At 42.7% G+C, this 70,670-nt stretch overlaps 7 protein-coding genes and 1 long non-coding RNA gene across 9 annotated transcripts in view; 3 read left to right on the top strand and 5 right to left on the bottom strand.

Moving 5' to 3' along the window:
* The window catches only part of LOC133899269 (uncharacterized), a 2,148-nt gene extending 1,805 nt beyond the window's left edge, over positions 1-343 (top strand). Inside the window, exon 2 of the mRNA XM_062340248.1 lies at positions 1-343. This exon is cut by the window's left edge and continues 159 nt beyond it. The gene's annotated coding sequence lies outside the window, so the exon portion shown is untranslated.
* A 1,965-nt stretch (positions 344-2,308) lies between these two features.
* LOC133898384 (uncharacterized) lies at positions 2,309-2,985 on the top strand. Its single transcript, XR_009906231.1, has 3 exons — positions 2,309-2,396; positions 2,481-2,660; positions 2,788-2,985. It is a non-coding gene; the product is annotated as an uncharacterized LOC133898384 (long non-coding RNA).
* Positions 2,986-10,005: 7,020 nt separating this feature from the next.
* On the top strand, positions 10,006-11,417 carry LOC133898383 (galactinol synthase 1-like). The gene is made up of 3 exons (XM_062339062.1): positions 10,006-10,424; positions 10,597-10,896; positions 11,081-11,417. The coding sequence occupies exons 1-3, from the start codon at positions 10,083-10,085 to the stop codon at positions 11,297-11,299; spliced, it is 861 nt and encodes a 286-aa protein (XP_062195046.1). The 5' UTR covers positions 10,006-10,082; the 3' UTR covers positions 11,300-11,417.
* Positions 11,418-27,388: 15,971 nt separating this feature from the next.
* Positions 27,389-29,759, bottom strand: LOC133898429 (uncharacterized). The gene has a single exon (XM_062339120.1). The coding sequence runs from the start codon at positions 29,637-29,639 to the stop codon at positions 27,705-27,707; it is 1,935 nt and encodes a 644-aa protein (XP_062195104.1). The 5' UTR covers positions 29,640-29,759; the 3' UTR covers positions 27,389-27,704.
* Positions 29,760-40,799: 11,040 nt separating this feature from the next.
* Positions 40,800-45,617, bottom strand: LOC133899132 (zinc finger BED domain-containing protein RICESLEEPER 2-like). The gene is made up of 4 exons (XM_062340079.1): positions 45,435-45,617; positions 44,593-44,886; positions 41,926-44,019; positions 40,800-41,100 (listed from the first exon to the last, which is right to left on the bottom strand). The coding sequence occupies exons 2-3, from the start codon at positions 44,882-44,884 to the stop codon at positions 41,930-41,932; spliced, it is 2,382 nt and encodes a 793-aa protein (XP_062196063.1). The 5' UTR covers positions 44,885-44,886; positions 45,435-45,617; the 3' UTR covers positions 40,800-41,100; positions 41,926-41,929.
* A 756-nt stretch (positions 45,618-46,373) lies between these two features.
* Positions 46,374-49,125, bottom strand: LOC133898483 (uncharacterized). Its single transcript, XM_062339199.1, has 5 exons — positions 48,555-49,125; positions 48,332-48,427; positions 48,170-48,218; positions 47,942-48,074; positions 46,374-46,827 (listed from the first exon to the last, which is right to left on the bottom strand). Exons 1-4 carry the CDS (start codon positions 48,906-48,908, stop codon positions 47,980-47,982), a joined length of 594 nt encoding a protein of 197 aa, XP_062195183.1. The 5' UTR covers positions 48,909-49,125; the 3' UTR covers positions 46,374-46,827; positions 47,942-47,979.
* A 581-nt stretch (positions 49,126-49,706) lies between these two features.
* Positions 49,707-58,857, bottom strand: LOC133898482 (helicase-like transcription factor CHR28). Its single transcript, XM_062339198.1, has 11 exons — positions 58,652-58,857; positions 56,474-57,329; positions 56,187-56,362; positions 54,864-54,935; positions 54,700-54,774; positions 53,631-54,606; positions 52,986-53,116; positions 52,427-52,648; positions 50,912-51,415; positions 50,605-50,814; positions 49,707-50,069 (listed from the first exon to the last, which is right to left on the bottom strand). The coding sequence occupies exons 2-11, from the start codon at positions 57,117-57,119 to the stop codon at positions 49,965-49,967; spliced, it is 3,117 nt and encodes a 1,038-aa protein (XP_062195182.1). The 5' UTR covers positions 57,120-57,329; positions 58,652-58,857; the 3' UTR covers positions 49,707-49,964.
* An 8,661-nt stretch (positions 58,858-67,518) lies between these two features.
* Positions 67,519-70,670, bottom strand: part of LOC133898744 (histone-lysine N-methyltransferase ATXR3-like) — an 11,951-nt gene continuing 8,799 nt past the window's right edge. Inside the window, exons 15-21 of one of the 2 annotated variants that reach the window (XM_062339427.1) lie at positions 70,383-70,550; positions 70,165-70,290; positions 70,029-70,082; positions 69,648-69,895; positions 69,425-69,533; positions 69,035-69,334; positions 67,519-68,078 (exon numbers count right to left, since the gene is read on the bottom strand). In XM_062339427.1, coding sequence (XP_062195411.1) covers positions 67,914-68,078; positions 69,035-69,334; positions 69,425-69,533; positions 69,648-69,895; positions 70,029-70,082; positions 70,165-70,290; positions 70,383-70,550 — 1,170 coding nt within the window. In that variant the 3' untranslated portion in view covers positions 67,519-67,913. Of the gene's footprint in view, positions 68,079-69,034; positions 69,335-69,424; positions 69,534-69,647; positions 69,896-70,028; positions 70,083-70,164; positions 70,291-70,382; positions 70,551-70,670 lie in introns of those variants that run through there. The other variant, XM_062339428.1, reaches the window with a different exon arrangement.

The raw sequence follows: 70,670 nt of genomic DNA, 5'->3' as shown, positions 1-70,670 counted from the left end.
GTTTTTACGCCCGGCGTTGATGAGGTCGAGTATTATGGAAGAATTGAAGAAATATACGAACTCAAGTTTCATGGTTCCAAACCTTTTAATCCCGTCATATTTAAATGCCATTGGTTTGATCCTGAAGTAACGAGACGGACATATTGTAATCTTGGGCTAGTCGAAATTCGACAGGATTCCGTCTTACCAGGAGACGATGTCTATATTGTGGCCCAACAGGCCACGCAAGTTTATTATCTCCCATATGCGTGTCAAACCATAAGGCATCTTAAGGGTTGGGATATTGTGCACAGGGTATCGCCACACGGTAAAGTGCCTGTCCCAAACGATGAAGATTACAACTTAGACCCAAACACATATGACGGAGAGTTCTTTCAAGAAGAGGGACTTGAAGGGAGGTTTGAGATAGACTTAACCGAAGCGATCGGAATGGAAGTAGACAATGAAACGGTTATTGAAGAGGACGTTGGAGATGAGGTGCAAAATGTGAAGGACTTACAAATGCTTGAGCGATTACATTTAGACAATGACAATGGCAACATTGCTCATTTGGATAGTGTTGATTATTTCGACATGATTGATAGTGATGATGAGACTTATGATCCAGCTAATCCCGATCATGAAGATTATTTCTAATACATGTAATACTATGTTATTTTGTAATTACGTTTTGTTTATTTTGCATCTCTTTCTAAGTACTTCTTGTTTATCTGTGCTTATTGGTTTACTCTTTTTAATTGCAGGTGATTGAACAAAGATGGTGGGCGGTGGGATGAGGAAGCTAACGTCCTTGTACCGAAGGACAAGGAGGAGCAGCTGCAGGAGGGAGTCATCGCCTGCCGCCCCGTCGCGTGAGGAGGAGGAGGAGGAGCAGGTGCCCCAGGAGGACGCCGAGGAGGCGCAGGAGGAGGCGCAGGAGGACGCGCAGGAGGAGGCGCAGGAGGACGCGCTGGAGGAGGCGACAGCAGGGGGTTCCGCTTCCTCTAGTTCGTCGAGCGTCTACTTGCGAGGTCCCGCGAGCCTCCCTCAGCGACCGATACCTCGTGAGAGACGCCCGCTGATTCGACCCGAGGGGGAAAAGTAAATAACTTTAGATGTTATCACTACTTTATATGATATGTTGAATATCAAAATAGAAATTGGACGATTGTTAATCACTTGGGCAGGAACTGGACGATTGTGGCGAGTGGAGGTGCTCACACACGCCAAGTCAATGGCATCCTTGGTCTTCTGTGCAAGGAGCACTTCCCTGGCCTGGTTGAGTACGCCGGAGTGACGGGGCCGGCCTACTCGTTTGACCACTACGCCGCCGCCCCCGATGCTGCAGATCGGGCCCGCAGGGTATTCAACAACAAGGCGGAGCGGGTGAAGCAAGAGCTGTGGGTAAGTCTTCCTCGCACTACATTGCTCAATACATCGTATTTATTGGACATTCTTGAAATAATGAATGGATACCTCGTGTTTGTATGCAGGATTTCTTTAGATGCCAGGACGGACATGAGGCCAGGGCGGATGCGGTGGCTACCAAATGCTGCAAAAAACTCGTCGTGGACATGCATTACGAGGCGCGCATCCAGGCCGTCGTAACTTACCACGGGACCGTCGTTGGAACGAAGGTCACCAAAAGGGACGCAAGAACCATGACGCTGACCCGGGACCAGTACCTGCAGGTAAATACAGAACATTAATACTGATTCCTTTTGAGATTAAGTAGGCTTAATTTCATCTTCTGATATGTCATGTACTTGATGGCCTGTAGATGATTCCTTATTGGTGCGCCGCGCATCCCCAGTGCTGGGAACAGATGGTGGACAAGTGGTGCTCACGCGAGTGGGAGGAGACGCACAACTTGTGCCGGGAGCGGCGTTTGATGATGCCAGGTGTAGCACACCATCAAGGCAGCCGCAACCTCAGCGGATACGCACAAACATGGGTACGCGAATTCATTTATTTATTCTAACGCTCAATTCTGCATGATTTCTAATCATCTTGCTGTTTTTCTCGCAGTCGGCGTCACATGGTGGCCAGCCTTGCTCCATCTTCAAGGCATTTGCTATGGCCCACAAGGGCAAGGCGACGTCCGACGTCGACTACAACCCGAAGGACGGGCCCGAGGCGTACAGCAATGCGACCGTCCACAACCGCCTTAGTGAGTACACATCGATGGCAAGGGAGGTCCATGGGCCAGAGTACGATCCGAGCACCGAGGACCTTGATGGAGAAGTCGTCATGAGGGTGGGAGGAGCCAAGAAGCATGGGCGATACTGGATTGGCGACGGCGCAATCGACTCGGCCGCTACTCCCAGCTCTCCCAGATTCGAGCAAGCAGCACGAGCACGAGCCCGGCCATACGACCTCGGAAGGACACTTCACACCACCGGGTGGAGGCACTCGAGGTTATTCCTGGTTTATTCGTCGTTCATTGGTTTTTTCATACCTTTCCTTTGCATTATTGTAACATTAGGGTGAATATATTGTAGGCCCAGCTGGAACAAGAGAGGAGGATACGGGAGCAAATGCAGGCGACGATGGAGGCCGAGCAGCGGAGGATGGTGGAGATTCTTCAGTACATGCAAAGTATTGGCGCCGCTACGGGTGTGGCTCCGCCACCTTCGCTATTCGCTCCACCTCCACCTCCACCTCCTCACTATTCTACTCCTGTGAGTATAAATGTTTTAGTTTGTATGTTCATGCTTACGGTCAAACCTAGTGGAGTATGAAAGTTTTATTCATGTATGGTATATATTTATCTTGTCTCACACATGCAATCTCTTCTCCTTTGTGCAGAATCAATCGGCGGCATCGAACGATCCTCATGCTTCAGCGAATCATTCACCAAATCAGTTTCATTGACCATCTTGGTGATGATACTTGTGGTTGTTAATGGTACTTCTATTTGCAATTATGGTTGTAGATGATGGAGCACTTGGATTACTTGTGAACTTATTTGTGATATATTGTGAGACATGTGATGTTTGTGATATATATGTGATGTTTGTGATATATATGTGGTGTTGGTGATATATATGTGCTGTTGATGATATATATGTGATGTTGGTGATGTTTGTTATATATATATCTGTTTGTTTGGATGGGATGTCAAAAACAAATAAAAAAGGCTGTTTTCAGCCACTTTGCCGAGTGCAATGGCCATGACACTCGGCAAAGATGGCCTGTTTGCCGAGTGTCTTCCAGGTGGCACTCGGCACAGACGCCACCTTTGCCGAGTGTTTGATTCACTGGCGCTCGGCAAAGAGGAAGCCTTTGCCGAGTGTCAGATTAGCACTCGGCAAAGCCTTTGCCGAGTGCCCGATAAAGTGCACTCGGCAAAGAGGTCTTTGCCGACAAATTTTTTACCGAGCGCCCTTTGCCCAGTGTAGCACTCGGCAAAGCCTTTGCCGAGTGTATATCGTCCTTTGCCGAGTGCCTGAGGCACTCGGCAAAGAAGCTGTCTCCGGTAGTGTGTACAACGTAACTTCACCTACGGATGACACATTGTCCAGAATTATTTTAACAAGTTTTGCATATGGTTTCTAACGAATTTAAAAAAAATTATAACTTTTGGGGTGTTTTCACCTGGGATGCATCCGTCTACACTCTGCACGCTGCCAAGAAATGAAGTTATTTCTTGCGGATTTCCTGTGCTTTCGATCTGTTCATTTCATCGTTATTTTATTCAGAAGCCACCGCCCGCCGCCGCGCCATTCAAGAAGACTGGCCAACATGGGGACGCTCGGCTCCCGTTTTGTAATGGAAAATCTGATCCTTTGTACATCGATTGGTATACTTGAACTGGTACAAACAAGAGGTTAGCTGAAAATTAGGAGAGCAAGTGGACAAAGTTGTCAACTTTGTGCAATTTAATACATGTATACAGGTCCATCATAATCTTAATTAGATCCCCGGACCCGCCGGATGCTGGCTGAATGTGATCGAAGAATGAAGTTTTTTTTTTTCTGTATAGAAGATGCAGAAGAATGGTGACATACTGACAATAGGAGAGCAATTGAAGACATCTTCTTTTTGTTTTAGCTGTATTTTTGTTTTCTTTGTTTCTTTTGTTTGGCTGTGTGCATTCTTATGCAGAAGTTAGGAGTGAACTATTATGTGTTATACTATTTTGATTTGATTATGAGAGTTAATAAAGATTTTCTTTAAAAAAACTAACAAGGACCATATGATGCTATGCTTTTCAATACTCCAGGCAACATTTGACCATTCATTAATTAGTATTATCCTAAAGAATGGATGTTCGAACATTTCAAGCTGCAAAATAGCTACTACAAACATGACAAACTATTAAGGATCGAAATAAAATCACGATAAGCAAGCACCAACTACACAAACAATTTCCACCCTTTGTAAGTTTGTATCCGTATATTATATAATCACTCTGTTTCTTTTTATAAGGTATGCAAGCATTTTTAATATTCAAAATTCTGATATTTTGATCAACAATTAGTTGTGATTTTTTTTAAAAAAAATACCTTTGGATTTGTATTTGAAAGTTCTTTCCTATAATCACGATTTTATTATTTTGAGCATGCACTATACTGTAAAAGAAATTAACGTTCAAAGTTTGGTTTAGAAGACCGTGATGCCTAGTCAAACAGACCTTATATCTTGAAACTAAAGAAGTAGTATGTACTATAAGGTGTCACGGAAAGGAGAAAGAAAAGAGTAAATTGCATGCATGCCAAGCTTCCACTGTGAAATGATGGTTTCACTTGGGCCAGTACTTTTAAATCACAAGTTAATGCCATTACTTAGATTATCCCCAACCATATTCCCTTCATTTCGTTCCCTTCCCAATTCCCTTCCCCGTTCTCATTCCCTTTATTTCCTCTCATCTCCAACAGCTTCCCTTCGAGGGGAATCGCGAAGGGAATGGAGAGAATCCCGTCCTGAAGGGAATGATCCTGGGAATCCCGTCGTGAAGGGAACTGTGAAGGGAAACCGTTAGGAGCGCTGAAGGGAACGGGAATCCCTTCACGACGAGAATCTGCCCGTGAAGGGATTCCCTTGGGCATGGTCTTAGCTCTAAGCACCCCTAACGTGTGTTCGATTCTGGGAGAAAAATCGGTATCGTGGAGTTAAATTGGATACCTCCAACACTGGATAATGAGTAGTAAATTTAGTATAGATCCAAAAATGTTTGTTAAACTTCCAATGTTATCAAAGCAGGGCTCTATTTTATATGTAGGATGGATTTGCTTGATATAGACGTCGTGAACTTATTAACCAATCGGCAGCAGTTACTCTCTCTCACCTATATGTGCGAGGACTGAAGTAATCATTGTCCTTTGAAGGAGATCGAAGAACGGTTGCCATTTGCTAGCTGAGAAATTAAGAGTCAATGAGATGTCTAATATCGATAGTTTTGCCGGATACATTGCAATCTTTTTCCTTTCCAGCTGTCTTCTCTTACCGCTAGTCTTCCTCTTGGCCAAGGTCTGGCTACAATCCAGGAGTGACGCGGCTGCCGTAATCGCCACGTCCCCCACCCGCCGACGGCGACAACGACGGCCACCACGTTCTGCGGGGCCTGCTTCGAGAGAAAGGATATAGCCCATATAACTTTCGTACAACATCTGTTTCAGCAAAGTTTTAGTCAGTTGGAGTCCTTAGAGAAGTAAAAATGACAAATTTTCATTTCATGTGCTGTAATTGGATTGTTTAACAGCAGCGCATGGGGGTTGTTTGATTTGTGTCGGTGTCTGATCCTCTTCACATCATCGTACTAAAAGACGTACAATCGTCAGACTAGTTAAAAAATAGTAAAGAATACAGAAAAAGGCTTGCCAACGTTATACATTTAGCAGAAAAAAGACGTACAATAAAGGTTACATGCATATATATATATATATATATATATGTATATATATACATATATATATGTATATGTATATATATACATACATATATACATATATATATATATATGTATATATATATACATATATACATATACATATATATATACATATATATGTATATATATATATATATATATATATATATAATGAAAATCCCAAAAAGAAAAAAAAATCCCTCTCATTTTGTCATCCCAAAAAGAAAAAAAATCCCTCTCATTTTGTCACTCTCATTTTTTGCATGTGTCCACAAGAAGTATATCGGATGCTTTTGCAGCTGGTGGCGTGTGAGATTTGGAAAGAGCGGAACACGATAATTTTCCAACGCAAAGAGCTATCAACAATTTCGCTGCGCTGAACAAGATCAGGTAGGTGGCCAGAGCCTGGGTCCTCGCGGGAGCACAGCATCTTGCATCGCTTCTTGTTAGAGATTAATTTAATTTATTCTTTTCGTTTATATTTTCAGCTAACCTACTTGTAAGTTCCAGTACTCCCAATCAAGGGAAAAATGCAAAACCCCCCAAAAATCACTTGAATTTTGACTTTCCCCCTTAAAAAATGTTTTGTTGCAAAAAAACCTCCAAAGGTTTGGTTTTGTTGCAAAAACACCCCTAAAAATTCAATTTTAAAAAAAATTAAAAAAAAATCTAAAAAAAACTAGAGACAATTCTAAGACCTTTTGTGAAATGTTTTTAAAAAATAATATCATTTGCATCATATGTCATGGAGAGGAAGTTTGAAAAAAAAAGTACAGCTCATTTATTAATTTGAGTTAAATGCATAGTTAATTATTTACTAATCCAAAAATCATGAAAACAATTTTTTTAGTCTTCTTACATGATTCTCTATCTTTTAAAAATACATAAAATCTTGAAATAGTTATTGTAACGTGCAGGATTCTCTACCTTTTTTTTTTGCACAGCGCATGACAAAATAAGACTAAAAAAATTGGGTTCACCAATTTAGGATATCTCAATATTTATTTATGAATTTATCAATATTTAACACATTCACTTAATTATAGGGAAAACAGTAGTACTTTCATACATGCACATAATTTTAGCATGTAGACAACAATAATACCGAACTAACAAAATTTGTTTCATATTTTTTGAGTTTTATATATTTTTATTTGCATTTTAGATTATTTCAGTCGATTTATCAATATAACTAATATTTATTTCGATATTTTTTGGAATTTTTCGAAAATAAAATTATATTATATGAGTAAATATACGTATATGTATACATATATATACGTATATATATACATATGTGGGCCCACTGCTACAGTAGCTACACCCATGAGAGCGCTCGAAATCTTGGCTCGATAATATATGTTATAGATAAGGTTTTTGGAAGCGCTTCGCGCGACTGCTCAAGTTCTTCACCACAGCTCGTCTTCTTAATCGCTTGGACGCTGCCCGCTGTCATCGTCAACAAATTCAGCGCGTCATCACACGATGGATCGTGCTGTCAACACAGTGCATCCAGCATTTTCAGTAACCTTCACAACACAAGATCAATACATACAAATTATATTACTCATATTTTATTTCCTGTGATTCCTAATTTTAAGTATAGTAGATTTAGTCATATGTTGTACTTTTATACATATGTCTAGATTATGCTATGATGATATGATCATATTAGTTTATCAGTTTCTAGTTATAAATTATTTATGAATTAAATTAAATCTAATGTGCTTTATTTTTCAACAATCGAGTCCACCTCACTGCCTGTCTTTCAGATTATCTTTTAAATCGGTCCAACTCTTTGTTACGTTGTGTCAGTTGATCGGTAGTAAAATCATTGCTGCAGCTTCGATGATCTGTCTTTGGACTTGTTTCGAAGTTAACCGTAATGATCGAAAAGTGCTTATGTTAATTACTTAATTTGTGTTTCTATTAATCGATGGTCTTTACACATGTTAAGAGCGACTACATATCGTTTGTCTCGAAAAGGATTAGCATATATAACGTTTGTTCATCATATTGCTTATGTACTACTTTTGTGTATTTTGAAAGCATCACTGACTTAAATCGACGGAGTTAACGTATATTGAATGTTTAGTTTGGATCGGTATCTGATCCTTTGTACATCGATTGACATACTTGAACTGGTACAATTAGTTGAAAATTAGGAGAGCAAGTGGATACATGTATACAAGTCCATCATAATCTTAATTAGATCCCCGTGCCCAGATGTTGGCAGAATGTGGAGACGCAGAAGAATGGTGACGTACTGACAAGGATCAGATGCTGCTATGCTTTTCAATACTCGAGGCAACATTTGACCATTCATTAATTGTTGAAGAGGGAAAAGGTCCTCATAACTGTTTAGGGCAGCATGTTCAATTAGTATAATCTTAAAGAATGGATGTTCGAACATTTCAAGCTGCCAAATAGCTACTACAAACATGACAAACTATTAAGGATCGAAATAAAATCGCTATAAGCAAACACTAACTGCAAAAACAATTTTCACCCTTTCTAAGTTTGCATCCGTATATTATATAATCACTCTGTTTCTTTTTATAAGGCGTGCAAGCATTTTAATATTCAAAATCCTGATATTTTGACCAACAATTTGTTGTGATAAAAAATTGTACCTTTGGATTCGTATTTGAATGTTCATTCCTATTATCACGATTGTATTGTTTTGAACATGCATCATATTGTAAGAGAAATTAACGTTCAAAGTTTGGTTTAGGAGACTGTGATACCTAGTCAAACAGACCTTATATTTTGAAGCGAAAGAAGTAATATGTAGTCACGGAAAGGAGAACGAAAAGAGTAAATTGCATGCATGTCAAGCATCCACTGTGAAATGATGCTTTGTCACTTTCATTTTTTGCGTGTGTTAGGAGTTCTAGTCAATACAATCCTCGGTACAGGAATGGTGGGAGAATTAGGGTCCACAGAGGGCGTCGCAAGAAATCTATCGGATGCTTTTGCAGCTGGTGGTGTGTGAGATTTGGAAAGACCGGAACACGACAATTTTCCAAAGCAAAGAGCTATCAACAATCTCGCTGCTGAGCAAGATCAGGTAGGTGGCCAGAGCCTGGGTCCTCGCGGGAGCACAGCATCTTTCATCGCTTCTTGTTAGAGACTAATTTAATTTATTCTTTTCGTTTATATTTTCAGCTAACCTACTTGTAAGTTCCAGTACGCCCAATCAAACCAAATTGCGACCGAGGACAGCGGCAACACATATTTGATATGCGCGTTGCGTGCCGTCGAGCGCCGCCTCTTCTGATCATGGACACCTTCGCAACCAAAACGAGGGTATAGCTAAAATTTGTTTAAGAAGATGATGTTTAGATTGCAACCATGCAATATTCATAACATAAAAAAAATTATTTGGTCATGTGCATGACAGTGGGCTCCATATGTAAATAAAAATGTTAGCACAAAAATATAGTCAATATGGGTCTTGATATGTTCATTTAATTGCAAAGATTGCAGAGATGCAAACGAATTACAATTCTCACTTACGGTTTAAAAGATATTATTGTTTAAAGATTTATTACCAAACATTAATGCACCCCTGACTTATTCTATGCCCTTTGCCACGCCCAAACCATGGAGCTTGGAAAATTGCTTGGAAGCACAGCTAACAAACAGTCCTGGCATTGCTTCTCTCTTTTTTTTAAGCACCAGATCCTCTCTTTCTGAGGTAGACTTTTTAACGGATGCAAATGCCGGGGATCGAATCCATCCACGGCTGTCGGTGAAGACTCCCGTGCCGTATCACTGGGCTAAGAGCTAAACGATCGATTCCTCACCAAAGGATTGCCATGTATGCAAGTAAAAGCGGGATAACGTAAGTAATTAACGCCTCATCCGTCATCCATTGAATTCATCCCCCAATTAACGAGCAGAAATTGTAACTATAAACAAGTTATCAGGCCCCACCGCGCCATTACGTCGTAAACTTTTTCCAAATCATAACCGGACGTGGCTAATCAACAGCCCACTTGTCGCGCCTTCCTCCTGGAATTCCCGAAAGAAGCTTCCGTCCAGGCGCGGCCCCCGCCCGATCCCGCTAACCCCGCCACACGACCGACGCAGCGGCTGGGGAGCATCTATTTAAACGGTTGCCAACCCACCGCGAAATCAAACTGAGAGACCACAATTCCACAAAGCAACACGCTCCATCCCAAACAAAACTCACTCGTAGCGCGAAACACGAAGCTTCTCCGACGAGATGGCCTCCGAGCTGGCCGGCAAGACGACCGCCAAGGTCGCCACGGCGACGGCGACGGTAGCGGAGCCCGTGACGAGGGCGTACGTGACGTTCCCGGCGGGCGACGACGGGGAGTGCTGGAAGGTCGTCGTGCGGCTGGCCAAGGACCTGCGCAAGGTCGCCGCAGCGTACCCGCTGGTGGTGGCCGTGCTGCCGGACGTGCCGGAGTCCCACCGCAGCATCCTCGTCTCCCAGGGCTGCATCGTCCGCGAGATAGAGCCCGTGTACCCACCCGAGAACCAGGCCCAGTTCGCCATGGCGTCGTCCTACGTCGTCAACTACTCCAAACTCCGCATCTGGGAGGTAACTACAACCGAACTGATCCAAAGGCTGCTCTTCCGGCCCCTCCATGTACCATTCTCACGCGTAATTCTGTCTTGTTCTGCTCACATATGACGACGACTCGATGTACGTGGTGTTCTTGGTTTGTGTGTGTGTTTTGATAACGTGTTCTTGATGTTGTTGATTCGTGTAGTTTGTGGAGTACGAGAGGATGGTGTACCTGGACGCGGGCATCCAGGTGCTCGAGAACATCGACATGCTGTTCGAGCTGGAGGAGGAGCACTTCTATGCCGCGACGGACGGCTTCTGCGACGAGAAGATGAGCCACACCCCGCAGTACAAGATCAGCTTCTGCAAGCAGTGCGCCGACAAGGTGGGGTGGCCGCCGGCGCCCTACTTCAAAACCGGCGTCTTCTTGCACGAGCCCAGCATGGCCACCGCCAAGGCCCTGATGGACACCCTCCGCGTCACGCCGCCTGCCTGCTTCGCGGATGTAAGAATCAGTGATGTCTTGAGAGTGGGGGATTAGGATCATTGCTGGATGAATTAGAGTTATATATATATATGTCGATTGACTCCATTTTTTATTTACTGATTGCATGTCAATTTTCTTTATATAGGCTAGACATTGTACTTCCTAAAAAAAGGTTTAATTTTGCTTGTGGCTTTAATCGCAGCGCCCGGGGGAAGAGAATTTGCCACCATTCGGCAGCCGGCTGACAACCAAGTTGGCGGTGTTCGCCCGCGGGAACGTCCCGGCCCTGGCGACCCTCGCTGCCTCTTCCGCTGCCGTCGGAGTGGTCACCAGTGCTGCCAATCCGGCGATCTGTTTCGGATTCTACGCTCTGCTCATCGCGGCGGTTGTTGCTATCATGTTCTCGCTTCGCGGCATATGAGTGGTGATGGATCACTGGTCTCTGAGATAAAAGCAAGCTTTTAGTTGAAAGTTTGTAGAAGGGAGGGACTCAGCCCTTCTTCCGTGTGCATGGCAAATAAAAATCGCTTTGTTTTTGACGTCTGGTCACTGAAAAAAATGAAGAATATCTTTTTCGGCGTTTTTTTTCGAATGAAACACGTACTCGGCGCTCAGAGTATCAGATGTGCTGCTAGCTTCTCCTCCTAGATAAGTCAGCTTCAGAGGTAGAATGCATATTTCATTGGAAATGGAATAATTAAGAAGTCTAACCATTGAATGATGATAAGGTATGCGTGCTAGGTTCTTAGCAGGGAAAAAAATTTGGTTCCATATATCTGGTTTACCGGGTCTCGCTGAACCCTGCAGAAAAAAATTATCATATTTATCAGTATTTATTTGAATTTTATTTATATTTGTTTGAATTTTATCTGGTATATCCGATAAATCATGTTTTTCAGTAACCTCCGATAAATAATATTTACCGGCAAAAATCATTGGTTCCCAATACAACCTCCTTTTGACGAATTCACGAAACTACGATGAAACGAAAGTAAGAAAAAGAAAAGTACCCAGCTTCCTACTTGGATGCTACTGCTTACAGTTTCGCATCGAGTTCCCATGGTCTATCATCTCTGGAAAGTGAAGGGACTATAACTTCACAGAAAAAACAAAACAAAGCTTTTTTTATAGACAATGAAGAAAAAGTTCCAGTCTTTTGGAATCACGATTAAGAAATAGTTTGTTATTACATGATTACATCTTCAGCTTGGATATTGTTCTTACACCGTTCCTGAATCATTCGGAAACTAATAAGTCTCGTCCAATTGAGTTTTTCTTTTGAACAATACGGCAAGAGAATTCCCGGGTTTATATTAGGAGGAGGAAAAAGGTCCAGAGTCCACATACAAACCAAGAGAAAAGCCACTATCCGGCCTGAAAGAACGGCCGAACCTACACAAAAACATACTAACATCCAAAGGTAGCACCGACCACTGCACCAGCCACTGCGCCAAGAACACTACAACGAAAGCACACTTCAAAAAAGAAGGAAAGAAGAAAAGATAGCTAAGGAAGTGCAACGACACACTTGCAAGCAACTCAAGAGTTCCAAGCTATTTTCCTTTGGTCGATGTTTTCTTTTGCCTTCCTTGTCATTGCCTCCGAATCTAGACTTTGTGCTTGAAAGATGCGTCAATTCTTTCCTTCTATACATTCCACTAAAAATAGATGATGTCACGGTTGAAGTCTTTGTCTATTTTCTTTGGCAATCTTTTGGCAAGACTTTGTGCTTGAAAGATGCGTCAATTCTTTCCTTCTATACATTCCACTAAAAATAGATGATGCCACCGTTGAAGTCTTTGTCTATTTTCTTTGGCAACTTTTGGCGAGCATTGCGCCACCAAGCGTGAACATTACTATAGTCTGAGAGTGCTGGCAAATGATTCCACCCATACCAATGTGACACATAAAGCCATACCTGCCTTGAAAGAGCAATCTTTGGCAAGGTGTATTGTATCTTCATCAGCCGCATTGCACAAGCTACATTGCTGATTGTGAGGTCACCCTTTTTTTTGCCAAGTTATCCGCCGTGAGTATTTTGCCCTGGATGAGGAGCCAAGTGAAAGTTTTGCACTTCGGCTCTGTTACATGGACGGAGCTACAGGGTAGTCCAGATAGGTCCAAGACTACCTTATAATTTTGGCCCAAGTTTTTTATACTACTCAGCAACTCATGTCAACTAAAAAAACCCACAAATTTCTACTGACTATAGCCCACTGAGCCCAACTTGGCAAGCTCTTCGATCGGCCACATCCCGATCGAAGAAATTAGAACAAAAGTGACGCACTAGACAAACATGTAGGGGTATAGGTAGTGCTCACAATATGGCTTAAGAAAAATACAACTTATTTGTGCAAGGTAAACCAATTGATAATGTTTTTGTGAAGGTGTCACAAGAGAATTTATCTCTTTACAAGGTTAGGTTGACTTATTTACTTAGATGTTTGAGGTTTCTTTTGCATCAATGATTGGCATGCTATGGACATGATAAAAGTGAAGAATCTAGTAATCGAGAATTTTTTTTTGAACTTTTGAAATGGCTTGCAGAAAATAATGAAGAAGTTAATAAGTTGGTTCTGAAAAATACTCCAAAAAATTGCATTTTGACTTCCCCTCTCATACAAAAGCAAATTATTTAGTGTTGTGCCGAGGAAACTACTAGCCACTGAAAAATGCTCCAAAAAATTGCATTTTGATTTCTCATTTTAATGAATTCTTTCTGCCTCTGGAAGAGTTAATCTTGAAACTTTGATGAATTCAATCCGCTGTGAAGCATGCTTTACTAAAAATTGTGAACATTATAAGTTGCAGGACATTATTAGTTGCAATGTTTTCATTGTTTGCAAGCTAGATGCACTAGAAATTTAACCAAGCGCAACTTAATTGTCTTTGCTTTTCGCAGCGGCCATGGACCGGGAAGCTGAGACCATTCAGCGGCTGGTTCATAACCCTTGGCTTCATCGTGATGGCACTCTCGTATGGAGCGGCGGAAAACTACTTGCTTGGAACTGGAGGAGGCTCCGTCAACCTCAGCGCCGGCGCCGCCCATCTCTTCACGTGCTTTGTGGCGATGCTCGTGGGGGTCAATCTGATCGCACTGGGCATGAACCTGGACGACTCCCAGCACCCCAGCCATGGCGCTGTGATCATCTCCAAGGCAGCCGCGTTCGGCCGTCAGAGTCTGCCGGAAATGGCGACCCTCGCTGCTTCTTCTGCTGCCGCGGGAGTGGTCACCAATGCTGCTAATCCGGCCATCTGCTTCTGCTTCTACGCTCTCCTGATCGCCGCCATTTCTATTGTCACCATTGCGCTTTGCAGCAACGAGTGACGGATCGCTGGTATCTGAGTTTCCGTCGCAGACTTATGTAAGAATGTATGGTTTGGTATCTGAGTTTCATTCTTGGTCATTAGCTGTTTGAGTGCTTGTCTGAGTCGTCATTCCTTCGCAGATGTAAGAATGTATAGGTTGATTTTAAATGAAATATATGGTTTATAGATTTGTGGAATTATATTATCTCGATTGTTTTTTTATAAATTTCTCTTAATTTTTACTATCGTTTAAGTTTTAAAATACTTTTTAGTGATTAAAATAGGAGAATATCATTAATTTTATAAAAAAATTCTTGAACCGTCTTTTTGCTGTTCTAATAGCTACTCTTGTTCCTATAAAAAATAGAAGTCGGTCAAGCTTTGCTGCCAGTAAAATTCCGCCTGATGAAGCAATGTAACAAAAGAAGTTAAGGTGCCCAGATTCGATCCTGATTTTGGTTGGATGCAATTTGGCTACAGGGTCGATCGATCGAGACGCGTGTTTAAATAGCGCAGGAAAGAGACGTCTCTGATGACGTACCAGAGCTGACGTTGCCGAGTCCATCCCGTTGCAACGCCTGGCCCGATTTCGAGCGGGAGTTGTATCCGGTCTAGTCGCGCCGTAGATTTCCTTTATGTGCCACTAAAAATATACCTCATCTGTGTCCATGACAAATGGACTCTGAGAACAGCAATAGTTTCATTTGGCAAATTAGATATCTAATTGCAAATATTATATTTTGACAATACCACATTCACCAAACTGTATTTACTGGAGGACAGCAAACCGAACTGGTCCGTTCGCGAAAAAAAAAAAAGGCAAACTGAACTGCTCAACAGGAAGCATGCATAGATAAGTGATAGCCTGACAGGAACACTTAACTGCAAAATTGCGCACAGAAAGTAACTACAAGGGGCTGTCTCGGAGAATTTTTCACGCACTTCCCTGTTCTTCTTTCGTAATCCTTACATCTCAGTTATAAATCACTTCGCGTTTACATCGGTCAAAATATTCTTGATCAGCGACATGCATGCAGACCTTGCCGACGACGAAAGTGACGCGCCTTTGAGGACAGCAGCGGTGGATGCTAATTTAAAAGGGATTAAACAACGGTCTAAGTCAAATTCTAAAGTAACCCCGGCCCTAAGCTTTTGCGACAGAGCAATGATGCAAAGGATTGCAGCAAGGAAGAATCATATGCACCCCACCAATGCATTTTTCCACTATAAAAAAATATTTTAAGAGATAGGTTGTAATCTATTTTTAGAGGTATTTAACTCACCGGCTCAAGTCGAAGGCCTATAAAAATAGAAACTTTTTACAGGCACAAAAGAAATAGCTTGTAAAAACCTATTACCAGAGACAGGTCACTTAAAAAATCGCTTGTGGAACCTGTGAAAATAGGTTTTCATAAACGGTTCTTTAAGCAGATCGCCTGTGAAAATTGATTTTCACAGACGATTTTTTAAACGGATCACATGTGATAATCGGTCTCCGAATCGATATTTTTTCTTGAGAAAGGTAAAAAAATTTGGCCCGACCAAGCACCCCTGTGACCGCGTCATCATAAGTCACAAGTCATACGATTTTTCGCTTGAAATACGCGCACATACGGTTCTTAGCACTCGAACTCAGAATTTCTCAGCTCGCATGAACCCTCTTATAATCTCACCACAAATCTACTAGAGATACTAATACCATATGCATTCCTTTCATCTTCTATTTGAAAATTCAAATGATTATTTGGGCATATAAATGACTTCAAATGAGAAAGTTTCAACTACAAAGTTATAGATCTCATCGAGGGCTACAATTTTCATATAAAGTTTGTCCTCATCCAACTTCGTAAGAAAAGTTATATTTTTTAAGATAAGCTATCATTCATTACAAGAGTCGGTTCATATAAGCAATCACCTCTGAAAATGACCATCCATTACCAGAGGTAGTTCACATAAGTAATTGCTTGCGATAATTGATGATAGGTTATCTTAAAAAATTCACAAACTTTTTCATACGAACTCAAATGAAGACAAACTTTATATGAAAATTGTATCTGTCGGAGGGTGAACTCCTGTCGCAGGGATCCTGGGGGGCCCCTTTTTAGAGATTCGGCCGGGGGATGATCCTGAATATGTTCGCCTGAGAAATAAATAGGTATGAATGCGATGGCCGGCGGTGCGGAATGATCTAATGCGGAAAGGAGTAAATGCACTGGTGTTTAGACAGATTCGGGCCGCACGGGGGCGTAACACCCTACTCCTGTATGGATACTATAAATGCCCTGAGGAAGTCCCTCAAGGATGTTGCTGGTTACAAGAATGTTGGTCTATCTTAGAGCCTGGGGCTCTTTGTTCTTCGGCCTGTCTCGTGTTGTTCACTTCTCAGCCGTTGTTTCTCTTGTGCTGTGTTTTCCCACATTACTGAGCTCTTTTGTTCTTCTCTCTCTTTTTTTGTGCCACCGGTGGCTTTAAATACCCGCCGGCAGCAGTGTGCCCCGAACGGGAGGGGGAGCACGAGTTCCGAGACACCATAAATAGAAAGGGCGTCATCATTTCCTCTGGGCGAAGTGACCGGGGGTGGAAAATACGTCGCACGCCCGGTCATCCGTCACCATAAATGCACTGGCAATAGGCGCCGTGGAGAGGGCCCACCCGGCAGCCGCAGAGCGGCCCGGCGTGCCCGTTCTGTCTTGTTCCCCTGCCACAGCAGCGCGGCAGACGGAACGCCTCGGCCCTTACGACATTATCCCGAGACGGGCCGGATGGCACGAGATGGGACCCGTGCAATTAATAACCCCACGCCCCTCTACCAGAATGTGGCAGGAACTGACGCTGAGCGCGGCGGGAGCAGTTGGAGGTGACAGGCCACGCACGCTCTTTAAATGCGGCCTTGGGCCTTTGACTGGCTGACACCTCATCGGTGGGCCCCTCAGGGGCCACTGCCTGGGGGCTCCCTGGGTCGTCGGGGAACCGAGTGCTCGGGGGTCGCCGTTCGCCTCCCCGAGCACTCTCTCCCGAGAATACCCTTTCTTGTCGTCGGGGTACCGATTGCTCGGGGGTACTGTTCACCTCCCGAGCACTCTCTCCCGGGCACACTTGTACGGATCTTCGGAGAACCGAGTGCTCGGGGGCTGCTGCACGCAGCCCCGAGCACTCTCTCCCGGAACTTCCTTCTGTGGATCATCGGGATACTTGGGTGCCCAGGGGGCCACCGCTAGCGACCCCGGGCATGTTTCTCCCGGTACTTAGCTTTCCTGGTCGTCAGGGGACTTGGGTGCTCGGAGGTCACCGTACACCTTCCCGAGCACTTTCTTCCCGGTACTTAGATTTTGTAGATCATCGGGGAACTGGGGTACTTCGGGGGCCACCGACTGTGGCCCCGAGCACCCTCTCCCAGTTCTCGATCTTTTTCACCTTGCGGGAGAGACTCCGCGGGATGGCGCCATGTGGCGGATTGCTGGCCTGGCCTCGGGATTCGGGGACCCCCGGTTCCTGATACATCGACAGTATCCCTAGACGAGATCTAAAACTTTGTAGTTGAAATTTTTTTCATTTGAATTTAGACAGAATCTATGAAAATGAGTGCATACGCTATTTTTATCATTAGTACTTCTATAAGACAAGTCTCCAAATCCTTCCAAGTCTCTTGGACACAAAGTCGTTTTAGGAAGCCAAACTTTCTTAGAGTCAATTATATTATCAATGGAATCCTTGAGCATCCAAATGGTTGGTCGCTCCCCTATCTTGCATGTCAACCTTGTAAGTCACTATCTTATCATCTTTCTTCTTATTGAGAAGATAGTGGGGGCCTTTGATTCTTCTTGTTGATCTTGTTGGAGTTAGTAGTATTCTTTTTCTTCTCATTGTTCTTGAGTTGCTTGCATTAACTGGACTTGTGGTAATAATAGCAGATGCACTCCTTTTGATCTCTTATGTTTGAAACTTTAATTGATTATTTGGACACCTAAATGACTATAAATATAAAACAAATCACTACAAAGTTGTAGATCTCGTTGATGGCTACAATTTTCATATAAAATTTGTTCTCATTCAACTTCGTATGAAAGAGTTATGAATTTTTATAAATAAATTGTCATATATTACCAGATACGGTTCACATAAAGAACTGCCTCTAAGAATAATATCCTATTATTAGAGACGGTTCACATAAGAAATCATCTTTGAAAATAATATTTTACACAAGCAGTTTTCTTTTATGAACCGCCTATGTTAATTATTCAATTTTTCAGAGACAGTTCACAGAAGGAATCGTCTCTGGAAATAACCTTTTACACATGCGGTTCACATATGGAATCGCTTATCGAAGGGTCAACAAGTTTGCCAGTGAGTCATCAAGACTCCAAGGTGCTGACGTACCAAGAGGTACAAGTTTGGATCACTCCTTGGTCCACTCTCTAGATAGCAATCACCTAACAACACACTTTGTAGGCCTATTAAGCACTAATCACTCTCTAATGGTGTGCTTAATTACCCTGAATGATCACTTTAAGCACTTTGGTGGCTTGGATATCTTCTCAGATGTACATGAACTTCTTAGGACTCCAGCAACCTCAAATGACTGAGTGGAGGGGTATTTATAGCCTTAAACCCGCGCACTAGCCGTTATCCCAACAGCTCAAAAAAGTTGTTAACACCAGATGATCCGGTGAGAATCATAGTAATAACACCAGATCATCCGGTGAGTACACTCTCACAAACTAGCCGTTCAAACTCCACTCAAGCCTCTGTGAACACCACGTACTACGGTGTATACTTCATCTCCATCACCAGACTATCTGATGAATATATATACTTAGCATCCGAGCCAACTGTATCCTCTGTGTGTAAAATGCTATGGTGTAAGCATCAAATGCACATCACTTCATGACTGGACTATCCGATGCCTTGAACTTCATTCTGCCTTTTTGCACTGTTCATTGTCTGGTGTATTTTCCGGTGTAGCCTTGCTTCATCACCGGACCTTCCGACGTGTTGATCTTTGATCTTCCACAGCTACAACCTTCTCTGGTGGAAATGGTATGGTGTGTATCTTCCTCTGAACACTGGACTATCCTGTGGGTTGTTCCATTCTGCCTTCTGGACTGAAACACTCCGGTGTTACCATTCTTTGATCACCATACTATCCTATGAGGTTTAGCCTTCATTCTTTAGCACGACATCATTCTCTGGAAGAATTTCTCCAGTGAGCACACTTGCTAATCACTGAACCTTTCAGTGAGATCTTCAAGCCTCTCTCCCCCTTTGTCAAATATGCTCCGGTGAGTTCAACATCCACAACATCGGACCATCCGGAGAGACAAATCTTCCTATGACTTCTTCAATTCGACCAAACTTTGTCCCAGCTGCGGTGGCTTCTTCATGTATCACATCCATGAGACTTACTAACATATATTCTTGACAAACATGTTAGTCTCATTAACTATGTTATCATTAATCACTAACATCACAATCATGACCTAACTGGATGTTGCGGTCGCGTACTCGGGTGAAAGAGAAGGAAGCGAGGGGCGGCAATGGTGGCGGGTGCAAGGAGGGCAGCAAAAGGTTTGCGGCGACGATGAGGGGTAAGTATGCCCTAGGCTCACGAACAATGGATGCACCATCGCTCGACATCTACCGAGGACCTAAGCAATGCTAAGCATTTTGATTAACCTTTGAAACTAGACACCAATTACATAAAGGCTACAAGGATATGGATAAATAACAACTCAAGGTAGAGGTAATACAATCAACTTATGTTATACCCATACAAACCCGACATCGACTCTTTGAATATGCAATATACATAGAGCATAATTTATCAAATTGAATTCTATTCAATTTCAACCAAAGGGTGCAATATGCTTAGATGCTTGCCTTGCTGCTCTAGTGCCAGTCTGATGGTACCCGCACAACACTCGCAAAACTCCGGTACTTTGGCGTTGCCCTTGATCGCGCCCTTCGTCACGCTTCTGTCCTTCAATCACTAATGAAAAACGCGTGCAATGATGAGCATGAATGAAGTGCAAATATGGATGCTCCACAGTGCATGACAAAGTGGAGATGCAATGCATCGTGACATGAGCTGAAAGCATAAGGATTTCCTTAATTTACATTATTGTTAAACATTCAAAATTCATGGATTTGATTAAGCTTGAACCAAGTTTAAAACAAATTAGAAGGTTAACTATGTTTAACATGAGTGTGAGTATTTCTAACGGAACAAAATAATGAGATTAACATAATTGACCTCATCAATTTTGGGGTTACTAATAATTAATTATGGATTAATAAAGCTTAAACCTATTTTATTAACCAAAGAAATTCTAGTACATATTTCATAGCTCCTAGTATTTTTAACATGTATATTATAATCATACAAACCTAACAAAATTGGTTGCACAAATTTTTAGCAACTTTTGATTTTCTATGCATTTTGGAGTGTTTCAGCCGATTAAATAATACAAAATAAACCTATTTTGATTTTTCTCTTGATTTCCAAATTAACCAAATAAATAGAAGGGCTAAAAACCCTTTTCACCCAAGGGCCGCTAGCCACTGAGATGAGCAGTGGGGCCGGTGCTTGACTCAGGTCAAAACCGGCTCGAGGCAACTGCCGCACAGCACCACGGCGGGCCGGCCGGCCGCCTAGGCCAGCTCCTCACCGGCAGCAAGCAGCGGCCATCAGCCTGGCTGAGAGCACCAACGGGACCAGCACATGAACACAGACACGATGGCGTGACTCATGGCTAACATGCCCCGTCAAAAGGTGGCTGGTGGCGACTCACAGAGGTGGCGGTGGGTCAGTTGCTGCAGAAAGCCACGCCGGCGATGGACCGCAAGGGAAAACGCGCGTGCACTAGACTCCATGGGGGATGGGGAAGCTCACCACATCTTGGTTGGACCAGAGAAGCGGCGGTCCGGCGGGTCGATGGTAAACGGTGAGAAGGTGCCCGGGCGTGACTCGACTGCGTGATGGATTGGCTGGCCTCCAAAGTCCACAAAGCCTGCGAACAGAGAGCACAGAGTGGGAGGGATGGGCGTGATGAATAGTAGCCAGCCAAGAAAAATATCCTCTCCATTTGCTCCATCCAAGATAAAGCCTTCCCAAGCTCCAAAAATTGCGGGACAATGTTTGTGTGAAACTACAATCCATTTTAACTTGATTGACCCAAAAATCTTGAGCCAAATTTGAACTAAATTTCTTCAAACATGCAACCTTTCCTAATTTGTTGTAATTTTTATGCCTTCAAAATAACTCCCAATTTTTTAAAAAAAATTACTAATATTCCTTACATATCATGGACTAATTTCTAAAATTGTTTATGTTGTATAGCAATATTGTGAGTTTCTTCACAAGACATCAATTATTATTCAACTTAACCATTTTGGGTTAGCTTTAATTGAATTAATTACATGCCCAACACTTCAATTATGATGTTAATGATGCTCATAAATGCTCAATTACGTGCTTACAGACTTTGGGCTGTCACAAAAATGTTCACAAAGTAGGAAAGTTTCATTGTAATACATACTCAACACTTCGCGGGTAATACAGTACTATCATGAATACATCTAGATTATTTACAATCTTGCCATTCATGGTCTTCGGTCGCTAGTAGTGATCCTCCCTCGATCATGCCTTCGCCTTTTCCTCCATCTTCGTGTTGGCCATTGGTCACCCTTTGCTTGGACTTTTGAAGGTTTCCACTCGACAACGCCTTTAGCATCCCTTCACAGGAATCCCTCATATCGAGTGAATCCCTTCGGCCAAGCTCCGAAGGCCCGATGAAGGCTTCGCTCGTCCCAGCTGTTGAAACCGCTCCAGTGGCGCCATGTGTCTGAAGGGTACCTTCGGCTTGCTGAAGAATTTCTGCAATACGATAGATCCACGGCAACTGTAAGCTTTATTAGTTTGCGGTGACCGCAGAGGTCTTCGACTCAAAGTCCAAAAGGACTTGTGAGACTATTCCCCAACATTCACTGAAGGCAGCAGTTGATCAAGCTGCTGCCTGCCACTTAAATACAATGAGAGTGAGAAAGGAAAACATGCCTAGCTACTTGGATGCTGCTACTATTCACAATTTCCCATCCCAAGTTTCTTTAAAAAGGGATGTACCTTGAAAAGGGGGAAATTACAGGTGAAGTGTGGAACTCTATCCATTAGGGATGAAAATGGTTCGAAAACGATTTGAAAAGGCCTAAATCACTTTCACATTCACATTTTCACTCGGAAACGAAGTCGATAACGATAATACCATAAATGGATACGACATCGATAATATGAGAAAACCGGAAACAGTGTTATCGGGATGGAAACAAGTCGATATCGATCGGGTTTCGATAATTCGAACCCAAAAGAACACATACATATACATAAAAACAACAGGGGCACACAACCAAACAGTCTCACTACCACACCTTAGTAGCCGTAGTTCAGTGCCACACCATGAGGTTTGGATTCGCCACTTTGGCTATGTCGGCTGTCATTTAGTCAAGTCACATAGGAGTGGCTGGGCCCGCGTGTCAGTGTCGTTAAGCCTAGGTATTTAAGTAGCAGTCTCCCCCAAACCCTACTGGGGGCTAAGGGGCACATCACTCACAACCACCATTACCGACGGTGAGGAGTCTTCACCGCTGGCTCTCACGGAGGTGTCCAACAGGGGCGAGATTCCACTGCCACCATCTTCGGTGGAGGCAACGGCCAACGGCGGTGGGGCGAAGGCGAACGATGGGAGGCAGGATTCGTCGTTGGAGCGGGATGACGGGGAGGCGGGGAAGCTCAAGCACCTCAATGACATGCTCGTTAGCAGGGCCGCCAAGGAGCGGAAGCGGGAGGTGGTGCTCGTGGCGTGCACAATTGTATACACAAACACGCACAACCCCCGATAAGTCTTTTTTAACAAGCAAACCCAGATCAAGTGCTGTAGGATTCCATGGTCAAAATCATGGCAACGGATTGGCTGAGGTCATGTTTTGTGCACATCTATCGAGGATGCAAGTCATGCAATGGAGTCAAATGTAGTAAACCAATCCCAGTGTCTAGCTTATGACTTTGCTAGTCTTCCGGTACCGCCCAATTGAACCAAATTAACTATCCTGTCTGATTTCACTGTCCATTCGATCTCGTGCCATCCAATCGAACAATCCCTCTTTGCTACTAGTATTGTGTCGTGCGCTACAATCTTAATGACTTCCTCTTTCTACCTTTTTAATTAGAAAAAAAAATCTATTTTACTCCGTGAGTTCACTTATCACTTAAAATATCTTTTGATCTACGATCTACTAAACCTTTAAGTTTGTAATACTAGATCACATCACCGTAATACAAATTTCACTAAATGGTTTTGATGGTGTGGATGCTGTATTGGCATGTGAACTGCTACATTACCTGATCGTTCCCTTCCACTCTTCTCTTGGCCTCTGTCTCCTCGTCTGGTGGTGGCAACACATCAACGGATTTGCAGACGAAGACAGGGAGGGGTGTTGAGGGTGCTCTTAATGCATCTCTCATCTCGCTCATCTCTATTTGTTTTCTCATACAGACTCATACCAAATCAATAATATATAGCACACATATATCATGATAAGCATGCAAGAACACACCACCTGTTAAAGGAGCTTCTTGAAGAGGGGGTGTCGTCCTTCTCTTGGCCATAAACGGAAGCTGCGGTGGTCTGCACCCTTTTGCGTGCCCATGATGTGCTTGATCTGGTATATGGCGTGGTGGAAGTCACAACAACGGTTGACCAATAACACTGTTGTGGAGCAGCGTTTAACAAGTGTTAATAATGAGCATAGAGCCTGTGACGTGAAAGAAAACTGTCGGTGTATCAGGAACCGGGGATCCCTGAGTCCCGAGGCCAGGCCAGCCGTCCGCCACGTGTCACCATCCCGCGAGGTCCCTCCTGCGGGATGATGAAAATCTAAGTTCCGGGAGAAGGTGCTCGGGGCCACAGCCTCTGGTCCCCTAGCACCCCAGTTCCCCGATGACCCGCAGAATCTAAGTCCGGGACAAGGTGCTCGGGGCCACAGCCTCTGGTTCCCGAGCACCCCAGTTCCCTGATGACCCGCAGGGTCCAAGTACTGGGAAGAAAGTGCTCGGGGAGGTGCCCGGTCGCCCCCGAGCACCCTAGTTCCCCGATGATCAGAAGAGCTAAGTTCCAGGAGAGAGCGCTCAGGGGGCTGCGTGTGGCAGCCCCCGAGCGCCCGGTTCCCCAAGGGTCAGTGCAAAAGTGCTCGGGAGAGAGTGCTCGGGGTTGCACGTGGCAGCCCCCGAGCACTCGGTTCCCCAAAGGTTCGTGCGAGAGTGCTCGGGAGAGAGTGCTCGGGGAGGTGAACAGTACCCCCGAGCAATCGGTGCCCCGACGACCCAGAAGGGCCCCCGAGGGGCCCGCCGATGAGGTGTCAACCAGTCAGAGGTCCGAGGCCGCATTTAATGGGCGTGCGCGGCCTGACATCCCCAACTGCTCCCGCCGAAGTGTCAGTCCCTGCCATGCTTTGGCAGAGAGGCGTGGGGCCATTAATTGCATGGGTCCCGTCCCGTATCATCCGGTGTATCTCGGGATAACGTTGCCAGGATCAAGGCGTTCCGCCTGCCGCCCTGCCGTGGCAGAGGAACAAGACAGGGCGGGCACGCCGGGTGCCTCTGTAGCTGCTCGGTGGGCCCTCTCAACGGCGCCCGTCGCCAGGGCATCCACAGTGACGAGCGACCGGACGCGCGCCGCGTTTTTCCACCGCCCCTGTCACTTCGCCCAGAGGAAATGATGACGCCTTTCTCAGTCGTGGCGTCTTGGAACTTGTGCCCCTTCCTTCCCGTTTGGGGTATGTCGCGGCCGGCGAGTGCATAAAAGGATGGGCATACAGAAAGAAGAGGAGGATTGAGAAATCGAAACATCAAAAGATCGGAGGAGAGAACAATCGGAAAAAAGACAAGCCCAAGCAGTCGACCGTGCCACTCTCAGACGAAAACGTCACAAGCAAGCCTGAGCAGAGCTAGAACAAGGAGCCTCAAGCTCTTAGTTAGACAATACATTCTTGTAACCAGATATATTCCTGAGGGGTCCCCCTCAGGGTAAGATATTGCATCCATACAGGAGTAGGGTATTACGCCCCCGTGCGGCCCGAACCTGTCTAAACTCCGGTGCATTTACTTCCCTTTGCACTAGATCGATCATCCCCCACCACCGACCGTTGCATTTATTTCCACTTCCATTTATTTTTCCGACGAACTTATTCAGGATCATCCCCCAGCCGAATCTCTAAAACGGGGTCTCTCGGGATCCCTGCGATAGGAGTTAATCCTCCGACAAAAACATTAATAGTGAGCATGGAGCTTACGACTTCTGAGAGACATCGGGAAGAGAGAGATAGAGTCCTGTGGGAGCGGTAATGTGGCAGCCAGTGTGGCAATATAATTTTCACGTCATCAAAACCATCTAAAAAAACCGGTATAAGAGCGATGTGAGTTGGTATTAAAAATTCAGAGGTTAAGTGAAAAAATACTTTAGAGGATTAAATGGATTCTCGCTATACTTTAGGAAAATAAAATTATCTTCTTCCTTTTAATTAATGCATGGGTAACACTACGACTTACTTCTGCGCTCTTCTGCTTTCCAGCATAATAGTAGGGGGCGATTTGATCCTCGCCAAGACTCGCCTCACTTTTGAATCTTCCTTTTTTATATATAAATACTTTTTAATCTTGCTTTCACACGCAAACACGCCTCACCAAGCAATGTATCCACTGTAAAAAAAGGTCCTTGCATGACAGAATAATTATTTTTCATTCACAACTTTAGAGCTTCAAATAATTAAATCACACGGAAGCACAGATCCAACTTGTAATTTGCCATTCTATTATGTTCGCGACGACACGAGTAACAAAATGAGTCCAATATTGACTATGCTTGAAGTTTTAGCATGATGCAACGTGTCTACCTTACGTTACACGTCGCCAATTTAGGAAAGAATCAAGGTTTTATGTAAGTACAAGTCAACCCTTTTCTTCCATTTGCAACTTAAAATAGGCTTCAAGCGACGACATATTGCCGTTCTTCTAGAGAGTTTTCACACCGTCGAAATTATTCTGCTGATGGTGCGGGGAAGCTTCCGGCGAGGGGTAATTTGGAATCTGGAGAGTTTTTCACATCGTCTAAAATATTATGATCATGCTAGGTTCCTAGCAGAAAAAAAATTTGGTCCGGTATATTGGTTTACCTGTTCTCATTGGACCCATAGAAAAAATATCGATATTTTATTTAAATTTTATTTATATTTGTTTGAATTTTGATATATTTGATTTGAATTTTATATATTTGTTTGAATTTTATCCAATACATCCAATAAATCATGGTTATTGATGATATTTGATAAATTATATTTACCGGCAAAAATCCTTGGTTCCTAGTACAACTTCCTTTTGACGAATTCACGAAACTACGCTGAAACAAAAGTAAGAAAAAGAAAAGTACCTGCTTCCTATTTGGATGCTACTGCTTATAGTTTCGCATCCAATTCTCATGGTCTCATGGGCGGACCTCCGGCGAGCCTGGGCAGCTGCGTAGGCTCCGTCCTGGCAAGCAGCCTAATAAGAGATTTAATAATTAGAAGTAGTGCAGCCTAATAAGAGATTTAATAATTAGATCGGGTAAATTTTAGGCAAAGCCTACATTTTAGGCAAAGCCTACATTTAGGCCCAGGCTCCTTCAAATCCACTGCATGGTCTCATCATCTCTGGAAAAGTGAAGGTTCTGTTACTTCACAGAAAGAAAAACAAAAAAGAACAAAGGATAGCTAAACCATTCATAGCTGAAAGTTGAAAGGTTTGGCATACAACCCTAGTTTATTATTACATCATCTTAACTCATTCCTGATAGTTAAAAGAAAATAAAAACATAAAATATCATATAAATATAAATTATCGATCATATAGTCTAGTACTTACTTAAACTGAATCTCAAAATTGAAATCACGATTAAGAAATGGTTTGTTTGTTACATGATTACATCCACAGCTTGGATATTGTTCTCACACCGTTCCTGAATCATTCGGAAACTGAAACAAGTCTCGTCCAATTGAGTTCTCAGGCCATGGAAAGGTGCAGAAATGAACGTTTGTTGTGCTACCGCGTTGAATCCAATTATTTACCAAGCTCGAAAAGGAAGATTTAAACTCCATCTTATATGGACAGGTAGAAAGATAAAAACAAGTGAAATTACATACCAACACAATGATAAACAGAGTGCATATTCTTATCTTACAGAGAGATGTGAAACGACGACTTCACTATGGCCAAAGCAAGAGCAAAACCAAAAACCTGACGCCGACACACGGAACAAATCGACTCCAGAACCAAACACGACAAGTGCCCGAATATTCCCAGCAAATCTAAGCGCAGCACCAAACTATTGTGCCCATCGCGCGCATGATCTACAGCTTTTAATTTTTTTGTTGAAAGGAGCATGATCTACAGCAGCTCCATCGCTTCCTTTCACTCAATTATCAGGTGGATGCGACTACGCGCGGAGCACGTGGAGGATGACCAGTGACAGGCCAGTTAGAAACAGCGCGAAGAAGCCAAAGCTCGCAGCCGGTGAGGCCGTGCCGGCGGCGAGCCCAGTGACAGCAGCGGAGGACGCGACGAGTCCTGCGACCGGAAGGCAGCGGCGTAGGTGTTCGGCCGGCGTGCTGGGGCTGCCGTACACTGTGCCGAGGTTGTCAGCCAGCGCGCCGGAGCTGTCGTACACGGCGACGAAGTCGTCGCGGAGGGCGCCGAGAAGCTCCTCGCCGCGTCCGGCGCCCGGGCGCGCTGGGCGTGCGAAGTTGCCAGAGGCGTCGAACACCGCGCCGGGGGCGCTGCGGAGCACGCCGAGAAGCTCCTCGCCGCGTGCAGCGCCTAGGCAGGCCTGGCGCGCGAAGTTGCCGCACATGTCGAACACCGTGCCGGGGGCGCCGCGGAGGACGCCAAGAAGCCCCTCGCCGCGTCCGGAGCCTAGGCGGTCCTGGCGCGCGAAGTTGCCAGAGCTGTCGAACACGGCGACGAAGTCGTCGCGGAGCGCGCCGAGAAGCTCCTCGCCGGGTCCGGAGCCCGACCGGGGCTGTAGCGCGAACTCGCCGCAGTCGACGAACACCGCACCGGGGACGCTGCGGAGCATGCCGAGTAGCTCCTCGTCGCGTCTGCCGCACGAACTCGCCGGATTCGTTGAACACCGCAACCAGGGCGCCGCGGAGCACGCCGAGAAGCTCCTCGGCGCCCGGGCGGAGCTACCGCGTGAACTCGCCGGAGTCGTCGAACACCACGCCGGGGGCGCCGTGTAGCACGCCGAGAAGCTCCTCGGCGCGTCCGGCGCCTGGGCGGAGCTGCCGCGCGAACTCGCCGGGGTTTCGTACATCGCACCGTAGAAAGGCCCGTCGCGGCGCACGCCGAGCTGGTTGTAGAGCATGCCGTGGTTGATGTGGACCTCGCCTCCCTGGTCCGCGCAAGCCATGCCGAGCTCAGGCAAGATCTCGGCGTTCACCGCCGCCGGCCTCGCCACCCCGCGCATCTTCGCGGGCTCCCTCTCCGACCAGGCGAACACCCCTCGATTTGGAGCGAGTTGCGAGCTTTCGATCGGCTCTGATCGCTCCGAACTCAAGGGGGTGACGGGTTGTGCTTGGAAATGGAGCACATGGAGGATGACCAATGACAGGCCAGTTAGAAACAGCGCGAAGAAGCCAAAGCTCGCAGCCGGTGAGGCCGTGCCGGCAGCGAGCCCAGTGACAGCAGCGGAGGAGGCGACGAGTCCCGCGACCGGAAGGCAGCGGCGTAGGTGTTCGGCCAGCGTGCCCGGGTTGTCGTACACTGTGCCGAGGTTGTCAGCCAGGGCGCCGGAGCTGTCGTACACGGCGACGAAGTCGTCGCAGAGCGCGCGGAGAAGCTCCTCGCCGCGTCCGGCGCCCGGGATGGCCTGGCGCGCGAAGTTGCCGGAGGTGTCGAACACCGCGCCAGGGGCGCCGCGGAGCGCGCCGAGAAAATCCTCGCCGCGTCCGGGGCCCGACCGGGGCTGTAGCGCGAACTCGCCGCAATCGACGAACACCGCACCGGGGACGCCGCGGAGCATGCCGAGTAGCTCCTCGTCGCGACCGGCGCCCGGGAGAGTCTGCCGCACGAATTCGCCGGATTCGTTGAACACCGCAACAGGGGTGCTGCGGAGCACGCCGAGAAGCTCGTCGGCGCCCGGGTGGAGCTGCCTTGTGAACTCGCCGGAGTCATCGAACACCATGCTGGGGGCGCCGTGTAGCACGCCGAGAAGCTGCTCGGCCCGTCCGGCTCCTGGGCGGAGCTGCCGCGCGAACTCGCCGGGGTTGTCGTACATCGCGCCGTAGAAAAGCCCGTCGCGGCGCACGCCGAGCTGGTGGTAGAGCATGCCGTGGTTGATGTGGACCTCGCCTCCCTGGTTCGCGCTAGCCATGCCGAGCTCAGGCAAGATCTCGGCGTTCACCGCCGCAGGCTGTCGATCGGCTCTGATCGGCGAGCACCCCTTGATTTGGAGCGAGTTGCGAGCTATCGATAGGCTCTGATCGCTCCGAACTCCAAAGGCGGGTGATGGGCTGTGCTTGGAAATGGTGCGTTTATATAGGCGTGGAAAGGGAAGGCGTGATAGAGACAGCAGGTGACGACGACGTGCCGGGTTCCGGCGGGCGACACCGAGCCCGGCCCGAAGCCCACTGCGGTGAGTTCACACGTTGGCTTCCGCGCCCGCACCGTGAATTTCCTGGACGTCGCGGCTCGGAGCACCCGGATGCGATGCGGTGGGTGGACCGAGAGCTTGTGAAGGCCAGCGGGGAGGATTTCGGACCAAATTTTAAAAGTTCTTGTGATTGGATTGAATATGAACGAGCCATCAAGCGGACGCATTACTCGCATTTCATCTCAAATTCTGCCTTACTAGTCACCGACTGTCACTGAACTGTTGTCGTTAACTACATAAAATTTCTCATAAACTTCTCAGAAACTTTTGGATCGATTTCTCTACACAAAATTTCACAAAAAGAAAAAACAAGGCAAAATTAGGTGATACCATCGCAAAAATGTTCATATTGAAAAATATCATCGACTGTGAGATGACATACGAGCCCATGACCTACATGTTATCCTCATACCGATAATATTTTCGAACTTTTACAGTTTTTGCGATGGTACTCAACAAATTGCCTAAAAAAACAAACAAATGTGTAAATTTCAGATCAAAAGGTTTTGATAAAAAAAAATTGGAAGAAAAGTTTTAGACAAAAAATTTGATAAAAAAATATGGAAGAAAGTTTTAGACAGAAAATTGATTAAAAAATCTGGAACAAAGTTTTCGGATAAAAAATCTGGAAGAAAGTTTTCAGGCCAAAAAGTTTTGATCCAGAAAATATGGAGTTAAATTTTCAGTTCGAAATTCACTAAATGTTCAACCCAAATAATTCTAAAGAAAAATGAAATCACCTCCTCGGATGTCTTGTAGCGGCCCGCCGGTAACAAACTCACTACGTAAGAAACATCAAAGGAGACACATCATTAGTAGCGGCCGATAATAACTCGTCATTAATGCACCATTAGTAATAGGTCCAATAACAACCCGTCACTAATGTGTGGCCTCGGCTAGGATTCGGTCAAGACCTTTCACTAACGAGGTATCATGAGTGACGGTGAGGGAACGTTCCATCACTAAAGATAATAGTAACAAGTCACATAAAAATCTATCACTAATGGTGTACTCATTAGTGACAGGTAAAGAGAGCACACATCACTAAATGTAGCATCGGCGGTTCATAGCCGGGACTACTAATTAGTGATGGGTAAATATGGATATCCGCTGCTAATGTGAAAGTAATTAATGATAGATCATAGTTGTCACCCATCACTAATATGTTGTTCTTGGACTGGTCGAGACAAGCGTCATTAGTGACGGGTTATGAGTGTAGGAAATATGGCCCTATCAGGGCATGTATGTGATTTTGGTGATTAATGATAACGTAGTCAATTGGACTAACATGTTTGTATCATGGATACAATACAAAAAGAAGTCACCACAGCCGGGACGAAGATCACCTGAATTGGACAGGCCCTAGAAAGTTTGTTAATGCTGGAAGGTCCGACACAAAAGAGTTGTGAACGCCGAAGTATTTCTGTCTGGCTGTTTTTAATACACCAGATGGTCTGGCGCTTGATGTTGTGCACACCAGAGCATTTGTTGCAGAGAGGATTGCAATTGTTGAAGACTGAAGAACTACATGATGGATGATCTGGTGACTATAGCTATGCACGCCGGAGGCTTCGCCGGAGTTTTTGTTGCAAAGAAGATATCAAAGTCCAGTTTGACGTGGTTGAACATGCTGGATGGTTTAGTGATGAAGCAAGACAACACTAGAGTATTTTGCACAAAGAGAAGTGGTGCGGTTTGGCTCAAGTGTATACACTGGATGGTCCGGAAATGAAGCTGGTGAACACGTCGGAACATCCGATGTTCACATTGGTTTTGAGTGGGGTTCTAACGGCTAGTTTTTGGAAGGTGTACACATCAGATGTTCCAGTGAGTGCAATCTATTTACACCAGATCATTCGACGTATATAGTAAAGTTTAATCCACATGGCAGAGACTATAAATACCCCGCTACTTAGTCATTTGAGGGTGTGGCTGTCCAGAGGAAGCTGATATACGATAGTGAAGATATCTAAGCCACTAAAGTGCTGAAAGTGATCATCGAAGGCAATTAAGCATAATATTAGAGAGTGATTAGTGCTAATAGGCCTAGAGAGAGTTATTGTTAGGTGTTGGTGCCTAGATGGTGGATCAAGGAGTGATCTTACCGTATACCTAGAGGTACACCGACACCTTGGAGTCTTAGTTACTCACCGACATGGTGAGCCTTGGTGGCTCATGCTTGTTGACCCTCTGACTTGATGTAGAGTGGCGGCAAGAAGCTTATACGGGGACGCGAAGGCCTTACTTTGGTGGCTCAAGCTCCAAAGTAAAGACTGCAGTAAGTGACCGAAAGAGAGGCTAGCGGTGAGACCTTGCCTTGGTAGCTCAAAAACCGTGAACATGAAGATTCGAGCTCAAGTGATGAGAAGCTCTTCCTTAAGATCATCATCATACAAGTCGTCATTATGCAAGTCATCACACGAGTGCCTTATGGCCAAAGATGTGGAAAACGATGTAAATAATGATGAATTCGATGAGGATTGTCCCTCCCATGAAGAACTTCTTGAATTGATTAATGGGCAACAAAGGACCTTAAAAAAACAAGCAAAAGAACTTAAGAAACTCAATGCTCTTAATGAAATGCATGCTACCTTTGTTTCTAATTATAAATAATTATTAAGCAAATTTGAATTGATAAACAATAAACATGAAGATCTTAAGACTAAATTTAAGTGCATTAAAGCTCAACCTAAAGTCCTCTTGAAGCAATTTATATCTCTATTCAATTTCAATCCTAAGGAAGATGCTTCCACTTCTTATGATGATTTGATTGATTTAGCTAGCTCACCCCTTTACAATGAGATATGCGTTGAGAATATTTTTGTAGAACCATCTAATGAACTCATTGCATAAGAGAATGATGAGCTAAAATAAGAAGTAGAGAAACTTAAGAAGGACTTGGCAAAACTAAAGGGCAAAGAACATATCCAACCTCCTCAAGATAACCGTGTCAACATGGTAAATAAGCTTGCGGAAGGGTCCACCGTGACATACTTTGAGTGCCATCAAGAAGGCCAGAAGTACTTCCAATACAAACAAGTCAAGAAGAATACCAAGGAGAAGAAGAAGATGAAGAACCTCTCAAACAAAACCTCCAACCTCTACACCATACCCAACAATAAGATCAAGATCAACAGCAACCACTACAAGCTCAAGAAGAAGGACAATGACAAGGTGGTTGCACATATGATTGGAAGAAAAGACAGGAGATGGAACCAACCCATTTGGGTGTCCAAAAAAGTTATCACCAACATAAAGGGTCCCAATCGGTTTGGGTTCCAAAGAAGATTTGAAGACCATGGGTCTTCAGGAATTTGGAGACTTGGCTCATAAGATGAAGTGAAGTTTCAAGTAAAGAAACCAAGTGTACAAGATTAGACGTATTGATGAAAACCTTGATCATCATATACCCAAATCCCCGTCCAAAGTTAAATGAGGTAATGGTACTAGATACAAAATCTTTTCAATTGATATATACATTTGTCTTGTCTAGGATTGTATATGCTTATTTATATCTATTGCAATGTCTAGTGTAGGTTCATCTTATGATAGGTTGCTTATGCTTCTTTCTAACCCATGAGCAACCTACATGATTTATTAGTTGAAGGCTCTTTATATGATACTAGTTTTACATTTGGTATCATTTACGTGCCATGAATCAACCTATAGGGTACCCCATTGTTATCAATAACAAGTGCATTTCTCTCACAAGTATTCAACACTTGTATGCACACACTTAGGGGGAGCATAGCTTATGAGTTATGATTTTGAGACTAACATGTGTTGTAAGTTGTATCTTTTGTAGTCTCATGGAGTAATTCTCAAATCCCCGAAGGTAAGCTATACTTAAAGGCTTCAATTAGTATCACTATCAAATTATTTGTTCATCTAAGCTACCTCCATACATAATATGACCTAAACTTTTTATTCCTATATATTGTCTAGTGATACATATGTTTCACCTTATCATATGCATGTACACATAGAGGGAGTTTAGACTATATTATGTGATTTTCAGGTATTATGATCTTTGTGTTTCTATTTCAGTTGGTATCCATATAACCATTTCAATTGGATCCCTACAAGTGGTACTATCTTATTGGATCATGGTTAATGAAGATCGCTCCTGTGTACTCTAATGTTTTCCTTTGAGTTCAACTTGTGGCTGTCGTCTTTTTGAGATTGTTGACAAAAAGGGGAGAAGCTTGACAACCAAAGCAAGTGCAAGAAGCATGATATGAAAGATATCATGCCTAGTGGAAAACAAGCAAGGAAGCAAGATGCATAGGGATGCCATGGTTTACAAAGAGGGAGAAGCTCTTGCATATATGAATCAAGGGAGATAGTGGTGATGGTGAAAAGGGGAGCCACAACAAAAGGGAGACAAAGTGATAAGAACATGCATCCAAGTAAGTGGTAAGGCATTGTGCAAGTGTTACTATTTATTATTTGTGCCATTTACAATTGGTATTATTTATTTGCCACTTGCGTTGGTTGTATTGTTATCAATCACAAAAGGAGAGAGATTGTAGGAAACATGGCCCTATTAGGGCATGTATGTGATTTTGGTGATTAATGATAATATAGTTAATGAGACTAATATGTTTATCAAGAATATATATTAGTAGGTCTCATGGAAGCAATTCGTAAAGAAGCCACCGCAACCAGGATAAAGATCGCTTGAATTGGACAGATCCCAAGATTTGTTAACGCTGGAAGGTTCAGCACAGAAGAGTTGTGAACGCCGGAATATTTCTATCTAGCTATTTTGAATACGCCCTATGGTCCAGCACTTGATGTTGTGCATGCCGGAGCATTTGTTGTAGAGAGGATTGCAACTATTGAAGACCGAAGAACTAAACGCATGTAACATCCCAAAATCATAAGCTGTAGTTTTTGAAATAATTAATTATTGTTAATACAAGACTACGAGTTTAATTTCCAAGAGATCGAGTTTCTTTAAAATTTTAGAGTATAAATTTGATTCTTTCAGAATTCGTTTGGTGTGTTCAATCTATGATGGTTGATTTCTTTGGTGTTAATGTATTTATGAGATTTTCTTTTTTTATTTTCCTTGAGTTTTTTTGCATCAAAAATCATGTTTTATATGCATAGCATCTTTTTTAAAAATTTTAGAAAAATTGGCTTAGCCAAAAGTTATAAAAATTTAACCAAATATACCTTATGGTATATAGTATTTTGATAATTTTGGTAGAATTTTTTAGAGCGCATCTAAACAGATTTTTGAAAATTAAAGTTTCATTAGCTAAAAATAGATGCATATTTTGCAGGCCACATTATCTTTCTTGACCTATTTTCTTTCCTTTGCCCAACTCAAATCGACTACCACGACCCGAGAAGCTTCGGCTGTGTTCTCCTCGCCATGCCACTCCCTGTGCCCGTCATCAGCCAAGGACGAACACCACACCAAGCTCTGCTCACCGACATCCCGCACAGTGCCGCTCCCATACGCTTGTCCTCCTCATCCTCATCCACTTCTCTGCAGCCAATCGAGGACACAAGAAACTAGCTAGCAGCCACGCTCTCTTCCACCCGCGCACAGAGAGCAGGAGCACGCCATCTCCTCCCACGGCTTGCCTGCGGTCGCCTTCCTCTGAGTCTGTTGCATCTTCACCGAGCGCCGCGCATGATGGTCTTAGCCGCGCTAGAGCCCACCTGCGTTGGGTGAGACCGCGCCGGTGCCGGTGCCGCCACCGCCGCCTGCAGCTAAACTCGCCGCCTCGGAACCTCGGTGCCGCAACCAACCGCATGACTTCATGCCGTGCGCTACCGGCCTGGGCAACCGTGCAACCCGGAGCCGCCCAGCGTGGTTCACTGTCAAACTTCTTGCTGCCGACCAGCACCCGCACCAACGCCACCAGGCCCTTCTCGAGCTGCAACTATCAACTCCGACGCCGCTCATCCCCGTGGCCTAATCACTGCAGCTGCACGCAGCCTCATCTTTCTTAGCCCTGTGGTGAGCTTCTAATTGCATTCTAGTAGCTAGCTAATAGTCCGGTCTAACTTCTGTGCTACTGTTCATTCTTTGCTCAAAATGACTAACACTTGTATAATTCGTAGTAAAATAAATACAAATCAAAAAAATATGAAACCAAGTTTGTTAGTTTCATTTTGTCATACTCTACATGTTAAAAATGATAGAACTCATGCAATACTTTCTGATAATTAATTAATTAATTGAATGTGTTTTAGCTTATTTAAATCACAGTTAATTAATGCAATATTCTAAAAATGTGAAACCACTTTTATTAGCTTTATCTTGCCAAGAAATAAAGTATAAAAATGCAAGTTTTCATGAAAATTTCAGATTAAGTTTTGTAATGATTTAAATGTGATCAATCTTGTTTAATTCACCATTTAATCATGGAATTTCTAAAGTCTGTGAATCCATTTCTAATGATATGTATAAATAGGGTACTTTATAAGAAGAATGTTGTCCAGCATGTTAGATGAGTTTATCCATTATTTTAGCACATGTTTTGGTCTCACATTGTTAACTTCTAAAAATCTTTGTTGGTATAACTTTACACAAGAAAAATACATTTCACTCATACTCCGATTAACACGATTCTTATTGCAAAATTCATCTAAAATCATGTTCTTTATTTTCATGCAGAAATTTTTTGTGTTCATTGCTGTAGATTTCCTTGGATGGATTTATTTGCATCTTTCAGTGTTTATCGATCGAGTATTTGGCATGTACGTAAGTGTGATCAACGATGAATGATAGAGATCAGAAATATCACAAAGGTGAGAGGCAAGTAATCCCTTGACCATTTTGATCCCAGTGTTTAAATTTACTTTATGCATTGATTATGAAAATTTATTATGCATGCGTAGATATTTTATAAAACTGCTATTTGGAATGGTAGTCATGACCTAATTGAATCAATATGTCAACTCTCCTTGAACTTGTTAACCTTACCATTGTTAACATAGGCTTTGGGTTGACATGATAATGTCACTTGGATAGAACCGGACTAAGGTGTGATAGATATGCTTAGCCCCGCTGTCTACGGTAAATTATTTGATTGTCACACTATCACTTGGGACATGGAAATATTTGTTAAAATAGTTAAGTCATTGTTTCGATAAACTGGAGTTGTTGTTTAGACGGGGGCAGGTTTTTGTCAATGCGTGTCAGAAGGTGAGCGTCGTCTCACAAAAGAGTATGTAGGTGGAGACCTGCTCGTGTTGTATGAGGACAGGTACCTTGTACCTGGAACTAAGGGAAACAGTACAACCACATGTGCCGGTATGGATGACGGCCCTAGCTTATTAACCCGAGTAATTCTACCCTTGCTTCTTGGGAGTTTGGTGTGTATGTGCGGATAGTCCATGAGGTGGGTGTATCCGAAGGGACTCCTATGGCTATACACGTGGGATCAAAGTTTGCTGACACAATGATTAATACCCTCTGGACTAGTGGGACCACCTCTAGGGTACTTAGTCGGAGGGAATAATGTTAATTGGGAGGAGCAAGGGTTAGGATTAATCGGTGTAACGGCTTTGTCATGACGCCCTATGTACACCCAACGTGCAGAGTGTACGGTATCGACGGGTACCATCAAAGGGAAGTTCATATCGTATGGGTAAAGTGTACAAACTCTGCAGAGTAATAAATCTATTCGAATAGCCGAGCTCGCAGTCAAGAGCACCTTAGGAAAGGTTGCATGGTTTAGATTATTTGTTTTGGGATGTCGGGTTTCACTTGTAGGCACTAATGTAAGTATTGTGTATGTCTAGATGTAGAATCGATCTTCATGGTCTGTGGTAGACATGAAGCTATTGTTGTTTATTTATTTGCACTATCATTTACTTTTTGCTCTCTTTAAATTACATTACGAATCTATTACATTGTGTACTTTCCAAATTGTCAATGCATCTATGCAAAAGTAGATATATTGGCCATCTTTCAAATCAACCTGCATTATTGTATCATTGAAAAAATATATATAGCTTGCCTCCTGAAGTTGTTTATTCATAAATAATGCCAGGAAATCATGGAAACAATGATATCGGGTCTTTTTAGGATTCAACTCCCAGTCGGTTGCCTGTGGGCGGGTTTGTGGCACACCCGCTGGATATTTGAATCTATTTTGTTGTATTTTTCCGCTGCATGTTCTTTTTATATTCTAGACCGGTTGGTCATAATGTTATAAATTTAATCCAATTAAATATATTCACCTTGTAAAATGTATGGATGTGATATCACTGTTGTAACCGTGTGTACTTGAAACTGATCAGGAGACAATTACAGTGTAAACACGGAGTTTCAGGTAATCTAATTACCCGGGGCGTTACAACGCTGGATGATCTAGTGACTGTAGCTATGCATGATGGAGGCTTCGCCAGAGTATTTATTGCAGAGAAGATGTCAAAGTCCAGTTTGGCATGGTTGAACGCACCGGATGGTCCAGCGATGAAGCAACACAACGCCGGAGTATTTTGCACAGAGAGAAGTGGTGCGGTTTGGCTCAAGTGTACACGCCGTATGGTTCAGCGATGAAGCTAGTGAACACGCCGGAACATTCAGTGTTCACATTGGTTTTGAGTGGGTTTTCAACGGCTAATTTTTGGAAGGTGTACATGCCGGATGTTTCGGTGAATGCAATCTGTTTACACGGGATCATCCAAAGTATACAGTAAAGTTGCTAAAAAAAGAGACGCACACATTCCACCTCCCGTGAGGCGAGATGGCATCCACGCTCGAGGATGTCTCGCTCCTGATGGGCCTACCTTGCGCGGGTGCCGCTATTGGGGCTAGGGACGTGGGCGTGTGCTGGCAGGATGAGATGCTAGGCCGCTTCTCAGTCGTTCAATGGATGGACGGCGTAGCCCCGTTCAGGTCTTTTACAGCAAACGAGAAGCATGACCCGACGAAGGTCTTTCTCGTTCAGTTTATGATATGTATATCTTTTAATGGTTTCTCATTTTCTTTATGTTATTAACAGATGCATATATTTGTACTTCTTTCTTGTTTGACAGGTAGACACCATCCACCCACTGGTAGGCACCGAGGACGTCTCCCGACACCTGGAGGCGTATCTCTTGTGGTTATTCAGGTGGGTCATGTTTACCGAGACTCATTGCAACACGGTCTCGAGGAGCATGATCCCCTACGGCAGAGAGGTTGCGAACGCCGATCCAGCGAAGGTCCCGCAGTACACTGGGTGTTAGCTGTGCTAGCTACGACATACTGCAGCTTGTGCGACCAATACGTTTTTTCTAAGCCTAATGATTTTATTGGATTCTCTACCTTACATGTAGAGGCAATAATAACTAATTGCTAAACTTTTGCAAAATGAAATGACCACACCAAGCAACAGCTTCTACAGGGAATCTCTGTCAAGCATCAATGCCATAACTTTTTCAGCTTTCACAGGGATTTCTATACTCCAACCCCCAACCGAGCCTGTGCACTCAGTCCATGCACCAGCCCCTATCCATTATAAATAACCACACTCTCATCCATGGATAGACCACTCCTTCCTCAGCTCTCTCAATTGCAATGTCTTCCTCAGTTCCACCAAGCCCACCCAAGAAATATTGGAGGATTTTCGTCCCACAGGGGGTCGAACCACTGATGTGCTTCTGTAGCGACCCTTATAGTCATCGCGAGTCCCAGGATATATCCTACACATATGGTCTACGCTTCTTCATGTGTGCCAACTACTAGTACGACAAGCCTCGACATGGCGTATGAGTACCCACCGGTATAGCGACATAGATCACTCATGTGGCACTTTCCACACGATTTCATGAACTCTCTTACTAATCTCCCCTCTTGTTTCTTTTGTCCAGTCTCCTCTACCTATTTGCGACTTCATGCAATGGCTCGATATGGAGCAAAATGAGGACCAAAAGTGGTGGGTGGACATGGAGATGCAGTGGAGGAGAGAAGCTTACCAACGCCGTGAATACGAGCGACATCAGAAGGAACTACGGATGAAGCGGCAGGAGGAGGAGCGCATCAGGAACGCCACGAAAGAGTGTGCCGCGGCTCAAGCACACGAAGCAGAGAGGGAAAGGAAGCGGGAGAGGACCCGCCGCGCTAAGACGAGGGCCCCGATGCCCTACGAAAAGACAAATATTCTAGGTGCACTCAGCAGAGAGCATCTATTATACCCCGACCTATTTTAATTCCCTAAGGCATGTTAAGTTAGCAGTGGCACGCTATTAGGTTAGTCTTTAGGTGTATCGTACATGCCAACGTTTGTTGTCATCTCTTTACGATTATGGTCCATTCGCGCAGCGATGAAAAACCTCATGTCCTATGTAATGTTTATCAACGTATGTAAACTTCGTGCCGGGTTATATGATATTTGTGCTCCATAACTATTATTATTCGATAAATTAGATTTTGTATTCTCACAAAGTCACTTTGTTAAAAAAAATTCCACACTTTACACCAACTAAATAAAAAATATTGAGAAAATTAATGTGCAATATTTTTCAAGTTACCGAATACAAATTCTATTAAAATACTAATTATACATATAGTTCTGAATTAAATCAAATGAAGGTCTCGCCTGTTTAGCGAACGACATCAAGGTCTCGCCCATTCAATTATACATATAGTTCTACAGTTGAATTAAATCGAATGAAGGTCTCGCCCGTTCAACGGACGACGGTAGGGTAAAATTCATTATTTTTGAAACGGGCATGTAATCTTAAAAAAATTGGAAAAAAATATAAAAAAAAATCCACAGCGGAGCACCAAACCCAGAGCACACCACAACAGAACAAATGGAACAGTAAATGGCTTCCTATGGCCTTCATAAAAGAATTCTTAGCCAGGTTTAAACAGCATCACATCATTGGTACTGTACAAATAATCTGCACCAGAGGCCTACATCCTAAATAACAATGCATAATACATGTGGACACCCAGAAGCACACGTTTTGTAGCTCCCGTGACCTGAGGCTACATGGCCAGTGATATAACATCTGGAGAAAAATAGCACAAATATGTAGACACACTAGCACCTGCAAGATGTCTTATACAACACACCCGCCGCCAAATGGGCAGTGTACTTTTTTGCGATATAATCAATAGATTCCTAAGTTAAGAGCACCAAGCTTATGAACTGCTTGTAATCTTCTGCTCATAGAAAAAGTATGATCAGTATTGGTAGCTGGCTGCAGCATGATATATAGCCTGCAAAAAGTTTTTATGGGAACCCCTTGGGTTAGAACAACATTACCCCCAGAGACTGTGAACATAGTTCTATGAACTGACAAATAGTTCTGTTCAATACAATACAAGCAATTTCAATTGTTTCTATTACTCGTATTTTTGCATTTTAGCTATGATGAGAAATCATCGTAATACAAAGTTTCTCAATAAAGATAAAGATCACGTATTGTTTTGTATATATACAACAGACATATATCATGAGTAACTTGCATCACAGGTACAACAACTTGCGAGGTGAGTTCTTTGAGAAGCCCTCATCCTTGAGCTACTTGCACCTACCTCTTAAATAGCTGTAACTGTGATGCATACGAGTGCATATTACTCATATACTATCTAAATACAGAGAAAGCAATTTCAATATTGTTAGTTGAGCTTCTGGAGCAAGCTCCCAGGCCGGCGACCCAGGTTCGATCCCCGGTGCTAGCCCCCGGAGGCTCCCTCTGTTGAGGGTGTGGAGGCTCCACTAATGAAAAAAAAATTTGTTAGTTGAGAGAAAACCTCTTGATCTGTAAGTTACTGCAGATCCAATTGATCTACTGATGTTCATTCTTCAGTAACTATCTAGTAAGAAAAAATGGATGCTGTGACGGTCCTATTGCTATTAACTGTCTAGCTAATAAAATATAATAATGCAGGTGAACATGATAACATTCCAACTGCGCACTGTCGAATTTTATCATGAATTAAGATGTAGAATACAACGCCAATCCAATAACACGATGCTTTCTTTTAAACTGAAATAAGCAACTAAGGAAACCAACAGAACAACCAAAGTGAAGAATTTACCGTTCTATTTTATCCAATCTCGGGTACACACGAGAGCCTCAATTGTTTTGATGTTTAATGTGCTCCATTGCTTATGGATCATTGGTCCCTCACCGCTTAATGCTGCCTCACCATTAAGAGCAGCAGCTGGCATTGCTAGGACATCGCGTGCCATAACTGAGAGGGTTGGATACTTTGTAGAATTACTCATCCACCAGTTCAGAATATCGAAATCATCCTTCCTCGGAACAAGGCCATCTTCAAGATAGTTGTCAAGTTCGGTCAATAGTTGGCTCCTAGTCTGCACATTAAGATGTTCATCCCAATCCTCCAATGAATCACTGTCGAATCCATCCACTTCAACATCACGAGATTCACGGTTTGATGTGTCAATACCCAGCTTATCTACAGGACCACAATATTCATGAAACAGCTCCCTGATTGTATCACGTATGGCAGATACATACTTTTCTGCATCAGTGCCAAAAGCTTGTTTTAGACGGAACTCGATAAAAGTAATTTTGAATCTGGGATCAAGAACAACAGGCAGTGACAGCCATACGTATGAATTTTGCCAATACTCATTGAACGCTTCCTGCATCTCCCAAACCATGCTAGCAAGTTCAGTATGATCAGTAGATGCTTCTTCTTGCAAAGTTGTCCTAACTTTCCATAGTTCATTGAAGTATATATTTGCTGTGGGGCAAACAGAACCAGAAATTACTTCGATAGCACGATAAAAAGCCCTCAATATCTTGCAAACAGGCTCAACAAATTTATTATCTTCTGTAGATAACAATTCTTCAGAAGGAGATGTCTTCTTGAAATGCAGAAGAACTTCAAGCCTAAAGTAAATTTTGTGCCACCATTTCGCATCTTCCTGGGGGCACTTCAATCCCATATGTGCAACAACTTCTAGAAATTGCTGACGAGTCAGCGGTGTGGACATATGTGCCTGAATAAATCTGTCTAGTATATCAGCAACAAGATGAAGCATTGGTTGCCCTTTTGAAACAATGCTATTAAGCACATCATCCACACAAACAATATTGTATAGCTCACCTCCAATAGGAAGGCTCTTCTTTTGGATGAGTAAGTCAATCAGCTTTGAGGTCCTCTCATCGTTTCTAATTTCACTGACAGATGTCAAGCTGAAATGCTTCTGATCAAGATTCCAATCTCTTATAGCTTCACATATGACATTAAACGGCCCACTCTCAGAATCTAGTACACAAGCCTCCTTAGAACGTATCATCCTTTCAAAATTAGTAGTTGAGGACGAAAACACTCCAAACTTGATGATTTTCCTTCGAAGTTTCCAATCTGAATCGATAAAATGCCCTGCCAAATAGAAATATTTCACTGAGGCATCAGATCCATGAGGAATGTACACATTTGCTGATAAGGAAACCCGATGGGATGAAAGTGCAATTTTCTCCTTAAGGTCAGCTTTTTCTTTCTGATACAAAAGAGTTAAATACTCTTCTATATCAATGCTTGAAGCCATGTTAAACGCAGGGTGGAGGCTCTTTGCAAACCTTCTCATTTCTTCATGCTCGACAATTGACAAGGGATAGCCATGTAAAACAATCATTTTGGTTAGCTCTAGATAAGATGCTTCTTGATCAACTTTCCTGCTTGTATTCGGAGCAGTCTGAGCTGATGAGGTATTTTGCTCCATAGGGTTCATCTCATCCATTGCTGGTAATGCTAGAATGTGTCCGTCCACAGGGATTTTATCACTAGAGCTACCCTTGAGGAACTTGCTAGCATATTCTGCAATCTGAATCTTACCATTTGTCAAGGCAGGTGAAAGCTCATCTTGAAGCCTAGACTTCAAACTTGGCACACTGGACTGGAACAACACATCCTTCTGATGATTTTTGCTAGTTCCGCCTCGCGCTGGACAAGTCTGAGTATGTCGGTTCAAATGGCTTCTACCTTTATCTGCACTGAGTCGCTTGTGGCAGCGGACACAGTCAGCACCCTGGATTCTCCCTTCAAAATAGAATGGTATAAAATCCTTCCATACCTTTGACCTGAACTTGCTGTTCACACTATGAGTTATCAAATTTATGTCATCATGTGAATCTGGAAGAATCTGGTCCACTGGGTCTATTTCATTCACCAATAGATGCATAAAGTTGAATAATTCAGTCAGAATTTGCACAAATTTCCATGAAGAAAACAGCAGCTTAGATTACACCCAAATATACAGCATACAAACTGGCAAGCAACAAATTTTCTTACATAAGGCACAACAACCGATACATGAGCTGTATATAATCTATTGTATGCCCCCTTCGTTTCACTATATTTGTGCAAATCCATCATGTACACATACCAGTGAAGCGCCAACCACATAATCTCTTTCAAAACATTAAAGTAGGGGATAGAGAGTTGAAACATTGTAATATCTAAATTATTTTTTATTCGGAAAATAATATTTAAATTCTTAATGTCTCAGATGACAATCATTGTGAAACAACACTTCATGAAAAACGAACAAATATTACTAAACAGTGGGAGTAATAGAAACCAATGAGAAAAGATCTAAAAGCTCCCATACTAGTTAAGAACAAAGAGAAATGTACATAAGAATATGAAAATCTATTATGCAGAATCTACAGTGTAGCTGCATAGATTAAAATCATCTTGCATAAGGGCTGCTGGATAACCAAAGCATACCATATGGGAAGTCCACATGCTGTTGCTGCTGGCTCGGACTGAATCCCTCTTTTGCTCGACAAATTTTCTGGTGTCGCCACAAATGGCTTGTTCCATTGGACTGCCCATCAGCACCTTTGCAGCTCATGAGGAAATGGCAGTAGCGGCATTCCGCGCTCTGGATCACTCCGTTCACAAAGATGGGCTTGTACTCGTCCCAAACTTTAGACCGCTTCTTTCTGAATATGGAGGCACCATCAGAAGTTTCCCCTACTTCCATGTCATCACTGCCATGCTCGTCCAAGTGATCCATATCTGCAGATGATGATCCGACTCGACATTATTAACTTTCTCGACAGCATGTGGTTCAATCCAAATTAAACTGCAGAACTGATGAACGCCAAAATAAAATGCTTAACCACCATGCATACAGAAAGCTGGACTCAACAGGCGGCCTCGCCAACAGGTAGAACTCCCAAAAAGAAATGCCAGGAGCATTTTGCACAAACAAACAATAGGTGCAGAAGCTAAGTACAATGTGGACAACAAGACGCCAAGTGCGCAGCAGATCGCCATGAACTCCGATCCAACCTTACTAACAAGGCCATACTCCAAATGGCCACAATTTCATGCACACAGACAGCTATAATTCCAAAGCTAACACCTAGTATCATCTAAGCAACTTCAACTCTCCAAGCTCCCAGCTCCCTAAAAGACCGAAACCCTTACAAATAGCGGTGTCTAGTCTCCTTTGCTACGAACAACGAAGCAGTAACCATCCTTAGCTGCTACTAACAGCGCACGGCGACGAATTGGTTCACCAGAACTACACCAAAGGCAACGGCAGGGATCGCGTCACTTACTGCTCCTCCAGGAACCCGAAAATTCCTCCGAGAAATAGAGGCGGGAACCAGCTGGGGGCGTAGAACCGGAGCGGATTTGAGGGGATCGAGGCGCGCGATGGATCTGCGAGCAGCGGAAGGGGGATTCGAGTAGGGTTTGGGCATGGAGCTGGATGGATCTGTGGGTGGTGAGCTCGCGGGGAGCCTGGCCCAGTTCTTCATCTGGGCTCAAGTGGGCTCTGGATGGGTTACTGGGCCGCTGGCCGCACGGTAGGGATACATGGGCCGTTCGGCTGGCTACTGGAGAATTTTTTATTTTTATATTTTAATTTTTCAAATTTAGCAATTTTAGTTGTTCGTTTGAAAAAATAGCAACTATAGACTTCGGTCTCCAGTGGGAAGAGCGATAGGTGCACTATTTTTCAAATATTAAAATATAAAAAAGTCACTAGCAGACAGCCATGTTATGTAGTGGATAAATGGGTCGCCTATAGCAATTTTATGCAGCCTTTAGCAACTATAGACATCTGTCACCCGTTGGAAGGGCAGTATGTGCCTATCACCCTTCCAACAGGTGATATGTTTAAAAAAAATAAACTTGCCACTCTTGCAATAGGCAAGGGATGTCTATAGTTGCTATTTTTTCAAACAACGGTTTAAAATTGTTAAATTGAAAAATAAAAAAATTCCAAGTCATATCATGTAATGGACAAATGGGCCTTCTACAGCCATCTTCATGTCATGTGCTGGCACGAAATGTGGTGGGCTGGCCGCGCATTACAGCCCAAATCGTTTTTTTTTTTTTTGGAGTAAAAATTGCCTTTCTTGCAAAAATGGCACCGATAACCAATCTTTCGAAAGGGGTCTAAACTGTTTAAAAGTCAGACTGATATGTATTATTCAAATCAAACACCCCATAAGCTCTTGTCTGAGATTTAAATTCATTCGATTCACAGATGAACGGAACCCAAAAATCATAGCAGAACGTGACCCCGTCCCCAATTGTGAACAAGAAATTCATGAATTGGACAACTGGGTGCAACTCAACTGACAGGCACAAACTGAAATTACTTCCGCGTGGATCGAACGAAGAGTTGGATTTTGGTTGTGGATACAACAAACGAATCTTCAGGCTACAACTATTGTAGAACAAACTGTATTTCGACTCTAAAATGTTCAGATCCTAGGAGCTACACCGACTGTAGAATCTTAAAGGATGCACAAGGAATGCAACGAAGCAGAAAAAAGTTCCAGGGATCAGAGTATCTAATATGATTTTTCGACGCATCTGAAATTGAGGCAATACCAAAAACGATATGATGTAAGCGTAGCTGTTATGTACAAATGTGCATGCCCCTTCTGCAATCCCCAGGAATTCAACAGCTGAGCCCAGTTGATTGATGCAGATAACGGCCTGATATAGAAAATACTTACAAGAATCAGCCAGATATTAACTCATAATGCATATAAAAAGAAAACCAAATGAGAAGCTGACAATCAGTGTTAATAAACTGAAAAAGCGGATGCCATCACCATATGGTTGTCCGGTTATAAAAAAATTGGCAGGAAGGAAGAAAAGGGTAGATTGTCTTTTTTTTGTGGGGGGGGGGGGGGGGGGGTTAGACAGACAGGAACAAGGATACATTTCTCATATCTATTTCCTAGGCAAATTTGTTTTGACCAACACTGTAACAAAATTCCATGAAATATCCAATAGTACCGACAACACATTTTATAGTTCAGAGTTCAGGACAAGGTTTCAGGAGCTCAAAATCTTTAATCGACAAGAAGGAACAGTGCACCAAGAATTTCATATCAAGATAAGGATTACATACATAGAACCATGATTTATTCTGTTTGTCTCCAGTGTTATCATGCTGAGCTGTTGAAAGTACAACAGACACATCCCGGCAAAACCATGGTTCTGATTTATGAACTTACACCGCAGAATTAAGAAAACAAAAAAAAACAGTGAATGCCTCTGACAGCCCATATTACTTCTAACTACAATGAGCATACATGCCTGAAGAAAAAAAAAAGGAAAAATCCAGAAGACCAGAACATTCCCGCTGTTCACATGGATCCTCGGTTCTTCACCTCACATTTGACCACATTTTTACTGACTTAGCCAGAGATATTCTTATTTGACAGTCAAGCTAGTGGTTATTCTCAAACTAATACTAACACAAACCAAGATAGTAGTTGTTCTCAAACAACAATACTAAACAGCCAAGCAAAGCAAATGTATAGCGCATATGACGTCTCATTTCTGGATTGTAATGTCTACCAAGGTGCACATAACCAAATACAGAAGTTTGGTAACCCATCTTGGTTCATCAAGCAAACAAACAGCGATACAATAGAATCAGAACATCGCAACACTATCCCAGCAGGATGATCTAGCACCAGGCATGGCCAATAAAGTGGCAAACATCCATTCCTTGTACACACTACTCCTTGCAACACTCAAAGGTCGTGGAGAAACATAACAGTAACAGAGTAGTAACAACATGTCGAGAAATGGTTACCTATTCGGTGAGCGTATGAACATGGATTGAAGTGCCAACTAAGCTGGTGTAGCCGAGATGTTGTAGCGACTGCGCAGGCCATCAATAGCTCTCTCCGCCGACTTTGCCATCTCAGGGACAGTCACCTTGCACACTAGCCGCGGCCACCAAAGTTAGAACACGATAGCTTGATGAGAAACACGTGGAATTGAACTAGAATTCAGAGAATGTTTCTTCTCTCTGAAGTACCACGAGACGTAGACGCCTGCACCTCAGCCATAAACTTCTTGTAGGAGGTCTGCGAGTCCCGGAAAGCACCAGAAATTCAGAATAGAAATCAACAAGTAAGCAATGGCACAATCAATTACGGCCCCTACGAACAGCAAAAGCAACAAAGGGGATCAGGGATACCTTCACGGCCTCAGCGCGCTCGGAGATCTTGTCGGCCATCTTCTTGTGCTCCTTGTCCGCCTCCTCCGCCAGTTGCAGGCAGCCCTGCGTCTGCATCTGAACACAGCACGCATGAGCCGATGAAATCACATCAGATCACACACGCTGAAATGATGGTAGCAACCAAGCGAGCAGAGCGGGGGAACGGAGCGAGCAGAGCGGAGGGCGGAGGAGACGTGATCACCTTGAAGCGCTTGGAGATGCGGGAGTGGGAGGCCTCGAGCTCCCGGACGGAGTCGCCGTGGAGCGCGTCGAAGCGGCGCTTGAGGGAGTCGAGGTGGGACGCAGCGAGGCTCCTCAGGTCTCCGATGCTGGACATGGAAACGGCGGCGCCGGGGGCGGAGAAGGGGGAGGCGGCGAGGGGTGAGTTCCTGGTCCTGGGCTTCGCCGGCGAGAGGAAGCTGAGGTCCGCGGCGGGGGACGCGCCGCCGGCGGACGGCGAGGAGCCGCCGGAGACTGGGCTGGGCTTCGCCTTGGGCTTGGCCCTGGCCCTGGGCCTGGGCTTGGAGGCGGTTGCTGTTGCTCTCGCCTTCCTCATTGCTGCCCGCGTGTGCGCTGGTTGAAGCGAGGAAGGAATTCGAATTTCGAACGGTGGGAGGTGGAAGAGAGGAGGCGACTTTATAAAGGCGACGAGGGCCTGGAACTGGGGCCCACGAGCCAGTGAGGAACATCTCGCGTCCACGGCAAATTGAACAGGATTTTCGTTTTTTTCATGGTTCTCTGTTAGAAAAAATTCCAAGACTATTCTCTTCAGTATAGATTCTCACTACTTTCCCTTTATAAATTCTTTCGAAAAAAAACCATTAAAGATGAAATAAAATAAAAAAAACAAGAATAGAAAAAAAATCAGAAAATAAACGAAATAAAAAATATATAGTTAGAGATAGTCTAATGCACATATCTCCTGATTTAGTTCAGTATGGTTTGTGTTCTTGTCTTGATAGTACACCCGCCGCCCGTTCTGGTTTTTTCTGGTGTGAAACATTATAGGATGGGGCGAGCCCCAGGAAGAAATCCTTGTCAGTTCGTTGCACAGCAGGCACTCATAACACCTTTCGGCAGAGGGAAAGGCAAACAGTGCCTCTGCCTTTTACCCCTTGGCAGCGCTTGAACAATATCTAAGCTACAATAAATTTTACAAACCGTACCTGCCCAGTGAAAGCTACAGTAGAAGCTTCAGATAACACTGTAGCATCAGCCTCAGTTCACTGTTTGCCTCAGCCTTTTCTACCAAAAGGCAGAGGATACAGTTCCGTATGTGTATATATACACCAGAACCAGAGATTTTTTTTTTAAGACCAGAACCAGAGGTTGATCTCCAGACTTGTCACAGAGATGAGCAGAGCACAGCAGAATTCTCCTACAAGCTCAGGGGGTGGTCGTTACACAGGCGCTAGCTAGCTAGCCCTAAATTACACATGTAGCAATCAGCAAGAGCATGACAAAACCGGAGCTGCGGCAGGGGCCGGGAAGGCGATACTCAGCATAGGTACACAGGCGTCGCTTTGGCCCGGGTGATAAATATTACAAGGCAAAAAATGTCGTCGGCCGTCCCATCGCAGAGCTCACCGCAGGTGGAGCGATTTACCCAAAATCACATCCGAAATAGGTACCGCAAGTCTTCCACAGTGAGCCGAGTGGCATGGCCACCGGATTTGTCCTCGCCAAAAGCAGAGTTAACCATGGTTCGCTTCTCCTCCTGTCAAAGAAGGTAGAAACATGGTCAGGTGAGCAAAATGACAGCGAATTTTGTAAGGAATAATTGTTAGTAAAGTTAGACTGCGTAATAGGATGGCTGTCCAGTCCAATGTAGCAGTTCAGTTCCCATGGTAAAAGAAAGTGCTGTCATAAATCTGAATATGGTAGCTTGGCTTCCCCTCTACACTGTTCTCAGCAGATTTGGAATTCTCCAAAGATCTGCTTTACACGAATGTAGCAACTGTTTTAATCAACTGTCCTAATTTATTTCTTAACCATCATATTGCAACGTGACGAGCAACAGATGATTCATGCAATTCTCTCGCAGACCAGATTGAACAACCAACTAAACATCAAGTGATTATAGTAGGTATCTTGAAATGTCATTACATGATTAAACAGCATATGTGAATAGCAACATTCATGTATTGCATAATTCTCATGCTCCAAACAAAAACAAAACTGATTAGGCATATGACCCATAAGTAGGGGAAAACTGCATTAACAGCAAAAATTGACAGCAGAGTTATTACTACCTGCAGAGCTAAAATACGATCTTCCACTGTATCTTTAACGGTCAAGCGAGATACAGTAACAGGACGAGTCTGCCCAATCCTGTGTGCTCTATCAATTGCCTGGTCCTCAGCATAAGGGTTCCACCAGAGATCAAGGAGAATTACATGGCAAGCAGCAACCATGTTTAGACCAAGATTACCTGCTTTTAGTGACATAATCATAACTCTAATCTGAATAAAGAAAAAGGTTCTGGTTAGTATAGATGTCCTGAATGTCTGGAAATTTTAAAAGAAACAGGGCATGAAAAAACAAACAGAACATAACGACCTCTGGGTCAGTGTTAAAATCCTTCACTGCTTTATCTCTTAAATTGAGGGACATCGTTCCATCTAGTCTCCTGTATTGTATAAGATTGCTATTCAGTGAAAGCTCCAGCAAATCCAGCATGCCAGTCCACTGGGAGAAGACAATGGCTTTCATTGGGGCCACACGACTTTGATTTGATTCCATAGTATCACTTTCAGTAAGGGCATCCATGTTAATGATTGAATTCAGTATGTCAATGGCTGCTTGTATCTTGGAGGAGATGAAGCTGCTTTGACTGATTGAAGATGACTCATCATCTGCTGATGAACAACTTGCATTTGCAGAACTAGATTTGCCAGAGATGCAAATCCTTAATGCTCCTGATGAAAATAATGATTCAAGACTTAATGTTTTACTGCAATTAGGAGCAGGGCACATATTCTCATCAGTCGTTATCCGCTCATGTATACATTGATAGCAGAAAACATGACCACAAATTGTTACAACAGCATCCTCAGGTGTGTCCTGCAAAAAGCATGATTTGATTGCAGAAATTAAAATATGCTGAAAGAACTTTTTAAGTATGACATGAAAACGTGTACACCGCACACATAAAAAGAAAGATCTTGGCAAAATGGGTGCAGCCTGGTCCAGCTGTCCTCAGCAATTTTAGACATGGACCAAAGACACCAAAGTTTGAGTATGCCCCAGCTTCTGCTTCTGTGTTATCCAATTTTTTTATTTTATCCCATAAAAAATGTATGTTTTGGCCAGTACAAGTGCTCATCATGTTATCGGTTTGTGTCCTTAACCAACTCCACAATACTAGAGGATTTTATTTCAAGAGCATGAAATATGAGAAGGGAGCATATGCAGTGCAAACTCATGTTACCCTAATCCGAGATACTTTCCAGATGACGCATACTTTCCAGATGAGCCACTGGATGAGGGTTGGATGGACCAGATTCATAAGAAAGTGGGGGCCACCTGAAATGCAGGTCTACACTTAAATGTAGGTATAGGCCTAAGTTGGAGTGTACAATCGTGTACTTAAAAAAATCCTCAAAAAAATTATAGATGTGTATGTTAAAATATGTATACCTACAAAAATTTGTGCAAAAATAAGCTAATATGTGTACTGTTAAAAAAAGGGCAACAGATAAGCTTCCTTTGTGTAAAACATATGAATACAGTGTATGTATGAGCATACTTTTGTGCAATTTTTGTAGGCGTACATATTTGTCTGAATCTTTTTTGAGATTTTTTTTTTAAGTGAACAAGTATCGACATCCAAACTTAGGTGGAGATATTGTAGAAAATCTACATTTGGGGGTCACATGGACAATAGCTTTCAAATAACTCGTCATATGTTGGGGTAATTACATATAAGGGAACCCACCTCTCAAGACCCAATGAATCTAATTAATCACTCATCTAGTAGTCTACATGAGGTTCGTATGATTACACCCAAATAAGGAGAAAAGTGAGAGAGAATAGATGAAAATCAAAATAGTGGTGAGAGATTACATTACTTACACTGCATAAGGTACAAAGCGCTGACCCCACTTCCAGTTTTGCAAGCAAATCTATTACCACTTCCTTGGGAAGTTGCTTTGCCATTTCTATAGAACCATCACCTCCATAGTCCGACTGATTACCCTTCACAAGAAGTGGATGATCACAGGCCTGCCTAAGCCGCAACAGCATTAAAAGGATGTTGGCATAGTTTTGTTTGAGTGTGCCAGCAGCAGCAAATGCCTGAAATGGGCAGAAAACACATTACTATCTGGAAACTTCACTTTCAAGATTTCCAATTGCCAGAAGGAGATGCAAATATTATACAACTACTGATCAAATGGAAAATCCACTGCAAAAACTACCATACAACGTGAACCAAAAGGCAATTCAGAGGGGAAAGAAGGAAAGCAAACAGGTGAACCAAATAAGGACTCTGGATTACGACATCATTATTTCACATATATGTGCTACAGGAAACCAGGAATAACCAACAAAATTTTAGACTAAATAGTATCACCAAGGCACCGTCCGAAAAATGGACAAGATAAAGCAAGTTGAACTTAAAGATTTAACCAACCTTGAACTGTTGCCGAGAACGTTCCTCCAGCGTCAAATAAAATGACCTCTCCTCTTGTGAGAAATCTACTTTATTCAGATTAATTGTCTTTGGAGGTAAATTTATGATTGGTACTCCATTAATCAGAGTTTCTACATGAAAAAGATATCATGCAGTCAGCAATAGAGATTTTAAGCAAATGAAAGATAGAGCCAAATCCACACTCCATATGCAATCAAAGTCATTATAATATTAAAACAAATGAGCAGATACAAGTAGAAAAGAAAAGATAAAGATGTCTAATAAAATAGCAAGGAAAGTTAATTCAGTTCTAAAATACTGAAAACTCAAGAAACAGAATAACTTCATACTATCTGCAGCTCAGTTTAAGGGGCTTAAGGACAATGTTTTAGTGTTTTTCAAATGGTCAGATTGTACATGACTTTATCTGAAAAACAAGCTGATACTGAATGCTGACCCAGAAGATGCATGCAACCACATGCAGAAATAAGTATCGATAAACCTCTTCGCATGTTTCTGTAGCAATGAAAAATATTACATGCTGCAGCCTGTATTGCACTTTTGTGCAATGAGATAGACTAAATTCACATAAATAACTAAACAATGGAACCACATATAGATACATGCAGTAAAATACATTTTTACCTTTCGTGCGGCGCAGTAGAACTATCTTCAACACGGTTTGAAGTTTCTTATATCCATGAATTGCATTTCTAGCAATTGGGTGCTTTATCATTGTACAAAACGAGTTGTACGTGGAATATGGATCATATTTCAGGAAACGAAAATAGCTGTACAGCTCATCGATTGCATTTTGTATAGGTGTTCCTGATAAGCACCATCTCTTTTTTGCTCTTAGTCCACAGCAGGCTTTAGCCACTTGAGTTCGGAAGTTTTTTATTGTCTGAGCTTCGTCGAGCACAACCCTAAACCATCGCACCCTCGCAATTGGGCCACTATCAAGGTCAATGTATGAGTCCTTAAGTTTCTTCTTCTTCTTTTTAGCCTTGCCCTTGCCATTTGCTGGTGGTTTTCTTTTATTGCCAGCCGACGATTCTTCATTGTTCTTTTGATCTGCGTCATCATCAGCATTCTGTTTAGGCACTTCATTGGCCACAATTGTGTATGTAGTGACAACAACATCATATTTTGCCAGCTCACTTGGATCTTTGGTCCTCGTACCACCATGGTACACTAAAACAGACAATTTAGCACTTTCACTAACTTTGTCAGTCAATTCATTAGCCCACTGCTTAAGAACACTAGCTGGGCACACTACTAGAGTACCTGCAGCTGGCCTTGTCATGGACCGTGTGGTTGATGCAGATGATGTGCATGCTTTAGCCTTCTTGCGTTCAACTTTGCTTTCAGCCATTTTATCCGGAACATTATTCGGTTGACTAACACATGGCTTAACACCACTAGTACCAGCAGCCATCGACGATGAACAAGCCCCTTGATCCTTCTTGGGTTCATCATTCATAGTTTGTTCCCCCTCATCATCTTCATCAAGGTTTAGTGCTTCAGATTTCAAACGATCTGAATCAACCGACATGAACTTAGACTGTTCAATCCTCTGTTTTTGTATAAGGGCAATTGTAGACACTGTCTTCCCAAGGCCCTGTTACAAGACAACTGCTTAACTGTTAGAATAGAAATATTCTGAGGAAGTAAGAGTACGTGCTTTTGAAGAAGTTAGGAAATCAGAAACAACCTGATCATCTGCAAGAATTCCACCTGTACAATGTGAGCTATTCTCCTTTGAAACCATCCAAGCTAATGCCATTTTCTTTCAAGAATTAAAAGTACATAAGGAACATGATATCCAGCATAAAGGAAACTGACATATAATTGAGGTTTATATAAGATTCTATGTACCTGATGCTTAAGCAGAGATACTGTTAGCACACCCTCAGGCAGATCATCTTCCCTTTTTTCTCGACTGATATTCTGCATAACATATTTTGAAAAGCAATGTCATTCGCAGTGTAGAATCAAACTGATGGGAAATAGCTAAACCAGGTTTACATGGATCACATAAGTGTGTAATTCCTACCGGGGAAACATACCCTAGATTTGAGCAGACAAATTAAGAAAATTGTCTCAAATCAGATAATGAAAGAAAAAGAAATGCAGCGGAATCCTTCAAAAAAAAAATTACAAAATCCGATGGAATCCTTCAAAAAAGTGTTCAATATTTGTAAATGGTAATGATAATTTCTAACCATATTTATAAAATACTCTGATTAAAATAAGCAACATATACCATCATTTTACAAGATCTCTGACTACCTTGATTACAGTATAATTACAATGATTCTTTTCTATGACAAAATATTAAAAAAGGAGAGTTCAAACTTTATTTTTAGCAGAGTATGGATCAGGAAATAATTTAGGAGCAACTGAGAAACTCAGAAGATACACATTGTATGGATAAATGGACAATCCTGTTTGGTAGAACCGCTTTCAGATGTTTTTATTTTGGTCAGCTACTTTCCTAAACCCTGTTGCAAAAGGAGATATTGTTCTGTTTCAAGTAACAGAAAATATGGGAGTTACTAAAGTCACATGACAAGAATAGGGAAGTATCAACCATTGGACAATATAATTTATTAAGTAATAATCTGATTTGCTAATCAACATGCTAATTTTTTCAAAACTGGTTTTCTATCGCAAACCGGCCCTCGCACAACAAAGAATTGAGCGTGCCATTAAATCATTTTACCAGTGCCACAACATAACAGGTAACCAATAAAGCAAAATGACAGACAAGTATTTGTGTGTATAATTCACATTCAATAGGTTGGAAGATGTATATTTCTCTTTGAAAGAAGTATATTAAACAACAATGGCACATGTAAACACACGGTAACAAAATGTGATTCCCTCTTTCATCAAATGGAATCTCTTTACAAAGTATCCTTTTGATGCAGTGGGAGACCACCTAGTGGATAAATCATAAGTATTGCCTACCGACCACTGACTCATCAGATGAAGTAAACAAAGCAATTCACGGATAGCGGTGGAGATTTATAATTCTATTGCACAGAAATTGCCAACACTCTAATTCACAAAGCGCAAAGGAGATTAGTATTAGTAATTCTATCGTATAGGAATTGCCACTGGATTAAGCATCTGTCACATTATTAGCCGGCAGGAAGCAAGCAATATGTACGTCTCAATGGACCAAAGATACTATACCTGCAAGGCTTCTTGATATACTGCTCTTTCATCATAATCCAAAAGCCTATTTTCTGGATTCAGGCGGCCTTGAGCATCAAAACCATTAACAACTTCACTTTTGTTAAAATTGTTTACTCCAAATGATGAAGGTAGTATCCTGTGTGAGCTAGGACCTCCGTATACAATAACATCATCTGCCAATTTTAAACAGGAATAAACATTAATATTCCTACAGAAAAACTGCACCAGTTTCCACTGTTTGTATATTTGATCAAATTAGAATCATTGAGGCTAGCTGTACGCACCACCGTCCTCCTCTTTCTGGGTGTTACTCGCATACAAATTTTGGCTCGCCATCCTTGAAGATGAAGGCTGCATATTTCCATTGGCAATATTTGTTCCCATTTGTGAGTTTCTATTGGTAAAAGGTGGTGGGACCTTGCGTGCCTCACTTGCAGAATTTGGATGCGTAGATTTTGCTGTGTTGCCATTTGAAAAAGATGGTGGAAGAACCCTCTTGTTTTTGTCATCTGCATCTGCTGTAGAACTTATGTGCTTTTCTCCTACAGTATCAACTCTGTCGGAAGCAGGAAGGCTCCTTGCCGGATCATGTCGCATACCCATATAAGAACTTGAATGGGGGTAAGTCCTGTCCCGTGAACCAAATGTATAGCGGGCACTCTCAGTATGTCTACCATTTGTAAAGGATGGTGGCAGGGTCCGATATTGACCATTACTATTTTCGGTAGGCCGAGAAGAGGCAGGAGTGCTCTTCAGCCAATCTTCGTCCTGAAACCTGATTGGATGCCCTCCACCATTTTGACCGAATCTTGTGTTTGCTGAAGTTGACTGCTGGTTAACACCAACAATTGGATCCTCAAAGTTAATATCATCATCACTATCCGAAATCAAGTCAATAACATCACCATCATTCATATTGCCAGCTAGCATGTGCACCGTGTATGTGTTCTCACTTCTGAGGACACTGTTGTTCTTAACATGACAAACTACACATAAACCGATTGCTTGAGTTCTATCTTGTCATAGTAAACCCACTTCCTAGATTTTGCGGATGATTGGCAAGGTAAACAGGCAAAGCACACCACAGATCCCACAGTAGTGTTCACAGTTAATTGAGTTATCCTCACCGTGGCAGTTCACCTGCAAGCAGATCAAATGATGATAACGATGAGTACATGTGTCACAAAAATAACAGCAAGCAAACTTTACCCATTAAACCAAAATAATAGTAAGGAAGAAACGTGTTTTCTTTCTGAAAGATGGCAACACATTAATCAGTGATAATAACCGAAAAGTTCACAAGATGGTGTTCACCTAAGCACTTTCGTGATTGATCTAACTCATAAGGTAATATAAATGGATCAATAAGAGGCTACGCTAACGAAGAGTGTTGCTATTCGTGCTGACGTAGTGCTCACTAAGGACGTGGTGGTATGCACTTGTCCAATCACCCCACCCCACCCCCCTTCACAAAATGTTGGACAGGAGCAGCAGGAGGTGGACAGGTGGGCCACCTCAGAGCCACGAGACGAGTAACCACTTCTTTTGGGGGTGCATCCTCTTTCAGTTTTTAGACATGATTCAAGATATCGATACTGTTTCATCCATGAGGATGTTTTGATCATAGACATTTTCTTTCTTCTGCCGCGCTAATTCTGGCAATAGCTTGGTTAAGATAAAGCTTGTGTATGTTTCCCCCAATTCTTGCTTTGCAATGATTTTTTCCTCAATCAATTAAACTAATAGTTGGCATTAGTATTTGTGGTATTCACAAAATCTTCAAGAAACATGGACATCATATAATCATGATACACCAGAACCTGGTGAAATCAACAAAAGAGGCAAGTCGTTGGGCACAGCCTGCACTATATGAACACATCACACACTTGGTGTCAGGGCATCCATTAATTCCGGTTAATGAGACATGCACCCAGGGAGTAATCTTACAGCAAGAACTGGATCAGATTAAACAGGCCATCCCACGATCAGCAGGAACCCACAACTAGACCAAATCTTGCAGCGGGAGATCCCTGCACGAAGGGATCAGCCAATCCGCCACTCCTGGCACTCCGAAACCGGCAAGAATCCCCCAAGCCCCCACCCCACCGTAGCCCCAGCGGCGGAGTTAGCGTGGAGCATGATGGGCGTTCAGCCGAACCCAACCCCCAATTTTTTTGGAAACTAATCTGCATCCGCGCCTCGATTAGGCGCCAACAAGCCCTATCGAGGCAACCTATGTCGATCTTGCACGGCACAACGCTGAACTAAGAGGAAGAACCCGATCGAACCATGGATGGATGAATCAATCGGTTGGATTAGAAGGTAGGGCACCGCAGCACACAAATCCACAGCAAACTGAACGGAGAGTGATGGAGATTTGGACTCGATAGAGAGGAAAAACCAAGTCCTTCTTGGAACAAGGAATCCACCCATCCATTCGGAGCAAGGTAGGGATGACTCACCGACAGAAGGAGAAGGAAACCAATCCACGTCGGAATGGGGCGGGTGGATCTCCGCCCCGCTGGACCGACGGGGAGAGGAGGAGCGGCACCGCGGCGGAGAGACCGGTGTCGTTGCGCTCGAGGGCGGCGTTGCGTTGCGTCGCGTCGCGTTTGCCGGTCTTGGGTCTGGACCAGTAAAGTAAATGTGGCAGACTGCACTGCAGGCGCGGATCAGAGAAAACTAAGGTTCTCGCTCTTCTTCTCTCCCCTCGTTCTCTTCTTCTTACTCGTCCTTTTTTATCTTCTTTTTTCTCTTTCATACTCAAAAATTGAAGAGGGTTTGAAGTACTTTCAAATATGCTTAGTGTAAGGATTATAAGAACAGTTAAATAAAACGTGGGAGAGAAGGACTACGCGCAGGACGTTTAAAAAATCAAAGTTCTCGCTTTTCTTCTTCCCTTATCTCGTTCTCTTCTTTTTATTCTTCTTTTTTTCTTCTTGTTTCTCTTTCATTCTAAAAAATTAAAGAGGATTTAGAGTTCTTTTAGATACACCAAATTATAAGAACAGTTAACTAAAAAAGAATCCATTTGTTGTGACGTAATGGAAAAAATATACTCCTACTACCTATACATGAGGGCAACTTTAGTGTTTGGAATACGTGCTAAGATGAGGCCACTTCAAAGATACTAGCATAGCAAAATTTGCTCCAGCTTGTAACACCCAATCGGGGGGCCGATGATTTGCTAAATAATGAAAGAAAAAAAGTTTCTCTTTCCTCCAACGAATGAGGATCCTCCAACTTACTCATCATTAATATATAGAGCTAGATTCACACATAAATGATAAAGTCATGATGATATTAAAGGCAGAATCTCATTATTAATATATAGATCTAGATTCACACGTAAATGATAGTCACATTAAAGTTAAAATATGGATCCCACGCCGACCACCTGCACATCATATTCTTGCTCCCTTCTCATCTCTGTTTCTCCACTACATGACGCCGCTGGGCTTCTTCTCCGCCACAGGCGGTTCAAACCAAAAGATCTCCACTCCTTCTACCAGATCCACTAGCTCTCTTCCGTTTGCGTGTGATGAACGATGAGCAGCCGATGGCCTCCTCCGCTCGTTCGACGACGACGCCACACTAGAACCGACGGAGGCGACGACCGACAAGCGCGGTGGGTCCGACGGCCTCCTACTCGCAGTGCTCTTTCCAGTCTCCTCCATAGCCTCCACGTGCGACGGCTGGCACCACTTCTCTGACAAGTGGGCATGTGTGTTCCTTTCCTTTTTTTTTCCTTGGCACTGGGTGCTCAACTTGGCTCTGGATGCTAGGATAGCACCGATCTGAAGTTTTGCTATTATTATGTATTGCACCCTTGCGATCTCTATCTCTCTCCTCCTAACACTACTAAAAACAAACAAAGGAGTCATGTTATTAGAGCAATTCTAATATATATAATCTATCTTGTTTCTAAGGTGGGATTCGTTTTTTCTTCTAAAAATTGTTACAATGTATATAACTTATTTTGTTTTAAACTGGACCTACATCTCGATCAAAAGATAAAAAAATATCTCTATTATTATCGTATTATGAGAGAGAAATAGAGAATGTGTAAAAATTGCTACAATGTATAGAATTAGATGAAAGAGGAATCAACGGAGGAAAACAAAAAAAAAGAAAATTTACGAGAGTGAGTATGATACAAAGACGCGTAATGAGATGGTCACGTAGACGTTAGTGCATCGAGCCGTGGAGCCATTTCCAAAAGTACGAAAAATGACTACCAAGAATGTGGCTAAAAATATATGATTTTCCCTACGTACAAAAGGACTTTTAAACAGTAAGGTCTGCTGCTTTGGTTCATTTTCATAAACCTTAATTTTAGAATGAATCTCACATGCAAGCGGGGCCCAAGTGGAAGTGGGTGAAGGGTGGTCTGGCTGTAGGGCCTACTAGGCAGAGACACCGGGACGAGGAAGGAGCTGAGGTGTGACAGAAACAGACATCTCTGATCATCATAGGCTAAAACGCAGCTTAGCATTCAGGAAAGGCCTAAAAATTTAGTACATGGCAAAAATTGAGGATTGAGAGGCAAGAGGAGAGGCGTGGACGATCTAAGGATTTTAGGGGGTGTTTGGTTTAGAAAGTATAACGTAAATAGTAATGGAATGGGATTAGGGGTGAATAATGTGGTGTAACAGTCAATTACCATTTGTATTTGGTTTGAGTGGGTAATGGTATTTGATACCAATACGGTGTTTAGCTTAGGCCTTGGAAATGACGCATACATTTATGTCGAGTGGGCAGATAGGTGGGAGAACATTTGTGACTTGGTGTAATCGACATGAACGTACGGAATATTGTGTCCAATGGAATGGGTGGCTTGCAAAACAAAATAAAAACTGCTAACGTATACATCAGAATCAACAGAAACAAAGTTGGAAAATCATGATGAATTCAAGTTATAAACTGTCACAGTGCAAGCAAATGAAACTCCAAAGTACTTATACTTCAGAAGTCGGTATTTATGCAATAGGTGTTATGCAGGACAGAAGTTTCAAACTTTGTGACAGATAGATTTCATACATCAACATAAAAAAAAAGGTTCTCCAAATTTTAAAACGTGTTTCTCAGTTCCTAGCAGCCAACACATAATGGAAGGTCTCTACTCCCCAAGGCAAATGCAACACACTCGTGGAGTTTTAGGAATTCAAAAACTGAAAATGAACAGCTTGCATCGCCAAAACTGAATTGGATAACATTACATCTCCACGACTGACAGTAAGCTCATCAATTTCTCTTTCCTTCATTTAGTAATGAAGAATTCTAGAAGTTAGTAAAAGCAAGATCACATGCAAGTTAGAATAAAACTAACAATTTCTTAATAAATTAAGGATGTACTATCAACAATATGGTTGCTAGTTAAGAAATAGTTGCACACGAGGAAATTTCTCTTCCCTCTCCTAACGAATGAGGATCCTCTAACTTCACTACTCATCATTAATATATAGAGCTAGATTCACATGTAAATGATAAAGTCATAATGACATTAAAATCAGAATCTCATCATTAATACATATAGCTAAATTTACACATAAATGATAAAATAATGATGACATTAAAGTTAGGATCTATATCCCACGCGGACCACCTGCACATCATATTCTTGCTCCCTTCTCATCTCTGTTTCTCCGCTACATGACGCCGATGGGCTTCTTCTCCGTCATAGGCGGTTCAAACCAAAAGATCTCCACCCGTTCTACCAGATCCACTGGCTCCCTTCCGTTTGCGTGTGATGAACAACGAGCAACTGGTGGCCTCCTAAAAGTACTTGGTATCGAGTAGAGGGGGGTGAATAGTTACTTCTAAAAAATAAAACTTTACAGTGGATCAGACAGTGTCCGAAAACTCCAGCTCAATCCGGATTCTGGAGTATCCGAGTTCACCCGGATTATCCGGACTATACAGTAACTCGAAATCAAACTGAATCTAAGCAAGTCTAGTTTAGTCTACGAGTTACCACAGGCTCTATAAGATGTATGTGCTCCTTTTCAACAACAACCTGCACTCAAATACTCATAAGCAACAAGATTGGGACAAATCCCCAAACATCAATTTGAACGAGTAAAGAGCAAGAAAGTAAATGGAGATAAGATTTATTCCTGAAGTTCGGCCACCTCACAAAGAAGTTCCTACGTCTCCGTTGAGGAGCTCACAAAGAGTCGGGTCTCTTTCAACCCTATCCTCACCCAAGCGACCACAAAGATCGAGCTAGGGTTCTTACTCAAATCACAGGTGATACAAACTTTCTGTGACACTTCACAAAGATTGGGTGCTCTACAGGTGACTTCTTGTCGTCTAGAAGCACGAAGCTTCAAGAGTAAAGAATGCAAATCATAGCTTGGCAAAGAACTCAAGTGCTCAAAGATTGAAATTTTGCTCTCTTGCTCTAGATTTCACTCCCCAAACCCTAACTCTCAAATCTTGCAAAGATCAAAGCACTATAAGGGGTTTGGGAGGGCTATTGAATGCTTTTAAGGAGGTTTATTCGCAGGTAGCTCAGCAGCATTGAATGGAGGGGGTGAAGAGGTATTTATATTCTTCCCCCAAAAACTTGTCGTTACAGTGCTTTTTGAACAGTCCCGGAGTATCCGGGTTCATCTGGAGACTCCGGGTAGCACAGAAACACACGCACCAACCTTGTCAGAAACTAGCCGTTACAGGACCTTACACTGGGTAACACTTGTGAAAGCAGTCGAGAACTCAGTCTGGAGGATGCCCGAAGGGTCCGGAAGCATTAGGATCCGGAGACTCCGGACCAACTCGGAGACTCCGGCTTTAGCATCTTCGACAGACAGAGACTCTTTCTCGGAGTCTCACTCGGAGACTCCGGGATACTGACAGCATCCGGAGTATCCAGGCTAACCCGGAGACTTCGGACTCAGGCTTTTATCCTAGACAGAGACTCTCTCTCGGAGACTCCGGGACACTACCAAAATCTGGAGTATCCGGGCTAACCCGGAGACTCCAGGCTCAAACTTTAAGCTAAAGTAAAATTAATTAAACCCTATTGAGTTTCTTCGTGCCGCTTCTCTTTTCTTTTTGAGGGACACCAACTTCTTTTAACCTTTTCAATGGGACTAAAACTTGTTCATAATCTCGATAAACTCATTAAGCTCTTAATCGTTTATCATCAATTAGCCAAAACTCACAAAGGGGCCTAAATGCACTTTCACCTCCTCCGCTCATTCGATGATGACACCACACTAGAACCGACGGAGGCTATGATCGACAAGTGTCGGTGGCTACGACGGCCTCCTACTCGCAGTGCTCTTCCCAGTCTCCTCCACGGCCTCCACGTGCGACGGCTAGCACCACTTCTCTGACAAGTGGGCACGTGTGTTCCTTTCCTTCTTTTTTTCCTTGGCACCGGGTGCTCAACTTGGCTCCGGATGCTAGGATAGCACCGGTCCGAAATTTTGGTATTATTATGTATTGCACCATTGCGATCTCCATCTCTCTTCATAACACCACTAAAAACAAACAGACGAGTCATGTTATTAGAGCAAATCTAATGTATAGAATCTATATTATTTCTAAGGTGGGATTCGTTTTTTCTTCTAAAAATTGTTACAATGTATATAACTTATTTTTTTCTAAACTGGACCTACATCTCGATTAAAAGATAAAAAAATATCCCTATTATTATCGTATTATGAGAGAGGAATAGAGAATGTGTAAAAATTGCTACAATGTATAGAATTAGACGAAAGAGAAATCAACGGAGGAAAAAAAAAGGAAATTTGCGAGAGTGAGTACGATACAAAACTCGTAATGAGATGGTCACGTAGACGTTAGTGCAAAGAGCCGTGGAGCCATTTCCAAAAGTACGAAAATGACTATCACGAATGTGGCTAAAAATATATGATTTTTCCTACTTACAAAAGGACTTTTAAACAGTAAGGTCTAATGCTTTTGTCCATTTTCATAAACCTTAATTTTAGAATGAATCTCACATGCAAATGGGACCCAAGTGGAAGTGGGTGAAGGGTGGTCTGGCTGTAGGGCCTACTAGGCAGAGACACCGGGACGAGGAAGGAGGTGGGGTGTGGCAGAAACAGACATCTCTGATCATCATAGGCCAAAACGCAGCTTAGCATTCGGGAAAGGCCTAAAAATTTAGTACATGGGAAAAATAAAGGATTGAGAGGCAAGAGGAGAGGCGTGGGCGATCTAAGGATTTTAGGAGGTGTTTGGTTCAGAAAGTGTAACGTAAACGGTAATGAAATGGGATTAGATGTGAATAACGTGGTGTAACAGTCAATTACCCTTTGTGTTTGGTTTGAGTGGGTTATGGTATTTGATACCAATATGGTATTTGGCTTAGGCCTCGAAAATGACGCATACGTTTATGTCGAGTGGGCAGATAGGCGGGAGAACATCCATGGCTTGGTGTAATCGATATGAACGTACGGAATATTGTGTCCAATGGAATGGGTGGCTTGCAAAGCAAAACAAACACTGCTAACGTATACATCAGAATGAATAGAAATAAAGTTGGAAAATCATGTTGAATTCAAGTTATAAACTGTCAGAGTGCAAGCAAATGAAACTTCAGAAGTACTTATAACTTCAAAAGTCATATTTATGCAATCAGTGTCATGCAGGATAGAAGTTTCAAACTTTGTGATAGGCAGATTTCATACATCAACATAAAAAAAAGGTTCTTCAAATTTTAAGACGTGTTTATCAGTTCCTAGCAGCCAACACATAAGGGAAGGTCTCTACTCCCCAAGGCAAGTGCAACACACATGGAGTTTTAGGAAATCAAAAACTGAAAATGAACAGCTTGCATCGCCAAAACTGAATTAGATAATATTACACCTCCATGATTGACAATTTCTTAATAAATTAAGGATGTACTATCAAAAATATGGTTGCTAGTTAAGAAATATGAGGAAAAGAATATCACACACCTATTTTGTAACTATGATGTTTTTAAAGAACAAAATTTCTTGAGAATCCATTTACCTTAAAATATTTCTATTTATCATCGGTGCTATTCTTCGGTATAGGTTCTGGGGTCTTAAGCAACAAATGGTGCAATTTTAGAATAGCTAGAAGACATGAGTTAACATGTCTACTAATTGTCTCACCACTTCGGAAGAAAAATATTCTTATTTTTTTGATTCTTCAAATGATGAGACAATATGTACAGGAATTGAGCCACTATTTCCTCTAAGGTCATATTCTGTGTGCCCTTCAACCCGCCAATGTCTCTAAGCATCTCACACAAAATATAGAAAGTTCTTCTGTCCATGTGAAGCTCACTGATACATGTTGTGTCGTTGTCACGAATGAGTTGGTACAAACGATCACTTCTAAGTTTTCTATTTTTTATCTTTCATTCTCTTTTCCAACACTTCCGCTTATATGCTAGTACAAATAATACCTAAATATAATAATATATAAGCATGATAGTAGTCATTAGCCAAATTTCTACTCCAGATTCTCAATGGAAGACGAGTCATAACACTGTACAAAAATTTAGTCAACAAAAATTCTCAAAGAAAACTCAGAAAAGGGAAAAATCATAGAGATATTTTGATTGTTTTGTTTCTAGACGCTCCTAAAAGAACAAATATGTGGCAGCATCTTGGTTTAGATGGAGGTATCAAATTCAATATGGTGGAATAAAGCATACAGGGATATATTAACCAAACCCATTGTCATGAAAGTGTGTTCTTGGTCCTGGAAGTGCAACTGCACAAAAAGAGGATTGAGCTTCAAGAGTGTGTCAATCTTTCTCAAGATGACATAATAATAATTTGATGTAACCTTACACATAGTGTATTGAAATGTTGTGATATGCATACCAAATATCATCCGATCTTTTTAACTGATCGACAATTTCTAGATGAAATGCTGTGACATGCATACGCCATTGAAAGAAGCTCATCATAACTAACGAGCCACATCATCTGGTATGAACATTAAAACTGTGAAGGGTAAATAACCATTGCATCGTCGTGCAAGGTGAGAAGCAAAAATAATTGACACATGGAGTAGCAAAAATAACGAAAACACAAACTATGATAATATAATCCTAATTATCAATCCTCCACAGGTTCTATTAAAAAAGCACTAGAGAAAAAGGATCAAATATTTCTTTGATATTCACGACAATCACAAAACTGACAGGGGATTTGAGAGAGAGATGGGAAAGGAACCACACCTCTAGGAACCTCACGGATGCAAATCCTGAAGGCTTCGTCGGCGATGGCGGCAGCGACTGCTGCTCGTCGAGGAGGCTTCATCTAAGAACCGCACAGATCTGTAAATCCCAAACGCTTCGTCGGCTGCGGCGGCGGTGGCTGCTCGTTGAGGAGGCTTCATCCAGGAACCACACGGATCTGCAAATCCTAGAGGCTTCGTCGGCAGTGATTGTGGTGGTGGCGGCTGCTCGTTGAGGAGGTTTCGTCCAGGAACCATATGGATCTACAAATCCTGGAGGCTTCATCGGCGGCAGCGGCGACGCAGCTGAGAGGCAATGGCGATTGCGCGACTAAGAGGTGACAGTTGTGCAACCTCTTGTCTCAAAGAGGGGGCGACATGTTCACATCTCGAGGAGGGAGGCGACGCTGTATCGTTTTCTGATTACGATGGAGGAGTGGTAATCGAGCTTGTCTCGCCTGGGATCTGAGTACCCATATTTTATCTCTAGTAATATACTCGGTATTTTATATAAACTTCTTTGTATAATTATGTAGGGAAATATTCATTATAAACTCCTCTTTGTGAAATCATGAAAAACCCTCCTAAAAATATAACTAGAAGTTTTGAAGAATTATAAAAAATATCACACATGCAGGGTGATGGTCAAACACAAACATGCAAAATTTCAAGATTAAACTCGACTTGGTTTGAAAGATATAAAATTAACAAGTAGCTACATGATTGCTGTATTCTAAGCCTCTTAAATTACATATTCGTTGACAAGCTGCAGATAAAACAATATTTCGAGCAACACAGGTTTGATTACATTGCACAACAACAACTATACAAAAGTTCTCCGAAAAGATTTGTATAAGCAAAACACCATGCAGTCCGCAACAACTCAGAATAAAATCAAGAATAGAACTCCCAGCATCCAGCAGATACAGCACACCAATACGTTCTAAAAACTAGAAACTAGTGTTACAATTTGATACCACATTGAGCAGCTACTCATTCACACTTTGAGCACAACACCGAGTGTGTGATACATCACACCACCATCTCAGAAAAAGAAGATATCATTACGTCTCAAACTGTAATCACATATGTAGCAAAACTCATGCACAAGTATCATCCAGCAAATTTTGCGCACAGGTCATATTCTGTAACACTGATTGCCCCTAAAACCTTTTATTGAGTGAAACAGCCAGATTGAACCACAGAAATGCAACATTGCCTACAATCTTAATGCGTAACTGAATTCAAGATTGCAATTGTTTTCCATTTACATGAAACAAGGGAGGGAGCGATCCTATGGGGAAAAGGCACTACATTAAATCAATGATGGATCTATCAGTTACTAATCGAATACATCTCTGCAAGGAATCTAGGGAGGGGCGGACTGTACAGACTGGGCCGGTGAGATTGTTACCCTGCTATCTAAAAGCTAACTCCCCATGATTAGGTAGCAAAGATGTAAGTAGAAAAAAGAATCCTGTAGACTAAAATCCCCAAAGTGAGAAACCAAATGCCATTGCTACCTACGATCCTTTACTAGCCTAGGAAAATGTTTGGTCTTGTCTTGAGCCAATGCACCATCTCCTTATCGAGCGGGGAATTATTCAACACAGCATCCATCATTGGACTACCAAAGAATCTTGGGTCGCTCTTGAACACCCATATCCTGTCCTTAGGCCATGGTCTCTGTGCCTGTTTTTCCTGTAATCAAGCATTAAATTTTCATTGCACAAGAGGAACCAAGAAACATGTAACTTGTAACACTGCATTGGTGAGCTGAATCCTATTAAAAAATTGAAACCAAGACAGTCACAACGAGACACACACAATCCAGCAGAAGATGATTAACAGAGACGAACAGACAACCTTTCACATGCAAATATTAACTTAATAGTCCATGACTTGTTCTAATAGCCTGAGATATGTACCTTTCATCACACTTGCAGCACAAAAGGCAACAAACAATACAAACTAACACATTATCATGGTCAAAAAAGGATGAGGCATGGAACAGACAATTTATCAAGGACTAACTATTCCTGATCTCCACTATCAAGATGCCAGTCTTTTCACATCTCAAACTTTTGAGAGGCAAAGTGATCATTGGGATTAAAAAGAGAGAGAGAGAAGTACACATGCTACATCACAGATGGGACTAATTTAGCAATCAATGAGCATAAATATCTTCTGCAAAATATTCAGAATGTGCAAAGCTACGTGAAGACAAGATCATTGTGAAAACAAATTTAAAAATAATTGTCAAGAACGTCTCTACTATTCTATAGAGTAGACAAAAATTTGTAACACAACGCTTGCTAGAATGCTAGAAAATAAAGGAAAAAACAATAATAATAATTAAATATCATAATTTTATCCAAGGGAAAATATCCTGTGCCCGTTAAGTTGTGGAAAGTACCATAAAATGATTCAGAAAAATAATGGTAATGATGTCTGATATCTGGGGTCTACAGGATCAAAAAAAAATGTGATCTAACTTCTCTAGGACAAATAAAAAACGGATCTGGAAAATAGTTACTTTCATTATTTATCTTCTGGATTTTTCCTTTTTCTGCCTGACTACCTCCCATTCCAAATTGAGTTTGAGCACAAAATTTTTGTAATCTGGTAACACCAAGTACTCACAAAGCAGCACTTACCATGCGCGATAACATGAATCTCACGGTTCTGTTGCCATAGACTCGCTCTTGCGTTGGCTTTACAGACTTCACATAGAAGGAGGAGACATCTGGCAATGACATGCAACCTTTTCTAGCTCTTGTCAATCTAGATTCAGGTTCTGCATTCTGGCTATACCAATAGATAAGTTGGGCTAAGCAGTAGTTTTCTGGGTATGTCTTGCAGTACTCCTGGAAGCCAGGTCCCAATTTATCAGCATATTTGGGACCTAAATCAAGCGGACTGATATGAACTGGTGGAGATTTTACTGTATTGTAATCCTGTAGGCGGCCATACTTGAGTCAGCTCTAAAGAATAGATAGCAAAATCACAAGCTTTATTTTTGCAGTTAGCAGTAAGCTTTCACTTACCCGGACTCTGAAAAAACACTTTGTGTAAGCATACAAGTGAATCAAATCTGCAGCAGCATCATGACGGCACTTGTATGTGCATGGAAGAGTCCGCAACTCATCACGCAACCTGTATTGAAGGAGGGTCAGATTCCACATGAAAAAATAATTGGAGGGGAGGAGTCATATTGCAAATACAGGTAATACTGAACTACAAGTAATACTGAACAAGTTCCAAATTTACCATAGCAGAGAATTACGGATGCCTCCCTCGATGTCTTCAGCGTCTGATGGATCGTGAGCACAAATTTTGGCCTTGAGCTCACTAAGTACCTCTTCCTCAACATGAGGTTCCATTGACTGAAGGAGTTCAGCAACTATTGAGCTGTCCCCTTTCCAGATGGCAGATACTAGACTTCTCCCAGTCAACCTCACCAGAGGAGGAGGAGCATTCTTGGGGTCCCCAAATATGGATCTCATAACATATCTCACCTGACGATAACATTTGGTAGAGAAGCCAATAAGGACACAGCCAATGATTTTTCTTTTTCGGTGTGTGGACAACAATACGCATGGCATTTTAGTATTACTGAACAAGCTCAAGCTATGAACACAAAAAATTCACCTTGTCAAGTGTATGTACAATATTCTGTAATCTTGAATTTAACACTCCCTCGGCCTGAGTAGAGACAGAAATAGGTTAAACTCAGGCAAATCAGAAAAACAATTAGAAGACCTAACCAAGTCATCAGCAGATCTACCTGAACCTCAGCGTCATTCTTCTCAGAATCCATGTTTATTTCAATAAGGAACTGGCGCTTCTCTTCCACATTGTGCTTTAAGATCTCATCAGGAAGGTTCTGTCTCTCGAGGTATATAAACCGCACCTTTGTTTACAAAAAAATTTGTTATAAGGACGTAGCTAAACTGATTACCACATCAGAACAGAAACCGAACAAAAGACGACAATTACAATTACCAGGTGAGCCGTGTAAGCAACAAGCCATCCAGGCAAACCAGCAAGCAAACAGGTACCAAGACCAGCTCTACCCAAGTCAATTAAGTCTTGTTGAGAGACGGAGTTTTCTTCGCAAGCGTGTAACAGTAGGCTATGCCGATCAAGCACACCATGGAATTCCATTAACACCTGATTCGCAATGAAATCAGTAGATGTAAGGATGTCAAAATGATGTAAATGATCTATCAGTGTTGGCACCACAGGCATTGCTTCCCAAACCATAATCCAACAGAGTGGTTCCGAAAGTTT

The sequence above is a fragment of the Phragmites australis genome, chromosome 18 (assembly GCF_958298935.1).
Source record: "Phragmites australis chromosome 18, lpPhrAust1.1, whole genome shotgun sequence".
Taxonomy (NCBI): Eukaryota; Viridiplantae; Streptophyta; class Magnoliopsida; order Poales; family Poaceae; genus Phragmites; species Phragmites australis.
This window is presented reverse-complemented; position numbering and strand designations above follow the sequence as displayed.

Bases quoted from the DNA above. Each gene is read 5' to 3' on its own strand.
- LOC133898483 (XM_062339199.1), bottom strand. From the start codon at position 48,908: ATGAGGAAGGCGAGAGCAACAGCAACCGCCTCCAAGCCCAGGCCCAGG. The intron at 48,428-48,554 runs GTGATCACGTCT...TGCTGTGTTCAG, and splicing joins GCATCTCCAAGCGCTTCAAG to ATGCAGACGCAGGGCTGCCT. The intron at 48,219-48,331 runs GTATCCCTGATC...CGGGACTCGCAG, and splicing joins AGCGCGCTGAGGCCGTGAAG to ACCTCCTACAAGAAGTTTAT.
- LOC133898429 (XM_062339120.1), bottom strand. From the start codon at position 29,639: ATGGCTAGCGCGAACCAGGGAGGCGAGGTCCACATCAACCACGGCATG.
- LOC133898482 (XM_062339198.1), bottom strand. From the start codon at position 57,119: ATGCTAGCTGGCAATATGAATGATGGTGATGTTATTGACTTGATTTCG. The intron at 56,363-56,473 runs GTGCGTACAGCT...TAAAATTGGCAG, and splicing joins CCAGAAAGAGGAGGACGGTG to ATGATGTTATTGTATACGGA. The intron at 52,649-52,985 runs GTTGGTTAAATC...TGCCCATTTCAG, and splicing joins GTTCTCGGCAACAGTTCAAG to GCATTTGCTGCTGCTGGCAC.
- LOC133898383 (XM_062339062.1), top strand. From the start codon at position 10,083: ATGGCCTCCGAGCTGGCCGGCAAGACGACCGCCAAGGTCGCCACGGCG. The intron at 10,425-10,596 runs GTAACTACAACC...TGATTCGTGTAG, and splicing joins CCAAACTCCGCATCTGGGAG to TTTGTGGAGTACGAGAGGAT. The intron at 10,897-11,080 runs GTAAGAATCAGT...CTTTAATCGCAG, and splicing joins CGCCTGCCTGCTTCGCGGAT to CGCCCGGGGGAAGAGAATTT.
- LOC133899132 (XM_062340079.1), bottom strand. From the start codon at position 44,884: ATGGATCACTTGGACGAGCATGGCAGTGATGACATGGAAGTAGGGGAA. The intron at 44,020-44,592 runs GTATGCTTTGGT...TGAATGAAATAG, and splicing joins GCATGTGGACTTCCCATATG to ACCCAGTGGACCAGATTCTT.